Source organism: Pan paniscus, chromosome 18 (assembly GCF_029289425.2).
Source record: "Pan paniscus chromosome 18, NHGRI_mPanPan1-v2.0_pri, whole genome shotgun sequence".
Lineage (NCBI taxonomy): Eukaryota > Metazoa > Chordata > Mammalia > Primates > Hominidae > Pan > Pan paniscus.
The window spans coordinates 93,608,757-93,673,105 of NC_073267.2; the positions used below are offsets into that span (position 1 = coordinate 93,608,757).

At 46.5% G+C, this 64,349-nt stretch overlaps 1 protein-coding gene across 1 annotated transcript; it reads left to right on the plus strand.

Annotated features, from left to right (window-relative positions):
* The first annotated feature begins 35,205 nt into the window (after positions 1-35,205).
* On the plus strand, positions 35,206-52,756 carry MLYCD (malonyl-CoA decarboxylase). The gene is made up of 5 exons (XM_003820878.6): positions 35,206-36,242; positions 43,559-43,671; positions 44,698-44,854; positions 48,792-48,941; positions 51,537-52,756. Exons 1-5 carry the CDS (start codon positions 35,715-35,717, stop codon positions 52,068-52,070), a joined length of 1,482 nt encoding a protein of 493 aa, XP_003820926.2. The 5' UTR covers positions 35,206-35,714; the 3' UTR covers positions 52,071-52,756.
* The last annotated feature ends 11,593 nt before the right edge of the window (positions 52,757-64,349 follow it).

A 64,349-nucleotide genomic window follows, 5' to 3' on the forward strand; every position in this document is an offset into this window, starting at 1 on the left:
CACCTGTGCCTTTGCTGAAGACCTTTAGAGAGAGGAAGCCAGCCTTGAGTCCAGGACAAAGATCAGGATGCAGTGGCCCCCATATTCCTTGTAGTTTGGAAATAACCAAAAACAACCCTAACAGCCACAAATTAAAATAGGGGACATGGTTCCCATCATGGAGGACAGGCAAGGCTGAAGGAGGAACTCAGACGACACCGTCAGGCTTCCTGCCAGCTTGCTTTCCTCCTGTTGGCTGTGTTTCTAAGCAGACTTCCTCTGATGATCCAAGTTTATATCCTCAGGTTTGGCAAGCTCCGTGCAAAGGGAGCATGTCTATAATAATATTCCAACTAATAGTATTCCAGTTGGGTCTCATTGGCCTGGCCTGGGTCACATGCCCATCCTTGAGCCAATCAGGGCTGGGAAGATGGAGTAGGCTGATTGGCTGGGCCTGTGTCATGTGACCCCCCCCCTTTTCTACTAGTGGCACAAAAATTCCATGTGCTGAGAGTAGGAGGATACCCTGAGACCAGGAGTTCAAGACCAGCCTGGGCAACATAGCAAGACCCCTTCTCTACCAAAAAAAAATGTTTTTTTAATTAGCTGGGCATGGTGGCAGCACTCTGTAGTCTCAGCTACTCAGGAGGCTGAGACCAGAGGATTGCCTGAGCCTAGGAGGTCAAAACTGCAGTGAGCCATGATTGTGTCGCTGCGCTCCAGCTTGGGCAACAGAGCCAGACCCTGTCTCAAAAAAAGAAGAAGAGAATTCCATGTGCTGAGAGTAAAAGGGAGGATGATTACACCAAATCAACGTGCTGGTAGTGGGGTGAAGGAGTGAGCTGGGCCAGCAGAGCCTCCTGCGTCTGCCACATCCTTTTGTCAGCCCACCTGATCCTATGCCGGGAGATATTAGATAATGAGGGTTAAAGCTGTTGTGATTAGCAAGACCTTAGAAAGGTAAACACTCAGGACATGAAGACAAAGCTGCCTCCATTTTTTTCAGTAGTATGTAAAATCAGGCAATACTCTGTCCGGTACTTTATAAAAGTCTACTGAATAGGATTATAAATATACAGAAGTCTCTTTTGAGATTACTTAGTGAAAGACAAAAGAGACATATGTCATTGGGGAAATACTTCTTCTTTCCACTGCAGTAAAAAATGGGTAAAATAATATAGAGTGAAATGCAAATACCAAAATGCATTTCTTTGTCAGCATTGTCGTTAGAAAAGGCATAGAAAACATGGAACATTTGAAGAAAGTAGGATTAAAATAAATTATGCTGTGTGGAAGGTTTTTTATACAACTGGGTGAGAATACATATTTTTTTCTTTCAAAGAAAACATGTCACAGCTAATGGTATTTGCAAGATTTTCTTTCAATAAAGAAATACACAAAAGGCCACTTTTTCGTGAGCCATTAAATAAAAGATGTACCAGGGAATGCATATTCTCCAAAGTATATTACTTTTTAAATAGGAACACTGTCTTATGAAAAAGCGATAAAGTACAGGTTGTAATGGAATAAAATAGAGCTCAGGCTGTGTGTGTGTGTGTGTGTGTGTGTGTGTGTGTGTGTGTGTGTGTGTAAAAATTTAAAATATAGGCCGGGCGCAGTGGCTCACACCTGTAATCCCAGCACTTTGGGAGGCTGAGACAGGCAGATCACCTGAGTTCGGGAGTTCGAGACCAGCCTGACCAACATGGAGAAACCCCATCTCTACTAAAAATACAAAATTAGCCAGGCGTGGTGGCATATGCCTGTAATCCCAGCTACTCAGGTGGCTGAGGCAGGAAAATTGCTTGAACCCAGGAGGTGGAGGTTGCAGTGAGCCAAGATCGCACCACAGCACTCCAGCCTGGGCAACAAGAGTGAAAATCCATCTCAAAAAAAAAAGAAAAGAAAAGAAAATTTAAAGTATAATAAAGATAGCACCACAATAAACAGTAGATTGCTTAATAGATGGTATTAGGAAAACTGAGGCAAGATTCCTGTGTAATATTTTACAGAAAAGTGGCCTCCAGTGAATTAAGAGTTAAACATGAAAGATGAAACTATAAAGCCAATAGAGGAAACTTAGGAAAATGTCTTTCTGAGCAAAAACAGAGGAAGAAATTATCAAAAAACATTTTGAAGCATAAACCATAAGGCAAAAACAATCAATGAATTTGACTACATCAAAATTAAGGCTTATCAGCTTAATGTGTTTTGGGGCTGAGACGTTGGGATTTTCTAAATATAGAATCATGTCATCTGCAAACAGTGACAATTTTACTTCCTCTCTTCCTATTTAAATACCCATTATTTCTTTCTCTTGCCTGATTGCCCTGGCCAGAACTTCTAATACTATGTTGAATAGGAGTAGTGAGAGAGGGCATCCTTGTCTTGTGCCAGTTTTCAAAAGGAATGCTTCCAGCTTTTGCCCATTCAGTATGATATTGGCTATAGGTTTTTCATAAATAGCTCTTACTATTTTGAGATATGTTCCATCAATACCTAGTTTATTGAGAGTTTTTAACAAGAAGGGATGTTGAATTTTATTGAAGGACTGTTCTGCATCTGAGATAATCATGTGGTTTTTGTTGTTGGTTCTGTTTATGTAATGGATTATGTTTATTGATTTGCGTATGTTGAACCAGCCTTGCATCCCAGGGATGAAGCTGACTTGATCGCGGTGGATAAGCTTTTTGATGTGCTGCTGGATTCGGATTGCCAGTATTTTACTGAGGATTTTCACATCGATATTCATCAGGGATATTGGCCTGAAGTTTTCTTTTTTTGTTGTGTCTCTGCCAGGTTTTGGTGTGATGCTGGCCTCATGAAATGACTTATAGAGGAGTCCCTCCTTTTCAATTCTTTGGAATATTTTCAGAAGGAATGATACCAGCTCCTCTTTGACCTCTGGTAGAATTTGGCTGTGAATCCGTCTGGTCCTGGGCTTTTTTTTGGTTGCTAGGCTATTGTTGCCTCAATTTCAGAACTTGTTATTGGTCTATTCGGGGATCTGACTTCTTCCTGGTTTAGTCTTGGGAAGGTGTCCAGGAATTTATTCATTTCTTCCAGATTTTCTAGTTTATTTACATAGAGGTTTTTTATAGTATTCTCTGATGGTAGTTTGTATTTCTGTGGGGTCAGTGGTGATATCCCCTTTATCGTGTTTTATTGTGTCTATTTGATTCTTCTTTCTTTTCTTCTTTATTAGTCTATCTAGCGGTCTATCTATTTTGTTAGTTTTTTCAAAAAACCAGTTCTTGGATACATATTTTTTGGAGGGTTTTTTGTGTCTCTATCTCCTCCAGTTCTGCTCTGATCTTAGTTATTTCTTGTTTTCTGCTAGCTTTTGGATTTGTTTGCTCTTGCTTTTCTAGCTCCTTTAATTATGATGTTAGGGTGTCGATTTGAGGCCTTTCTAGCTTTCTGATGTGGGCATTTAGTGCTATAAATTTCCCTCTTAACACTGCTTTAGCTGCGTGTCCCAGAGATTCTGGTACATTGTCTTTTTTCTCACTAGTTTGAAGGAACTTCTTGATTTCTGCCTTTATTTCATTATTTACCCGGGAGTCATTCAGGAGCAGGTTGTTCAATTTCCACGTAGTTATATGGTTTTGAGTGAGTTTCTTTATCCTGAGTTCTAATTTAACTGCACTGTGGTCTGATAGACTGTTATGATTTCAGTTCTTTTGCATTTGCTGAGGAGTGTTTTAGTTCCAATTATGTGGCTGATTTTAGAATAAATGCCATGTGGCGTATATTCTGTTGATTTGAGGTAGAGAGTTCTGTAGACCTCTATTAGGTCCACTTGATCCAGAGCTGAGTTGAGGTCCCGAATATTCTTGTTAACTTTTCATCTCATTGATCTGTCTAATATTGACAGTGGGGTGTTAACGTCTCACACTATTATTGTGTGGGAGCCTAAGTCTCTTCATAGGTCTCTAAGAACTTGTTTTATGGATATGGGTGTTCCTATATTGGGTGCATATATATTTAGAGTAGTTAGCTCTTCTCATTGCATTGATCCCCTTACCATTATGTAATGCCCTTTTTTGTCTTTTTTGATCTTTGTTGGTTTAAAGTCTTTTATCAGAGACTAGGATTGCAACCCCTGCTATTTTTGCTTTCCATTTGCTTGGTAAATTTTCCTCCATCCCTTTATTTTGAGCCCATGTGTGTCTTTGCATATGAGATGGGTCTCCTGGATCTAGCACACCAATGGGTCTCGTCTCTTTATCCAATTTGTCAGCCTGTGTCTTTTAATTGGAGCACTTAGCCCATTTACATTTAAGGTTAATATTGTTATGTGTGACTTTGATCCTGTCATCATAATGCTAGCTAATTATTTTGCGTACTAGATGATGCAGTTTCTTCATAGTGTCATTAGTCTTTATATTTTTGTGTGTTTTTGCTGAGTCTCAGGATACAAAATCAATGTGCAAAACTCAGAAGCATTCCTATACACCAACAATAGACAAGCAGAGAGCCAAATCATGAATGGACCCCCATTCACAATTGCTACAAAAAGAATAAAATACCTAGGAATACAGGTTACAAAGGATGTGAAGGACCTCGTCAAGGAAAGCTACAAACCACTGCTCAAGGAAATAAGAGAGGACACAAACAAATGGAAAAACATTCCATCCTGATGGATAGGAAGATTCAATATTGTGAAAATGGCCATACTGCCCAAAATAATTTATAGATTCAATACTATTCCCATCAAACTACCATTGACATTCTTCACAGAATTAGAAAAAACTACTTTGAATTTCATATGCATCCAGAAAAGAGCCCATATAGCCATAACAGTCCTAAGCAAAAAGAACAAAGCTGGAGGCATCACACTACCTGACTTCAAACTATGCTACAAGGCTACAGTAACCAAAGCAGCATGGTAGTGGTACCAAAACAGATATATAGACCAATGGAACAGAACAGAGTCCTCAGAAATAACACCGCACATCTACAACCATCTAATCTTCAACAAACCTGACAAAAACAAGCAATGGGGAAAAGATTCCGTATTCAATAAATGTTGCTGGGAAAACTGGCTAGCCATATGCAAAAAACTGAAACTGGACTCCTTCCTTACACCTTATACAAAAATTAACTCAAGATGGATTAAAGACTGAAATGTAAAACCCAAAACCATAAAAACCTTAGAAGAAAACCTAGGCAATACCATTCAGGAAATAGGCATGGGTAAAGACTTCATGACAAAACACCAAAAGCAATTGGAACAAAGCCAAAATTGGCAAATGAGATCTAATTAAACTAAAGAGCTTCTGCACAGCAAAAGTAACTAGCATCAGAGTGAACAGACAACATACAGAATGGGAGAAAATTTTTGCAATCTACCCATCTGACAAAGTCTAATATCCAGAATCTACAAGGAACTTAAACAAATTTACAAGAAAAAAACAACCCCATCAAAAAGTGGGTAAAGGTTATGAACAGACACTTCTCAAAAGAAGGCATTTATTTGTTATTTTATTTTATTTTATTTTTTCTTGAGATAAAGTTTTGTTCTTGTCGCCCAGGCTGCAGTGCAATGGCGTGATCTAGGCTCACTGCAAACTCCGCCTCCCAGGTTCAAGCAATTCTCCTGCCTCAGCCTCCTGAGTAGCTGGGATTACAGGTGCCCGCCACCACACCCAGCTAATTTTTATATTTTTAGTAGAGATGGGTTGGCCAGGCTGGTCTTGAACTCCTGGCCTCAGGTGATCTGCCTGCCTCAGTCCCAAAAAGTGTTGGGATTACAGGTGTGAGCCGCTGTGCTCGGCCAAAAGAAGGCATTTATGCAACCAACAAGCATATGAAAAAAAAAAAGTTCATCATCACTGATCATTAGAGAAATGCAAATCAAAACCACTGTGAGATACCATCCCATGCCAGTCAGAATGGCAATTATTAAAAAGTCAAGAAACAATAGATGCTGGCAAGGCTGTGGAGAAATAGGAATGCTTTTGCACTGTTGGTGAGAATGTAGATTGGTTCAACCACTGTGGAGGACAGTGTGGCGATTCCTCAGGGATCTAGAACCAGAAATACCATTTGACCCAGCAATCCCATTACTAGGTATATACCCAAAGGAATATAAATCATTCTAATACAAAGAGACATGCACACATATGTTTATTGCAGCACTATTTACAATAGCAAAGACATGGAACCAGCCCAAATGCCCATCAGTGATAGACTGGATAAAGAAAATGTGGTACATATATACCATGGAATACTATGCAGCCATAAAAAGAATGAGATAGTGTCCTTTTCAGGGACATGGATGAAGCTGGAAGCCATCATCCTCAGCAAACTAACGCAGGAACAGAAAACCAAACACTACATGTTCCCACTCATAAATGGGGAGTTGAACAAGGAGAACACGTGGACACAGGGAGGGGAGCAATGCACACTGGGGCCTGTCGGGGGGTTGGGGGGAGGGAGAGAGAGAGCATTAGGACAAAGACTTAATGCATATGGGGCTTAAAACATAGATGATGGGTTGATAGGTACAGGAAACCCCTACGGCACCTGTATACCTATGTAAGAAACCTGCATGTTCTGCACACGTATCCTGGAACTTAAGTAAAGTAAAAAAAAAAAAGTAAAATAAACAGTAAAATAAGCAATACCTGCCTAATAAAATAATTAAAGCTTTTGTGAAAATACAGGACACCCTGAATAAAGTTAATAAAAAGGGGACAGAAATTGGGAGAAGACATTGTAAAATGTCTAAAATGGACAAGACTTTAGTACCTAGTCCAGCACTTTTCACGAGAAGTAAAATGTGAGCCACTTACGTAATTTTAAATTTTCCAATAGCCATATTTTAAAACGTGGTTAGTAGCCACCATACTGAACAGCACAGTTGTAGAATGATTCACAAGACTCCTGCAAGTCAATAAGTAAAAGAGGACAATCCCAATAGGAAAATGGACAAAGACCTCAATCAGGCAGCTTATTAAAAGAGAAAACCCAAAGGGCTCACAAGCATCTGAAAAGATGCTCAAACTCATTAGTAATCATGAAAATTAACATTGAAACAATGAGATAAGCACTTGACACCTATTAGACTGACAAAAATAAGAAATCGGCCAACTGTTGGCAAGGATATAGATGCTTGGGGGTCCTCATGCATTGTGTATGGCGGTACAGAATGGCATAAACATAATATTTCATGGGAGGAGAAGACTAGCATTTAGTCAAATAAAAGAAGCCACACATACTCCAGGTCCCTGCAATGCTGCTCTTGGGTCTATATTTCAAAAAGGTACCCAGATTTTTGTTTCAGCTTTATTGAGGTATCGTTGAGAAATAAAAATTACATATACTTAAGATTTACAACTTGATGTTTTAATATACATATACATTGTGAAATGATCACCAACACAAAGCTAATTAACTTTTCTTTCACCTCACATAGTTTGTGTGTGTGTGTGTGTGTGTGTGTGTGTGTGTGTGTGTGTGTTGAGAACACTTAAGGTCTACCCTCTTAGCAAATTTTAAGTATACAACAGAATATTGTTAACTATCATTACCATGCTGTACATTAGAGCTCCAGAACTTATACATCTTGCACAACTGAAACTTTGTACCCTTCGACCAACACCTCCCCATTTCCCCCACCCAGCCCCTAGCAACCACCGTTGTACTCTCTGCTTCTATAAGTTCAACTGTTTTAGATTCCACATGTAAGTGAGATCATGCAGTACTTGTATTTCTGTGTCTGGCTTATTTCACTTACCACAATGTCTTCCTTCATCTATGTTGTTGAGAATGACAGGATTTCCTTCTTTTTATGGCTGAATAATATTCCATTTTTTATATACCACAATTTCTTTATCCATTCATCCACTAGTGAACATAGGTTATTTCCATATCCTGGGTATAGTGAATAGTACTGCAACGGACTTAGGAGAACAGACCTCTCTTTAACATACTGGTTTTATTTGCTTTGAATATATGCCCAGAAGTGGGATTGTGGAATCATATGGTAGTTCTATTTTTAATTTTTTAAAGAACCTCCATACTTTTTTCCGTAATGGTTGTACTATTTTACATTTCCACCAACAATGTTCAAGAGTTCCCTTCCCTCTGCATCCTTGCTAACACTTAAGTTTTTGGTCTTTTTGATAATAGCCTTTCCATTAGGTGTGTGAGGTGATACCTCATTGTGATTTTGATTGCTTTTCCCTTACGATTAGTGATGTTGAGCAGTTTTTAATTTACCTGATAGCCATTTATATGTCTTCTTTTAAGAAATGTCTTTTTTAGTCCTTTGCCCATTTTCTAATCAGACTATTTGTCTTTTTTGCTATTTAGTTGTATTAGTTCCTTATATATTTTCAGTATTAACCCCTTATGAGATACTGGCTGGAAAATATTTTCTCGCATTTTGTAGATTGGCTTTTACTTTCTTGATTCTTTCCTTTGCTTTTCAGAAGCTTTTTAGTTTGCTGCAGTCCTACTTGTTTATTTTTGCTTTTGCTGCCTATTTTTCAGTGTCGTATCCAAAAAATCACTGCCAAGACCAATGTCAAGGAGATGTTTCCCTATGTTTTCTTCTAATAGTTTTACAATTTCAAGTCTTATATTTATGTCTTTAATCCATTTTGAGTTGATTTTTTTTTTTCTTTTTGAGGTGGAGTCTCGCTCTGTCACCCAGGCTGGAGTGCAGTGGCACGATCTCGGCTCACTGCTTGCTCTGCCTCCCAAGTTCACGCCATTCTCCTGCCTCAGCCTCCCGGAGTAGCTGGGACTACAGGCTCCCGCCACCACACCCGGCTAACTTTTTGTATTTTTACCATGTTAGCCAGGATGGTCTCGATCTCCTGATCTCGTGATCCCCCAGCCTCAGCCTCCCAAAGTGCTGGGATTACAGGCATGAGCCACTGCGCCCAGCTTTGAGTTGATTTTTTATGTGATGTGAGATAAGGATCCAATTGTATTCTTCTGCATGGTGATATACTGTTTTCCCAGCACCATTTGTTGAAGAGACTATCTTTTTCCCATTGTATGTTCTTCGTACTCTTGTCTAAGATCAGTTGACCATACATGCATGGATTTATTTGTCCCCTCTAGTCTGTTCCACTGATCTGTCTGTTTTTACGCTAATACCATACTGTTTTGATTACTGTAGCTTTGAAAATGAAAAAGTAGGATTCCTCCTGCTTTGCTTGTCTTACTCAAAATTGCTTTGGCTATTCATGATCTTTTGTTGTTCCATTTGAATTTTAGGATTTTTCTGTTTTTGTGAAGAATGCCATTGGGATTTTGACAGGGATTACACTGAATCTGTAGATCTCTTTGGGTAGTGTGGACATTTTAACAATATTAAGTCTTCCACTCCATGACATAGGATGTCTTTCCACTTATCTGTGTCTTTAAATTTCCTTCATCAATGTTATATAATTTTCATTGTACAAGACTTTCACCTCTTTGGTTAAGTTTATTCATAGATACTTAATTTTTTTGTCGTTGCTATTATAAATGAGATTGTTTTCTAAATTGGTTTTTTTGGATAGTTTGTTGTTTGTGTATAGAAACATCACTGATTGTTATACATTGATTTTGTATGCTGTAACTTTTTTGAGTTGTTCATTAGTCTTGACAGTTTTTTGTTAGGTGACATAATCATGTCATCTTCAAATAGAGATAATTTTACTTATTTCTTTCCAATTTGGGTGACTTTTCTGTTTCTTATCTAATTGCTCTAGATAGGACTTTAGTACCTTATTGAATAGAGTGGCAAGAGTGGGCATCCTTGCCTTCTACCAGATCTTAGAAGAAAAGCTTTCCATTTTTCTCCATTGATTATGATGTTAGCTGTGGACTTTTCGTATATGGCCTTCATTGTGGAAAGGTTAAGTTTCTCCTATACCTATTTTGTTGAGAGTTTTCGTCATGAATGGATACTGAATTTTGTCAAATATGTTTTCCGTATCTGTTGCAAAGATTATGTGTGTTTCATCTTTCATTCTGTTGATGTGGTATATCACATTGATTGATTTGTGTATGTTGAATCATCATTGTATCCCAGAGATAAATTCTACCCAGTACCCAGTCATGGTGTATAATCCTTTTAATGTGCTGTTGAATTCAGTTTGCTAGTATTTTATTGAGGATTTTTACATCTATATTCATTAGGGATATTGGCCTGTAATTTTCTTCTCTTGTGATGTATTTGTCTGGCTTTAGTAACAGGCTGATGCTGGCCTTATAAAATGACTTTGGAAGTGTTCCCCTTTCTTCTATTTTTTTGGAAGAGTTTGAGAAGGTTTGGTATTAATTATCCATTGAATGTTTGGTAGAATTTATCCATGAAGCCATCTGGTCCTGGGGTTTTCTTTGTTGAGAGGTTTCTTGTTAGTGAATTTATTTGCTACTTGCTATTGGTCTGTTCAAATTTTCTGTTTCTTCTTAATTCAATTTTCATAAGTTTGGTATGTTTTGTATGTTTCCAGAAATGTATATATTTCTTCTAGGTTACCCAATTTGTTGGCATATAATTGTTCATAATAGTCCTTTATGATCCTTTTAATTTCTGAGGTGTGCATTGTAATGTTTCCTCTTCTATTTATGATCTTATTTATTCAAGTTTTCTCTCTTTTTTCCTTAGTCTAGCTAAGGATTTGTCAATTTTATCCTTTAAAAAACCAACTTTTAGTCTTGTTCATTTTTTCCTATTGTTTTTCTATTCTGTATTTGATTTATTGCTGCTCTAATATTTATTTCCTTGTTTATGTTAACTTTGGGCTTAATTTGTTCTTTTTCCTTAGAGTATAAAGTTAGGTTGTTTATTTGAGGTCTTTCTTCTTTTTTAATATAGGCATTTATCACTGTAATTGTCTCTCTTAGTACTTCCTTTGCTGCATCTCATAAGTTTTGGCATATTATGTTTTCATTTTCATTTGTCTCAAAATACTTTTGAAATTCCTTCGGATCCCTCTTTGACCGAATGACTGTTCAAAAATGTGTTGTCTAGTTTCCATATATATGTGATTCTCATTTTCCTACTGTTTTTGACTTCTAGATTCATTTCATTGTAGTTGGAAAAGATAATTGGTATAATTTCAATCTTCCTCAGTCTGTTAAGACTCATTTTGTGACCTAACATGTGATCCATCCTGGAAAACATTCTGTGTGCACCTGAAAAGAATCTGTACTCTTCTATCGTTGGGTGGAACATGCTGTATATGTCTGTTGGCCCATTTGGTCCATAGTGTTGCTCAAGTCAGCTGTTTCTTTATAGATTTTCCCTCTGGATATTCTGTGTACCTGTGCAGGAGTACAAAAGGACAGATACAAGGATGTCCAGTGTACTATTTTTTGTGTGATGGCAAGTTGTCAGAAGCAAGCTGTAGGTCTATCCTTAGGAGAAAAAGAAGTAAACCATGGGGTTGTACATCATGGCAGGGAGTTAGAAGGACGAGGCTAAATGAACACACAGCAATATGAATAGATTTTAAAACAGGGCTGGGCACAGCGGCTCATGTCTGTAATCCCAGCACTTTGGGAGGCCGAGACAGGCGGATCACGTGAGGTCAGGGGTTCGAGACCAGCCTGGCCAACTTGGTGAAACCCCGTCTCTACTAAAAATACAAAAATTAGCCGGGCGTGGTGGCAGGCACCTGTAATCCCAGCTACTCGGGAAGCTGAGGCAGGAGAATCACTTGAACCCGGAAGGCGGAGTTTGCAGTGAGTTGAGATCAAGCCATCGTACTCCAGCCTAGGGGACAAGAAAGAGACTTCGTCTCAAAAAAAAAAAAAAAAAACCAGAAGCACAGTGAAAAATGTAGTGAGATATAATACTCCTCACGTATATAAACTATACATCACACAAAACAACAATATTTATTTTAAAAGAACACATTTTTTAAAACACACGTCACGTACATTAGAAGAGTTACCTGCTGCACTAGAGAAATAAGAATGACCTATGAGGATAACAGGGAGTCATTCTTTTTGAATGACAGACCTTGGGTAGACCAATGATGATGATGTGTTATGAAGTGAGGAATATATTTAACCCAACCATCTCTACACAAGGTCAAAGAAGGAGGAGGAGGAGGAGGAGGAGGAAGAGGGGGAAAGGAAGAGGAAGGAAAGGAAGCTGGTAAAGTGAAAAGTACGCCACTCATGAGTGCTACTGGATATCACTGATGCCATCACCTTGTGAAATCCAGAGCTCATCGTGAGATGGGAAGAAACCTCACAGGCACGTTGAATACCCACCTTCTGGCAAAGACTATGGAAGAGTTTGTGAACTTAAAAAAGTTACAGTTTTTTAAAGACAAATGACAAGCATTCCAATTGCTGACCTGTTCTGTAATGACAAGGAGCTCTGAGGAATATATAACCCAGAAGATACTATAATTTCAAAAGAATAAACGTAGCAATCCATACCATAAAGATTCCATTTTTTATACAAACAAGAAAGTAATTGCTTTTCTAAAGAAACTCTTGCTATGGAGAGAACATTTTTGAAAAGGTTTTTATTATCTTATCACCTTTTTACCCCCCAAAAAAACATTTAAATGTATCATTTATAAAAGTGCTCAAAGCTGCATGCCTAAAATCTTGGAAATGAGCTATTCTAACCATTTACAATATCTTTCAAGTAAACAGTTTTAGTGGGTTTTGAACCCACTTGTTAAAAATATCAAAAGGGAGCACCTTCCAATTAGTTTGCAAGAACAACATCAAGATTAGGAAACATGGAAATTTACTAGCCAGATGTCAACAAAAATCTGTGCATAATTGGCAGTTGGGATTGAAAAATGAATATCATTAGCTGCTTCTGCACCAAGCCACAAGCATTTGTGTGGAATATTTTCCAGTTATGATAGCCTTTCAAAGCATGTATTCAACTCTATGGAACCTGGCTAGGCACAGTGGCTCACGCCTGTAATCCCAGCACTTTGGGAGGCCAAGGAGGACAGATCACTTGAGATCAGGAGTTCGAGACCAGCCTGGCCATCATGGCAAAACCTCGTCTCTATTAAAAATATAAAAGCATTAGCCAGGTGTGGTGGTGCATGCCTGTAATACCAGCTACCCCAGGAGACTGAGGCTTGAGAGTTGCTTAAACCCAGGAGGCAGAGGTTGCAATGAGCCAAGATGGTGCCACTGCACTCCAGCCTGGGCAACAGAGCAAGACTCCTTCTCAAAAAACAAACTATGGAACTTTAGAATCAGTTCCTTAAATTATAGTCTCAAAAAATGTTAAAGAGTTTAAAATATAATGAAACAAGTTCAATTCTTCACTCTGATTAAATATTTATTAACACTATTTATTGCAAATAATTTTAGTGATAACCACAAGGATTTTATACTGTTAGTACATTAATACATACAAAAATGCATTTCAAAACATTTGTTGTATCCTCTTTATCCTTTTCAATTTCTGTTTGTGTTTGCTCTATAATATACATGATGAATTTGTGCCATAGAAAATTTTTTGCTAATGAGTGAAAATGTTTTGCTGAGGGGTACAATAAAAAATGTTCGGAGACTGTATCAGTTTCCCCTTGCTGCTGTAACAAATTATTATGACCTTTGTATCTTTTTTTTTTTTTTTTTTTTGAGAGGGAGTCTCACTCTGTTGCCCAGGCTGGAGTGCTGTGGCATGATCTCGGCTCACTGCAACTGCTGACTCCCCAGTTCAAGCAATTCTCCTGTCTCAGCCTCCTGAGTAACTGGAATTACAGGCATGCGCCACCACACCCAGCTAATTTTTGTATTTTTAGTAGAGATGGGGTTTCACCAAGTTGGCCAAGATGGTCTCAATCTCCTGACCTCGTGATCCGCCTGCCTCGGCCTCCCAAGGTGCTGGGATTACAGGCGTGAGCCCAGCCCCGACCTTTATATCTTAAAACAACATAGTGATTATTTCACAGTTCTAGAGGTAGGAAGTCCAACATGGCTCCCAGTGGACTGAAATCGAAGGGTCAGCAGGGTTATACTCCCGGAGGCTCCAGGAGAGAATCACTTCCTTGCCTTTCCACCCGCAGAAGCCACCGCATTCCTTGGCTCATGACCCCGCATCACTCTAATTTCTACTTACATCATCTCATCTCTTTCTCTAACTCCTGCCTTCCCCTTACAAGGACTGCTGTGGTGGCCCACCCAGAGAATCCAGGGTCATCTCCCCATCCCAAGTCCTTAAGTCAGTCACATCTGCCAAGTCCCTTTTTCCATGTCAGGTGTCATATTCACAGATTCTGGGGATTCAGATGTAGACATCGTTAGGAGGGGCATTGTACCGCCTGCTACAGAGACCTTTGGCAGGAAGAGTAAAACAGAGCCAAGGAAGAAAGTCATTGTGATCCTCAGGGTCAGATTCGGTGTGTCAACTCCCCAGCAGGGCAGCCCCCACAAGCTCACTCTCCGGGCTGTGCTTCGAGGGGCAACTGGGCCTTATCTTCAGCTAATGCACATGGTATTTCTTTGGTCACATTTCCATCCTTTTGGCTAAAAGCAGTAGACCTTCTCTTGTGTAGGCGATAGGGTATCAAGATGGTTCTTTCTTTTTCTTTCTACTGAGTCAGATGGACCAAGGTCCAGATCTTGATTCAGGCTCTTGCTACCCTGTATGATCTGGGCAAGTTTTCTACGTCCTCTGATCCTAAGTTACCCTCTGTCTAAAATAGAGACATTAATCCAGGCTTTGCAGGGTGGTTGAGGATTAGAGGAGATAATGTACAAGTTGCTCACACAAGAAGGCTGCTGAATAAATGTCCGTTTCTTTCCCTCTTCTAGTTAAAATTTCCACCTCTTCAAGTCTGCATCCAGGGAACAAGCCTCGTCTGTAAAGATGCAGAAACATGAGGGTAAATTGAGTCTAAGAGTGAAGGCTCCTTGCAATAATTTTTCATTTCATCTGGGTATTGAGAAATGTACAGCTTCATTCATGGCTTCTTCAAGACTGCCAAGCCCAACAATGAAAGTGAACCAACGTAGAAAAAGAAGCATACTTGGGCCGGGCGCGGTGGCTCACGCCTGTAATCCCAGCACTTTGGGAGGCCGAGGTGGGCGGATCACGAGGTCAGGAGATCGAGACCATCCTGGCTAACATGCTGAAACCCCGTCTCTACTAAAAATACAAAAAATTAGCTGGGCGTGGTGGTGGGCACCTGTAGTCCCAGCTACTTGGGAGGCTGAGGCAGGAGAATGGCGTGAACCTGGGAGGCGGAGCTTGCAGTGAGCCGAGATTGCACTACTAGACTCCAGCCTAGGCGACAGAGCGAGACTGCGACTCAAAAAAAAAAAGAGAGACAGAAGAAAAAAAAGAGGCATACTTGGCCCACAATAGTTGTCAAAATAATTTCCCCCAGACCCCTTACAGACAAAGATTGTATTAATTTAACAATGTTGTGTTTTGACAAATTCCCAAATTCTGGGAACATAAACACAGTCATCAGCCAGCGTTTGTTCTACAGACTGCCTTGATCCTCATCTGAGGTCTCTAAGAGGGATGGGTGGTGGGAAAACCCTTTCACCGGTGGATATCTTCGTCTCAAAAGGAAGCGTCTTCATTTTCCAGTGTTGGAATGTGGGGCTTATTAAATTCGTTTCCTGCTAAAGATTTTTCCTCTCATGCAGTAACATCCCCCTCTGCTGGAACTTGTGGATTTTGTTCCAAATATTTATTAAGAACTAGTAAAAATTAAATATGAGATGCATGTTGCCTCTAAACTGGTGGTTCTTAAACTCTCTTATGTGTAAGAATCTTCCAGGATGCTGTGAAGGGGGCCAGCCCCTCCACACCTGTGGGTATTTCTCGTCGGGTGGGACGAGAGACTGAGAAAAGAATTAAGACACAGAGACAAAGTATAGAGAAAGAACAGTGGGCCCAGGGGACCGGCGCTCAGCATCCAGAGGACCTGCACCGGCACCGGTCTCTGAGTTCCCTTAGCATTTATTGATTACTATTTTCACTATCTCAGCAAGCGGAATGTGGCGGGAGAACAGGGTGATAGTGGGGAGAAGGTCAGCAAGAAAACTTTTGAGCAAAGGAATCTGTGTCACAAATAAGCCCAAAGGAAGATACTACGCCTGGATGTGCACGTAGGCCAGATTTATGCTTCTCTCCACCCAAACATCTCAGTGGAGTAAAGAATAACAGAGCAGCATTGCCGCCAACATGTCTCACCTCCCACTATAGGACAGTTTTTCTCCTATCTCAGAATTGAACAAATGTACAATCGGGTTTTATACCAAGACATTCACTTCCCAGGGGCAGGCAGGAGACAGAGGCCTTCCTCTTATCTCAACTGCAAGGGGCCTTCCTCTTTTACTAATCCTCCTCAGCACAGACCCTTCACGGGTGTCGGGCTGGGGGACGGTCGGGTCTTTCCCATCCCACGAGGCCATATCTCAGGCTATCACGTGGGGATAAACCTTGGACAATACCAGGCTTTCCTGGGCAGAGGTCCCTGTGGCTTTCCACAGTGCATCGTGCCCCTGGTTTATTGAGAGTGGAGGATGGCAATGACTTTTACCAAGCATACTGCCTGTAAACATTTTATTAACAAGGCACACCCTGCACAGCCCTAGATCCCTTAAACCTTGATTCCATACAACACATGTTTCTGTGAGCTCAAGGTTGGGGCAAAGTTACAGATTAGCAGCATCTCAGGGCAAAGCAATTGTTCGGGGTACAGGTCAAAATGGAGTTTCTTATGTCTCCCTTTTCTACATAGACACAGTAACAGTCTGATGGCTCTTTCTTTTCCCTACAATGCTGTTTGTAAAAATATATATAAAAGGAGATTTTTGTACCCATAACTGTCTTCTAAGGGGAGTTCACATCTACTTTTTTGTTGTTTTTGAGACAAAGTCTCGCCCCGTCACCCAGGCTGGAGAGCAGTGGTGCCATTTCAGCTCACTGCAACCTTGAACCCTCCCAGGTTCAAGCGACTCTCCTCCCTCAGCCTCCTGAGTAACTGGAATTACAGACTCCTGCCACCACGCCTGCCTAATTTTTGTACTTCTGGTAGAGACGGGGTTTCACCATGTTGGCCAGGCTGGTCTCACACTCTTGAGTTCAGGTGATCCGCCCGCCTCAGCCTCCCAAAGTGCTGGGATTACAGGAGTGAGCTAATGTGCCCAGCTCTCACTTGCATTTGGAAAAACTTTTAGAGGATGAGAAGAAGACGGAGTGAAGCTAGAATTAGTGTACTTGGAACTGCGTCCAACTGGAGTGCCTGCTGGGTGGTACTGAGTATGGAGTACTGTCCATTCCTCTCTTAAACCATTGAAACCATTGACCTGGAGAAAACGCCTTGTTCCTCACAAAGCTCATTATGCCAGGCCCCTCCCTCCCCAGCCCTCCGACTACAGTTCCTGGCAATATGGCAAAACCACATCTCTACAAAAAAATACAAAAAATTTACCACATGTGGTGGCACACACCTGTAGTCTCATCTGCTCGAGAGGCTGAGGCAGGAGGATTGCTTAAGCCTGGGAGTTCAAGGCTGCAGTGAGCTATGATCATTCCACTGCACTCCAGCCTGGATGATAGAGCCAGACCCTGTCTCAAAAAAAAAAAAAAAAAAAAGCAAGTGAGAGTGACGTGGCTTGTTTTTGTTTATTTGAGATAGAGTCTTGCTCTGTTGCCCAGGCTGGAATGTAGTGGCGCAATCCCGGCTCACTGCAACCTCTGTCCCTGGGTTCAAGCGATGCTCCTGCCTCAGCCTCCCAAGTAGCTGGGATTACAGGTGTGAGGCACCACACCCAGCTAATTTTTGTATTTTTAGTAGAGACGGGGTTTCACCATGTTGGCCAGGTTGGCCTCGAACTCCTGGCCTCAAGTGATCCACCTGCCTTGGCCTCTCAAAGTGCTGGGATTACAGATGTGAGCCACTACACTTGGCCAAGAGTGATATGGGGGTTTTTTTGTTGTTTTGTTTTGTTTTGTTTTGTTTTGTTTTTGAGATGGAGTCTTGCTCTGTCGCCCAGGTTGGAGTGCAGTGGCGCGATCTTGGTTCACTGCAAGCTCCGCCTCCTGGGTTCACGCCATTCTCCTGCCTCAGCCTCCTGAGTAGCTGGGACTACAGGCACCCGCCACCATACCTGGCAATTTTTTTGTATTTTTAGTAGAGACGGGGTTTCACCATGTTGGCCAGGTTGGTCTCGAACTCCCGGCATCAAGTGATCCACCTGCCTTGGCCTCTCAAAATGCTGGGATTACAGGTGTTAGCCACCACACCTGGCCGAGAGTGATGTGGTTATTAACGTGGATAACTTCAAACCTATTCTTTAGGGAGCTACAGTGTCCAAATCTTAAGCATACAGTTCTATGGTTTTTACATAGATACACATCTGTGTATTCCACTCACATAAAAATATAGAATTTTCCCAGCACCTCAGAAGGCTCCCTTCCCTGTAAATGCACACACCTCCTACAGACGCAGTCACTGTTCCAACGTCGATCATCGTAGATTAGTTTTCCTTCATCTTTCCTTTCATGTCAGTGGAACACACGGTGCACAGTCTGTCTGTTTGTTTTCCTTTACTCATCATCGTGTTTATGAGATCCGTCCATGTCGTGTGTACTGGTCACTTGTTCTTTTTTATTGCTGTGTAGTAGTCCATTCAATGAACATACCGCAATTTATCATTCTCCTGTTGATGGACATTGGCTGTTCACCATTTGTGCTAGTACCTAGAAACATTCTAACGTTTGCCTTTCAGAAGTTCACTCCAATTACAAAAAAGTTTAAATCCCCTACAAACAGCCATGTGTTAACTTTTAACAGTACCCAGTTATTTGGTATAAAACTCATAACTGCTTGAAACCCAAAATGCTGGAGGCACCAGCCACTGCTGACAGCCGAGAGAGAGTGTTGAAAAGCTTTGAGCAGGCGAGTGAAGCAGTGGTGTCGGATTTCACAAAAAGCATTCAGGCAGCAGCTGAACACCACCATTTCTGTGACTGAACTGATGCCCTTTTTGGGGGGCAGCCATGTGCTTTGGCCATTGAAAACACAGAGGGTGTGATGGAGAAAAGAGAATGCCCACTGTTGTTAGTTTTGCTTTTCACTTCCGCCATCTCTCATTCCATTTGGAGAAAGCCTACAGCTGAAATTAAACTTTCAGCTCAAGGGGCAAATCTGTTTCTCCTTGTCCTGTGTCTGTCAGAAATGATATCCATTCCGCAGACTAATGTCCCTGTACCATGGTGCAAGCACTTCCCTGCCAGCTCCAAAGCCGGGCACCAGGGAGAGCACAGGGCACTGAGTTCTTGCTGCCCACACCCTGTGCAGACGACCAGGGATCAGCCACCTGCCGCTGTCTCCCAAGAAGAGAAGACAGAGCAATGTTGGTTTCATCAAACCCCCTGAAAGGGTGGGCAAAGCTGGCGTAGGCTTGGCGGCTAACAAATGTGAAATGGGAAGCTTTGGGGGCTGTCATTGGAGCCTTTTTTTTTTTTTTTTTTTTCCTGAGAAGGAGTCTCACTGTGCCGCCCAGGCCGGAATACAGTGGTACGATCTCAGCTCACTGCAAACTCCGCCTCTTGGGTTCAAGTGATTCTCCTGCCTCAGCCTCCTGATTAGCTGGGATTACAGGCGCCTGCCACTACACCTGGCTAATTTTTGTATTTTTAGTAGAGACGGGGTTTCACCGTGTTGGCCAGGTTGATCTTGAACTCCTGACCTCAGGTGATCTGCCTGCCTTGGCCTCCCAAAATGCTAGGATTACAGGTGTGAGTCACCACGCACGGCCCATTAGAGCCATTTATATGGTGTATCAGTTCCCACTGCCTTTGGAAGGAACTGCCTCTGGCCACAGCCGATTGGATCAGAGCTAGACACTTGGTTCTGAAGCCGGAAACAAGGTTCAGAGCTGCTTCTCAGCCCCTGCTGGTTCTTCTCTCACACATGAGCTGGGAGAGCGAGAGGGCTTTGAGCTGCCTCTCATCCAACAAGCAAGGCGTGCATGGTCCCATTCACTAACTGCATCCCAAGTAACTACCGTCCTGACCCCTGACAGCAGAGGTTTTGACAGTTTTTGAACTTTATACCATGAGATCACACAGAATAGGCTCTCTTGTGTCTGGCCACCTTCACACCATCATCTGTTTGGAGATGCATCCTATGGCTGCGTAGGTTGAGACTTCATTCTCGTTGCCTTGGACTGCTCCACCGTGTGAAAGTGCCATGCTTTATTTATGCATTTTGCCGTTGATGGATGTGATAGGCAAACTTAAGGTAGCCCCCACGATCCCCACCTCCTGGGGTTCATGAGCCTGTGTGAGCCCCTCTCCTGGAGAGTAGGCGGAGTGTGTGATGTGATTCTAACCAATAGAATACAGTGGGTATGATGGAATCCACTCACAGTTACATTACACAGGACTGTGACCTCCGCCTTTCAAGAGCGCTTTCCCCCTTGCAGGCCTTGTTAGAGCAAGTGGCATGTTGGGGAGGCCCCTGTGGCAAGGAACTGAAGGCGGCCTCCAGTTCACATCCAGAAAGAAACTGAGGCCATCAGTTTTATAGGCACGAGGAACTGAATTCTGCCAACCACATGTGAACTTGGAAGTGGACCCTACACCTGCTGAACCTGGAAATGAGACTACTGCCTAGCAGACACCTTGCAATTGTGTTTACAATAGGATTCCAACATATGAAATTCTAACCCCCAAGGTGATGGTATTAGGAAATGGGGTCTTTGGGAGGTGATGAGGTCATGAGGGTGGAGCCTTCATGAATGGGATCAGCGTCCTTATAAAAGAGGCCCGAAAGAGACCCCTTATCCCTTCCACCATGTAGGGACACAGCTAGAAGTTGCCATCTATGAACCAGAAAGTGGGCCCTCATTACACACCGAGTCTGCAGCTGCCTCGATATTGGATTCCTCAGCCTCCATAACTGTGAGCAATAAATTTCTATTATTTATAAGCCACCCAGTCTGTGGTATTGTGTACAGCAGCCTGCATGGACTGCAGGTTTGTGAGATTCGGAAGCAGAGTCCACGACCTAACTCCTGATTCACAGAAACCGTGAGGTCAAAAATATGTGTTGTTTTAATCTGTTAATTTTGTGGCAATTTGTCATGTAGCAATATAAAACTAACACAACGGACATTTGGATAGTATCCAGATCTGGGCTTTTTAAACCCTGGGCTACCATGAACATTCTAGTGCATGTCTGTGGAAGCCAAACCGACTCCATCTTGGATGCTAATCTACCATGTTGGCTTGTGATTAACCCCTGTTCTGGGAAGGTCTTTAAGATTTCCAGTTTATCTATTGTTCCTTGTGTGAGACCAGGTCCTTGCCGTGAATCCTGCCCTTAGGCCAGGCAACGCTGATGTTGTAGTACTTCAATTGTCCCACACAACCCTTCTGAACTACCCCTCCCCGATGGTATATAAGCCCTGGATCTCAGCAGCGGTGGCACAGGGATCCACCATCTTGTCTCACTGCCACCCAAGACACAGACATGGCTTCTGTTCCTAAGTCCCTGTTAAATGTTTCTTACTAAGAAACTGGATTTGTCAGCCTTTTTCTTAGGCTTCTTGGCTTCCTTGCACTTTGGGGTAGGTTTGTACAGCCCTGCCCACCGCAAAACATGTATTTTGGTGAATATACATATATACTCATGTTTGGTATATACCTTGGAGGGAGCTGCTGGGACATAGGAATGCATCTGTTCAGCTTTAGTGGATTCTGCCAACAGTTTTACAAACCAAGTTACATTTACATGGGTAAAGATGGGATTCAAACCCAAGTCTGCCCAGCTCGGAATCAATGTCTAGCCTGTGTAAAGATTTGGGATGGGCTAAGGAGATACAAGGATGACTTCTCTTTCCTTGGCACTGATTGAATATGTCTTTATAACTATGTTGAGACTGGCCAGGAGCCAGTATCTCATGGACAGTCATTTCTGCTTATTTAGCATGAGGGGTCTCATAATTTTGAGTTTCATAGTCTCATAATATTAATCCTAAACCTCAGAAGCACCCTCTGTTTTTCTTATCAACAAATATTGGGAGGGCGTCTTAGAATGGATTCTCATCACAATTTAATTAGAAAGGAAATGTTTAAATTGCTACACATGTATTTCCAGGCAGCTCAGAACTGGCCCGTATCTGTAATCTCACTGAGCCTACAAAACAGTAACAAATGTGCATGGAACACCTACTATGCTGAGCTCCCACAGAATAGTAAAGCTGCAGAAGGATTATGAAAAATGACAGGCCCCACGCTCACATACCACAGCCCACATGGTACTTGTGCCAGCTATTTATTGCTCGGTAACAAATCAGCCCAAAACTTAGTGACTTAAAACAACAATATTTCATCTCTCAGGGTCTCAGTGGATCAGGAATTCAGGATGAGTTAGGCTTAGGGTCTCTCGTGTGGTCTTAGTCCAATGATGGCTGGAAGTAGAATCCCAAGGAATTGGAGTTCATGAGGGCTGATCAGTCTCTCTCTCTCTCTCTCTCTCTCTCTCAGGGCCTCTCCACATGGTCTCTTCATGTGGGCTACTTTCGGCTTCCTCACAGTGTGGCATCCTCAGGGGAGCTGAGCTTACTGCTTATTAAGTGGTAGCTGAAAGCTTCAAGAGTGAGGGTTCTAGCAAACAATGTGCAAGCTGCATTGCCTTTTATAGCTTTATCCTGGAGGTCACGCAGCATCACTTCTGCAATGCTCTGTTTGTCACAAGCAAGCAAAAGGCTGTGTCAGATGCGTCCTCTGGGAAGCAGACACCGAGATGGGAGTTAGGAGTCAAGAAGTTGATTGGGGGTCATACCTGAGACAGAGAACGGGAGGAGGAAGCAGAAGGAGGCTGGAAAGGCCTTCAGGACACAGTGTGGCTCTAACAGCTGTAAAGGGAAAGGAGGGGACACGGGATGGTGCAGGAGAGTCTCAGATGGCAGCATAGATCAGACAGGGTCTTGGCCAACCCACTTCATGCTCTGAGACAAAGAGTCCCATGATGAACAGAAACAGCCAGGCCCTAGACCCCTGCCCTGCTTAGTCATTGGCTGAGACTGTCCAGAAAGAGAGTGGCCTTGGCTTGAAGGCGAAGACACACCCTGGTGGTGCTAACAGGTGCAGACCGCACTTACAGCTGAAAAGTAACTTTTTTCTTGAAGGGAGACCTGAGCGATGAAATCCTCAGCTACCAAACAAGCCCACCCAGATTCAGGGGAAGAGAGTTAGGTTCCACCCCCTGATGAGGAATTGGCGAGATTGTAGAAGAACACGTGGGACAAGAATTGATTCTAGGAAAATTCCAAATTCTTTGGAACCTAAAATGTGCTATAACACGCAAACATAGCTTGAGCACGGAACAGTGCGTAGGTTGGAGATGAACGTCTTAGGCCTTGGAATCGGCCTGAAATTGGTTCAAGTCTTGGCATGTCCACTGACTAGCTGTGTGACCTTAGGCAAGTTACTTAACCTATCTGAGCCTTAGTTTTCTCATCTGTAAAACTGAGAAAAGAGTAAAGCCCATCTTTCATGGGTTACTCTGAGAATAAAATGTGATCATACATGTAAAAGTTTAGCACCATGCCTAACATGTAGTCAGTGTTCAGGAGGGAAAGTACATCATTATTATTTACTGAGTAGCAAGAAAATCATAACAGTCCAAGACCACTTAGTCTAAGCAATAAGTGACCCACTGTGTCAACGCAGGAGCTCCCAGGAGCATGACGAAGTGCATCCCGTACAATACGGATTTATTCCCAACAAACAGTTTCACACTAACTCGGATTTGGTGAGGACACTGAGTTATCAAGAAGATATTGACTTGTATTTATTATAGATATTAAATCAGAAATTGTGAGCTTTTATAAACACAGAACAGAAGTCATTGCTCGACACTCTGAGCTCTTTAAAAGCAGGAATTGTGCTTTATTTGTTCTTGTAACACCAGGGCCAACAGCTGGCACGGAGTCAATGCTCCCCAAATGTTCATGGCATTGAATTGCATCTAATAAAGATAAAACTTGGCTTGCTGGAAGATGCGTAGATTCATAACATCTTATGATGCTAGATAAATATAGATTCTTTTTCCCATCCAAAATGGAAATGGGAAAAAATATGACTCGTTCTTATTATTAAAATTATGCATGCTCGTTGTAATTTAAAAAACCCAGGAAACTCAAAAATATATTTAAAAGACAGTTTTAAAAAACCCATCGCCCAGAAATAACTTCTATTCACATTTTGGTGAACCTTCTTTCAGAGTGCTTTTCTAAAAAAATTTAAATAGCATCATGGTATAATGTCTTGTAACTGAATATTTTTCACGTGGCAACATACGGCCACCAGATGAGTGAAAGCTGACACAGACATCAGCGGGGAATTCACAAGGAGAGAGGAAGACAAAGACTGCACTGCTGTTCTCTCGTCCTTTGCATGACCACCATTGTGTGGGCTGCTGGCTGTCCTTACAGGCTTAGCTGACGCTGCAGCCGCCCACCCTCCATGCTTGGAGATGCTTGGATCTCTGACCCGGAAGCCCGTCCCTATCCAGCTCAGCTCTCCCCTCTCAGTCCTATGAGCCATTATCTCCCGCAAGGTCTCTTATTGGTCATCCCTGACCACAGCATCACATACTCTTCTCCCCACCTCAGCTGAAGGGTGTTCGACTCCCTTCCCTTCTTCTCATCTCTGATAAGCAGGAGGACTAACACCACTGGGTCCCTGGGTCCCCAGCACTGTTTCAAGAAGTTTACATAAAATATCCCAATTAATTTTCCACAACTGCTCTAAGGAAGTTAGAGGGAGATGCTGTCACCAGCATGCCCATTTTACAGATTAGGAAGTTGAGACTAGAGAGATTAAGTACCTTGCCTACTGTTACAGCAAGCAAGTGATGGATCTAGGAATGGACACAGAATGAACAGGAAGGAAAGGAGACTCAGTGTCTCTCCCCTGACCACTTAACCACTGTCCTAAATTACAGAACCAGACAAGAGGTGGAAATACATTTAGTGAGTGTTTCCTTATGAAGCAGCCTCCTTGTCTGGGATAAGTATCAACGTTCTTGGTCTCACAGCCAAGGAGATCCAGGTTGCAGACACACACACACACACACACACACACACACACATACACACACACACACACATACACACACACACACACACAGAGTGAGTTTGGAGCAGGAGTTTAACAGGCAAAAGGAAAGGACAGCTCTCCATCATGGAGAGGGGTCCCGAGCGGGTTGCCAGGTGGTAGTCAAAATGTCAGGGTTTTTATAAACGGGCTAGTGAGGAGGGGATGTCTTCTACTCCTAGAGCCCGACGGTTTAGTTGGGACCAGATGTGCTATCTGTATAGACCAGAGATTTTTTATCAGCTCTCACCCCATTCCCTAACCACCTAGGCCAACTCAGTCTGTGTTGCTTATCTGGGAGGGAAAGTTTCTGTGTCTGTTCCCAGGCAGCATCTTGCAGCGGTAGACATCCCCCGCAACCCCAATCCACTTTTAGCTCCATATCTTACTTAGTGGGCCTAAAGGAAAGGAATGTGCTTATTAAGGCCCACTGTTTCACTGAGGCCCATTGTATGAGTGTGAAGTTTGGTGATTACCCAGGAGACTCCGCCCTCTTCTATGCTTGAGCTGTCTTATCTGTGTTTTACATCTTGATCATTCAGCCTGCTTGTTAGAAGAGAAGTGATTTATTTGAACTGCATCAGGTTAGAAACAGAGCTAATTGTTTTGTTTGTTTGTTTGTTTTGAGACCGAGTCTCACTCTATCACCCAGGCTGGAGTACGATGGCGCGATATCGGCTCACTGCAACCTCCGCCCCCCTAGGTTCAAGCAATTCTTGTGCCTTAGCTTCCTGAGTAGCTGGAATTACAGGTGCCCACCACCACGGCCAGCTAATTTTTGTATTTTTTGTAGAGATAGGGTTTCACCATGTTGGCCAGGCTGGTCTCGAACTCCTGACCTCAAGTGATCCACCTGCCTCGGCCTCACAGAGTGGTGCCATTACAGGCGTGAGCCACTGCGCCCAGCCCTTTTTTTTTTTTTTTTCCTGAGACAGAGTCTTGCTTTGTCGCCCAGGCTGGAGGGCCATGGTGTGATTTTGGCTCACTGCAACCTCCACCTCCCGGGTTCAAGTGATCCACCTCCCTCAGCCTCCCAAGTAGCTGGGACTACAGGTACCTGCCATCATGCCCAGCTAATTTTTATGGGTTTTTTTTTGTAGAGACAGGGTTTCATCATGCTGGCCAGGCTGGTCTTGAACTCCTGACCTCAGGTGATCCGTCCACATCGGCTTCCCAAAGTGCTGGGATTATAGGCATGAGCCACTGCACCTGGCCTGAAAGGGAGCTATTTCTGAGTTGCTTTTTGTTAGAAGGAAAGTTTTCTGCTGGGGACTGTCTTTACCCTGTCTACCTAAATAATTTCTTTCTGCCTCCTATAACACTCATACTTTTCCTCCTGTCACTGAAGTGCCAACCCTTGAAGGAAGAGTTTTTTTGTTTTGTTTTGTTTTGTTGAAGAGGAAACTTAAGCTCAGAGAGGTAAAGTAGATTGCTTGGCGTTTCACAGCTAATAAACCAGCAAGCCAGGATTTCAACCCACACTGCCCGATGCAGAAGCTGACTTGCTCCACGGTAACAAGTGAGCTTCTGTGTCAATGCGGGAGCCCCCAGGAGCATGACAAAGTGCATCCCATACAACATGGATTTATCTCCAATAATTTCACGGCAATTTGGGTTTGTGAGGACACTGAGTTATCAAGAAGAGACTGACTTGTATTTATTATAGTTATTAAGTCAGAAATTGTGAGCTTGCTCTCCCAACAGATTTGCCTCCACAGTTTTGCTCTACCATATCTAGAAGGGCTGCATGTCTTACTTGAAAGAAACCCATCTTTCCAGTCACCAAACACAAGCATGGCAGCGTGTTGCAGGGATGCTGCAGCCAGACTGCCTGGGCAGCCTCGAACAAGTCACACAACATCTTTGTGCCTCAGTTACCCTATCAGTGAAAAATGCAGATAAAAATAGTATCTACCTTACAGAGTTGGGAAAGTTCAATGAATGGGTTTATGTGAAGCACTTAGGATGATGCCTAGTACTTAGTAAGAGCAACACCAAGCATTAGTTATGATTACTATTCATAGAGTCCAGAGCTTGATACAAAGTATTACTTTCCCCTTTGCATTTCCTTTTGGAGCAAACAAAGCCAGCCTTGAAAGATGTATGAGTTTCCTGTGGCTGCTGTAACAAATGACCACAAGTTCAGCAGCTTCAAACAACACAGATTTATTTTGTTACAGTCCTGGATGTCAGAAATCCAACACAGATCTCACTGGGCTGAAATCTAGGTGTTAGCAGGGCTTTGTTCCTTCCGGAGGCTCTGAGGGAGCCTCTGTTTCCCTGCCTTTCCCAGCTTCTAGAGACAACCTGCAGTGGCTTCCGGCACCTACCCACCCCCCACATCTTAGCAGCATATAATCCTCACATTTTTCCCTGAATCTGACTTTTCCACCTCCTTCTTACACCCAGATCATCCAAGACAGTCTCCCCATCTCCACGTCAGCTTATTAGCAAACTTAATTCCATCTGCTGCCTTAATTCCCATTTGCCATGCAACCTAACATATTCATAGATTCCAGGGATGGGGACGTGGACATATCTGGGGGTACATCTTTCTGCCAACCACAGACCAGTAACTAGGGGCCTTGTCAGTCTGATCCCCATTCCGCTTCTCTTTACTCAGGCCTCCCCACCTCAACCCTGACTCCCTATGGTCAAGGTTGGAGCCTCTGCCTCGTGGCACCCTCTTCAGACAGCATAGAAGTCCCTCGTGGCTGCTTACCATTCTCTAAGGCCTGGACTTCTGTCTTTCAGAGTTTAGAAAATGAAGCATCTAGAAGTTCTCAAACCTGTTGATAGGTACCACCTTTTTCAGCTTGAGTCTGAGGTGTTGTGTTAAAAGACTCCATCTTGGCTGGGTGTGATGGTTCATGCCTGTAATGCCATTACTTTGGGAGGCCAAGGTGGGCAGATGACCTGACATCATGAGTTTGAAACCAGCCTGGCCAACATGGAGAAACCCCATCTCTACTAAAAATACAAAAATTAGCCAGGCGTGGTGGTGCATGCCTGTAATCCCAGCAGCCACTTGGGAGGCTGAGGCAGAATTGCTTGAACCTGGGAGGTGGAGGTTGTGAGCCGAGATTGCACCATTGCACTCCAGCCTGGGAACAGAGCAAGACTCTGTCTCAAAAAAAAAAAAAAAAAAAAAAATTCCATCTCCATCACTGTTCATAATCCTGCTTCTCTCTTATTGGTTCCAACAGCAACAAAATATTATCTGATGGCAGCAAAATGATAAACTACTTCTAATCATTCAACAACAAATATACATTAAGCAGCTACTATATACCAGCTACTTGGTTAGGCAGCAGGTATCTAAAGATAAGTGAGACATAGATCTTGCCTTTGGGGAGTTCAGCTTTGGGACACAGATGATGGAAGGCAGACGTGTGTTTTAAAAAAAAAGTCCCTGGAAAGCAGCTTGTTGTTACTTAGTAAAGCACAGGCCTGCAATCCAGCAATTCCGCTCATAGGCATTTGCCCCTGTGGTTTTAAATGTGACTCCACATTAGACTCACCTAAGGCTTCACTTTTTAAAATCTGCATGCGCCCCTCCAGATGAATTAAATGAGAACCTCTGGGTACCTGGCTCAAGCATCAATTTTTTTTAAAGCTCTCAGGTGATTCCATAGCACTGTGCCTGTAGGGATTTTCATTTAATTGGTCTCGGATACAGTCTCAGCATTAACATTTTTATTTTTTCAATTAATTTTTTTGAGACGGTGTCTCACTTTGTTCCCACGCTGGAGTGCAGTGGTGCCACCTCAACTCACTGCAACCTCTCCCTCCCAGGTTCAAGCATTTCTTGTGCCTCAGCTTCCCAAGTAGCTAAGATTACAGGTGCGAGCCACCATGCCTGGCTAATTTTTATATTTTTAGTAGAGACAGGGTTTCACTATGTTGGCCAGGTCGGCCTCAAATGATCCTGGCTTCAAGTGATCCACCCACCTCGGCCTCCCAAAGTGCTGGGATTACAAGTGTGAGCCACCGTGCTGCCTAATTTTTTTTAATTTTCTTGAGACAGGTTCTCACTCTGTCACTCAGGCTGGAGTGCAGTGGCATAATCTCAGCTCACTGCAGCCTCAGCCTCCCTGGACTCAAGTGATCCTCCCACCTCAGCCTCCCTAGGCATGCACCATCACACCTGGCTAATATTTGTATTTTTTGTAGCGATGGGGTTTTGCTGTGTTGCCCAGGCTAGTGAATTTTTTTTTTAACTCCTCATGTGATTCTAAAGTGTAGCAAGGTTTGACAACCATTAGTCCAGAGCAGTGATTCTCAATAGCAGAAGCGGCATTAGTCCAGAGCAGTGATTCTCAATAGCAGGAGGGGCATTAGTCCAGAGCAGTGATTCTCAATAGCAGGAGGGGCATTAGTCCAGAGCAGCGATTCTCAATAGCAGGAAGACATGTTCGGTATATGTCTTCTTACCAGAAACTCCTCCTGGCTTCTAGAGGGTCAAGGTCAGAGGTGCTGCTGACCATCCACAATGCACAGACAGCCCCCATAACAAAGAAGGATCTAACCCCAAATATCTGTCATGTCAAGGTTGAGAAACTGGTCTAGAAAGACCCTTACACATGTGCCCCAGGACCAGGAGTCATGTCTATGGATGTTCATAGTAGCATTGTAACAGCACAGGCAAACCAACCCGGATACCACGCCAATGAAAATATAAATCTACAGCAGCACATTCATAGTGCAGACAATTTCAGTGCACTGTCGGTGAGGGAAAGAGGCAGAAACAGCAGGGGTGAGAGAACAGGGGCTTCCCTAGTGGGAAGGGGGTCTCCTGGAATTGCGGCTGCATTCCCAACAATCCCCGGTGAGCTTCTGAGTCTCTCTTCTTTCTAGGCTGCTTGGTTAGCTTGACATTTCATGGGAAATTTTATCCTGTTTGGTCTTTTTAAGTAATGTGGGCAATTAAAGTAAAGAAAAAAACATTAGTATGCATGAAAGTTATTTCCTACAGTATGAGATGTGTATATATATATATATATATATAATAGCAAAAAATAATTAGAAATTATGTAAATATCCAGAAATGGCAAAGTGATTACAACAATTATGGTACATACATTCAATTGAATGTTATGCAGCCATTAAAAAGGATAATTATGAAGGTGATTTAGAAACGTGGGAAGTGTTTGTGATATGATGGCAAGTGAAAAAAACCAAAATCAACAGCACAAACACAGTGATTACAACTCTAAAAAATATGTTGGCCTGTGGACAAATACTGAAAGGATTTGCCGAAATAAAAGCTGTAGTGATTAAGATGCTAGGATCATGGGCGATTATTTATCTTTTCTTTTTTCCCAGATTTTCTTTAATTTTTTTTTTTTTTTGAGGCAGAGTTTCACTCTTGTTGCCCAGGCTGGTGTACAATGGTGCAATCTGGGCTTACTGCAGCCTCCGTCTCCCAGATTCAAGTGATTCTCCTGCCTCAGCCTCCAGAGTAGCTGGGATTACAGGCGCCCACCACCACGCCTGTGGTGTACAAAAAATACAAATTTGTTGTATTTTTTGTAGAGATGGAGTTTCACCATGTTGGCCAGGCTGGTCTCGAACTCCTGACCTCAGGTGATCCACCTGTCTCAGTCTCCCAAAGTGCTGGGATTACAGACGTGAGCCACCACACCCAGCCTGATTTTTCTTAATACTTAAAGTAGATATCTTTTGGGACAACTGCCTAGCCCACACCCCTCTTGTCTGAACACTGTGTCCCCACCCAAAAGGCTAAATCCCTAACATCTCTGAGGGCTCCTTGTTACCCTGTATCCCAGTCTAGCCCTGATCCAAAATGAACCAATCATATTTTCTCTACTGAGTCTTTGAAACTGGTAGAGAAATGATAATGCCTCCGAGGTAGTTTTTTTTGTTGGTTTTTCGTTTTCTTTTGAGATGGAGTCTTGCTCTGTCACCCAGGCTGGAGTGCAGTGGCGCGATCTCAGCTCACTGCAACCTCCACCCACCGGGTTCAAGTAATTCTCTGCCTCAGCCTCCTGAGTACCTGGGATTGCAGGCACCTGCCACTACACCCAGCTAATTTTTGTATTTTTAGTAGAGATAGGGTTTCACCATCTTGGCCAGGCTGGTCTTCAACTCCTGACCTCGTGATCTACCCGCCTCGGCCTCCCAAAGTGCTGGGATCATAGGCGTGAGCCACCGCGCCCAGCCAGTTTTTTGTTTTTTTTTCTAAGACAAAATACCCATAACATAAAATTCACTATTTTAGCCATTTTAAAGTGTGCAAAGCAGTGGTTTTTAGTATATTCAAAATGTTATGCAATCATTACCACTACCTAATTCCACAACACTTTCATCAGCCCAACAAGAAACTTGTGCTGATAAGCAGTCTTTCCCCTCTCCCCGTCCCCGACCCCACACAGCCCGTGGCAACTACAAATCGACTTTTTTTCTGTCTCCAGGGATTTGCCTTTTCTGTACATGTCATATAAATGGAATCATACAGCACATGGCCGTTTGTGACTGCCTTCTTTTTGCTCAGCACAGTGTTTTCAAGGTTCATCCATGTTGTAGCAGGGGCCAGGGGTTCATTTGTGTTTATAGCTAAATAATACTCCGTGGTATGGTGAGATCACCTTCGGTTTACCCCATCCATCCACTGATGAACATGTGGGTTCTTTCTACTTTTTGCTATTATAAGTTACATATTAGGAAAATGTGTGCACACGTTTTTGTGTGAATGTATGTTCACAATTCTCTTGGGTACCTAGGAGTGGAATTACTGGGCTCTATGGCAATTCTCTGACTTTTTGAGGCACTGCCAAACTGATTTCCACAGTGGCTGTATCATTTAGCATTCTCATCAGCAGAGTATGAGGGTTCTAATTTCTGTACATTCTCACCAGTTATTCTGTTGTTATTATTATTGCCATCCTAGTGGATGTGAAGTGGTAACTCGTGGCTTTGATTACATTTCCCTAACGACTAATGACGTTGAGCATCTTTTTATGCATTTACTGGCCATATATATTTACACATACACATACATACATACACACACATATATATATACATACACAGATATATATACACACACATATATATATATTTTTTGGAGAAATGTCTATTCTAATCTTTTGTCCATTTTTAATTGGGTTGTTTGTCTTTTTATTGTTGAGTGGTAGGAATTCTTTTTTTTTTTTTTTTTTTTTAAACAGAGTCTCGCTCTGTCGCCCAGGCTGGAGTGCAGTGGCGCGATCTGGCTCACTGCAAGCTCAGCCTCCCGGGTTCACGCCATTCTCCTGCCTCAGCCTCCCGAGTAGCTGGGACTACAGGCGCCGGCCACCACACCCGGCTAATTTTTTGTATTTTTAGTGGAGACGGGGTTTCACCATGTTAGCCAGGATGGTCTCGATCTCCTGACCTCGTGATCCGTCTGCCTTGGCCTCCCAAAGTGCTGGGATTACAGGCGTGAGCCACCATGCCCGGCCAGAATTCTTTATATAATCCACATAAAGACCCTTATCAGACATATGATTTTCAAATATTTCTCCCACTCTGTGGCTCGTCTTTTTACTTTATTGATGGTGTCCTTCAATATATAAAAGTTTCTCATTTTGATGAGGTCCAAGTTATCTATTTTTCTTTTGTTGTTTGCACTTGTGATGTCTTATTTCAGAAATAATTGCTATTCCAAAGTCATGAAGATTTACACCTATTTTCCCTTCTAAGGATTTTATAGTCTTAGCTCTTACATTTAGGTCTTGGATCCATTTTGAGTTCATTCTTATATTTGCTGTGAGGTAGGTAGGGGTCCATATTTGTTATTTTGCTTGTAGATGTCTAGTTGTCCCCGTCCCATTTGTTGAAAAGACTCACTTTTACCCACTGAATGGTCTTAGAACCCTTGTCAAAAATGAATTGACCAGGCCAGGCACGGTGGCTCACGCCTGTAATCCCAGCACTTTGGGAGGCCAAGGCGGGCAGATCACAAGGTCAGGAGTTCGAGACCAGCCTCGCCAACTTAGTGCAACCCTGTCTCTACTAAAAATACAAAAATTAGCTGGGTGTGGTGGCACACACCTGTAGTCCCAGCTACTCAGGAGGCTGAGGCAGGAGAATTACTTGAACCTGGGTGGCAGAGGTTGCAGTGAGCCAAGACCATGCCAGTACACTCCAGCCTGAGTGACAGAGTGAGACTCTGTCTCAAAAAAAAAAAAAAAAAAAATCAATTGACCATAGATGGGTTTATTTCTGAATGTTCAATTCTATTCTATTGATTTTTGTGTTTTATCTTTCTGCCAATACCACATGATTTTTATTACTGTGGCTTTGTAGTAAGTTTGTTCTTTTTAAAGATTGTTCTGGCCACTCAGGGCCCCTAGCATTTCTATATAAATATTAGAATATGTTTTTCTATTTCTGCAAAAAAAAAAGGCAGTTGAAATTTTAATAGGGATTGTATTAGATCTGTAGGTTAATTTGGGGAGTATTGCCATTGTATTAGTCTGTTGTCATGCTGCTATAAAGAAATACATGAGACTGGGTAATTCATAAAGAAAAGAGGTTTAATTGGAACATGGTTCCACAAGCTGTACAGAAGACGCAGTGGCTTCTGCTTCTGGGGAGGCCTCAGGAGGCTTCCATTCATGGCGGAAGGCAAAGGGGGAGTGAGGAGCTTCACATGGCCAGAGCAGGAGAGAGGGGGTGGTGATGCACACTTCTAAACAACCGGATCTCCTGAGAACTCACTGTAGGGTACCAAGGGGGGATGGTGCTAACCCCCCATTTATGAGAACTCTGCCCCTATGACCCAATCATTTCTTACCAGGCCCCACCTCCAACACTGAGGATTACAATTAGACATGAGATTTGGTTGGACACAGATCCAAACCATATTAGCTATATTAACAATATTACATCTTCCAATCCATGAACCATGCATGGACCATTCCATTTGTTTAGGTCTTCTTTAATTTCCTTCATTACTGTTCTGTGGTTTTCCATCTATCAGTCTCACACTTCCTTGGTTAAACATGTTTCTTTTATCCCTTCAGATGTTGTTGTAAATAGAATTGTTTCTTTAATTTCATTTTTGGATTGGGGCAGTCTTTTGAAATGAGGACATGAGTGGGAAAAAGCAGGGGATGGCTGTTGACGCCTAGAGAAAAAAGTATAAACACAGAGAAAAAAAACCAGAAGTCAGAAATTACATAAAAAGGAAGGCACTGGGAAAGATGAGAAAGAACAGGGTTGTGGGAGTACTACACTTAGCAAATGGTTAAGCAAAGTCAAGCTTTCAAGACAAGATTCCTAAAGCAAGGCAGGATTATCCTAGGACAGACAAGAGCTCACTCGACAAGGCAAACAGACAAACACCAGAGTTTGGACCCCACCAACTCCCTTAGCCAGCTGGCAATATGGTTTCACCACTTCTTAGAAAAGAGGAACGGAGAGGTGTGCTCAAAAGCCACCACTAGGGTTTCAGAATGTTTTGTGTGCCTATGTCTTGGCAGAATGAGCCAAACGTAGTTTCTTCGTGCCCCATAAGATGAGACACACCCAGCAAAGGCTGTCCTCATACAGAACTACCTCCAGGTGTGTTTTATACTGCAAGACCTGCACCAAAGGGTTCTACCTATAGAAATCCTAGCACCTAGACATAGTCAACCAAGTACATGGCTCCCTCACCCTCCAACCAAAGATGCCATATTTCCATCAGAGTGGAACAAAATCCCACTGTGTTCCTAATGCCTCCTGCAATTTTGCATGTGGGAGACATGGCTGGTACGCGACATTCTCTTCTACTAATTGTAATGGACTGGGGAAGGAGGGGGAACTAGAGTTCAGGCCTATCTTTCTAGAGGACAAAATAAATCTCTCTTGATAACTGCAATTATCTGAAAACTATTTCAAAGAAAACTCTTTGTCTCATTCTGGCATTTGCTCAAGGGTATGGCTTTCCATCAGTCTCTCTGTCTCTATGTCTCTTTTACATACATATGCATGTGTATATGCGTGCGTATGTGTACATACATCCATACATATAGACATATTCTCTCTCTCTCCACACACACACACCCCTCCAACCTCTGTGGCTCTGAGAGTCATGTGTGTAAGACACTGACGCGAATGGTGAGTGCCTAGGCAGGAGTCAAACAAAGGCTACCTACCATGCCAGAGGATTGCCACAAACACCTCTTAAGCAAGCATATTCCTTGGCTCCTCCCAGACACACTGAATCTGAATCTCTAGGATTCTGATTTCGGAGCCCAGGAATCCTCCGGTGCAGGAGTTCCCAGGTGACTGTGATGCACCGGGAGGCTGGAGGCGCTCGGATCTAGAGAGGAGGCGGCACTTGTGCAGTGCAGTTGGGAAAGAGAGGCGGGGCTGGGCCGGTGCCTTTAGGCGGCCAGGTGTTAGGACCGGAGTACAAGCCGCCAGCCACGCAGGAGCAGGCCCCGAGGCAGCCCAGCCGCGGGGCAGTAACCTTTAGCCACACTTGGCCTCCGGCCGCCGCCAGAGCCGCTCCGCCCCCGCCGCCTCGCCCCCACCGCCCCGCCCTCCTATTGGCCGCCTCCCCAGCCGGGCTCGCGGCCTCGGCCAATGGGGCCGGCTCGCGCCGGAAGCCGGAAGCGCGGCAGCTGCGGCGGCGCTCCCCCCTCGGCAGCTGTTGTTCGGCACCATGCGAGGCCTCGGGCCAGGCTTGACGGCCAGGCGTCTCCTCCCGCTGCGGTTTCCCCCGCGGCCGCCCGGGCCCCGGCTGGCGAGCGGGCAGGCGGCCGGCGCCCTGGAGCGGGCCATGGACGAGCTGCTGCGCCGCGCGGTGCCGCCGACCCCGGCCTACGAGCTGCGCGAGAAGACACCGGCGCCCGCCGAGGGTCAGTGCGCGGACTTCGTGAGCTTCTACGGTGGGCTGGCCGAGACGGCCCAGCGGGCCGAACTGCTGGGCCGCCTGGCGCGGGGCTTCGGCGTGGACCACGGCCAGGTGGCGGAACAGAGCGCCGGCGTGCTCCATCTGCGCCAGCAGCAGCGGGAGGCGGCGGTGCTGCTGCAGGCCGAGGACCGGCTGCGCTACGCGCTGGTGCCGCGCTATCGCGGCCTCTTCCACCACATCAGCAAGCTGGACGGCGGCGTGCGCTTCCTGGTGCAGCTGCGGGCCGACCTGCTGGAGGCGCAGGCCCTCAAGCTGGTGGAGGGGCCGGACGTCCGGGTAAGGGGCCGCCGTCGACCCCCCGGCAGCGCGGACTGGCCGCCCTACTCGAGTAGTCCTCACTTGCCCCCTCCAAGTCCCACACACCCCGCCTTCCCTGCCCGATAGCACGCTCACTTCGCCCCCAATTACCGCCTGCCAACTGTGTCCCCTTCCCACGCTGTCTGAGTCCTGGCCTCGTCAGAGCGCACCCCCGCCTCCCTCCAGTCTGTCCTTGAAGTCCTCACTTGTATAGCGTTTACTAAATACTCAGCACTTGGTGGTCTTTAAGGTAACTGTCACCTCTCGTACCTGATTTAGTGTGTGCTCTACAGTCTCTTTAAATTATTGTAGCTGAGAAGTGTTTCATCTATATGGTATACCTGAACTAGAGTATCAGACTGAGCATCAGGCAGCCTTCTGAGACCCTGGATGGTGTTTCAGAAGTTCACTGGGCACCCGCTATGTGTGAGACATTGTCCTGAGAAGTCCTGTGAAATGCACAAAGGTAAATAGGACTCAAGGTCACCACCATCACCCAGGAGTCTCCATGGCTTCTAGCCTTGTCTGTGCTCCATGACTTTTGGGAGGGCATTTAACTCCCTGCGTTCAGTACTTAATGTGATGATTCTGAGTTGACTTGAGGTAATCAGGCATTAGCACAGTTCATTCATGTTAAATGCAGACACATACTTTGAGATTTAAATGATTATGACCCGAAAGAAGGCCTAGAGCAGCATATACTCTTCTTTTATACTGTTAGTATTAAATACGGCGAAAAACTAACCTGCCCTTTTTTTATTTTTATTTTTGTTGCCCAGACTGGAGTACAGTGGTGTTTTCACGGCTCACTGCAGCCTCGGCTTCCCCAGGCTCAAGCAATCTTCCCACCTCAGCCTCCTGAGTAGCTGGGACTACAGGTGCAGGCCACCATGTCCGGCTAATTTTTTTTTTTTTTTTTTTTTTTTTTTGTAGAGAGGGCGTTTCACCATGTGGCCCAGGCTTAACCTGCCCTTTTAATGAACGAAAAATGATGTAAATGTTTCAGGAAGTTTTGGACATTCAGAAGTTTGTTATGTGCAGTTAGTGTTAAAAAAAATTGAACACTTGAATGATTATGACTTGACCCATTTAAGAACTCTAATACTGGTTTAATAGTTTTCATTCCTTCAGTCTTACGTGGGTGATAACACGTATCTCTTTTACAGTAAAGGAGAACATGCTGAGGTTGTGTGACTTGTTCTTAAATTCAGAGCAAAAAGCTGTTGCTGATCACCCACCCTAATCCAGGGTTATTTGCACTACGCTTTATATCACTGTCTTACCGTTAATCAGATGTTTATTAGAAACTTTCTTTTTTGGCTACTTAGATGCATAAAATTGGGCATAATTAAGTATGGGATTAATGTCAAGAGTGACAACAGTGGCCATGATTTGATTCCCCGTGATAGCTGGTTAATTTACAGCGCTAAGTGTTACTGAGGGCCGGGCATCTTTGGCCGTAAGATTCTCAGACAGAAAGCCCACAGTTGCTAATTGCATGACACAGAATCAGTCATGAATTCTTGCTGTGTTGAATTATCATGTTCTGGGCTCAAGCCTAGTCTGAATAGCTGAGTTTTTCTGATCCACACTTGGACATAGTACTTGCAATATATCATCTCCCCAAGTAAATGATCAGCTCCTCGAAAACTGGGAAACTTGTCTTTAAATTTCTTGCATAGCAGAATGATGAATGAATCATTGTAATAGATTCCTGGGTGTCCTGGCATAAGACACACTTGACACACTAATCATTCAGCATCTGTGTGGAGGTGAGACTGCCCCACACTCTGTCATAGATTTTTGAGCCTGAGCGAAAGCCATGAAGGACTTGAAAGGTTTCTGCCCAGCTGAGAGGGTCCTCATATCAGACATTTGGACAGCTTTGTCCCTCATTGATTTCTCACATCCGGTCCAATTCTGAATTCTCTGGTTCTGTGAGATGCTGTGGAATACATCCTTTTGTTCTTCCCCACTCAAGAAAACTCTTGGTTATCGCATCTTTGGGGAGGAACACGTTGCATGGCAACTGAACACACTCACCTCCAGACTTGACTGTTGAGAGAAAGGAGCTGGCCCCTGGGAAATACAGAGGCTGCTGAGTCCTTAGACATTCACAAGTTTCCTTGCTTTTTGACCAAGGCTATTTACATAAGGGAAAAAAAACATTGCATACTGTAATGCTAGGCCAAAAGTCCTGTGGACCAGAGATGTTTATCAAACAGAATGCATAACGGCAGCCTGATCTTTGCCTCTGCATATGGTTTGGACATAATGGCTGCAGGAGCCTTTCCGTGATTGCTTTATTGTGCCCCTTCCCTTTCTTTACCTAGAAACCCCAGCCTTATATTCAGTGCATGTAACTGTTAGTAGCCGAACCTATTAATTCCCTTCCCCTTCCCTTGTTCTACGTAGTTGTTTTCTCGTATATACACATATATATGTATGTGTGTATATATGTGTGTGTGTGTGTGTGTGTGTGTTTGTATATATATATGGGTTTTTGTTTTGTTGTTTTTGTTTATGGTTTTTTTGTTTGTGTTTATTTTTTTGTTTATGTTTTTTCTTGCTACGTTTCCCAGGCTGGTCTTGAACTCCTGGCCTCAAGCAAGCAATCCTCCAATCCCAAGTGCTGGGATTATAGATAGGTGTGAGCCCAGATGTAATTTTTTTAAAATCCCTGTCATTTAAATCAGTCTTAGAATAGAATTAGATTGTTGTGTACATATAAACTATCAACTGGGATCTGATATTGTAACCTCTCACCAGAATCACTTAATGTGGTAGGATCCGATCTATTTTTTTTAATCTGATCTTTTTTTTTTTTTTTGAGACAGAGTCTTGCTCTGTTGCCCAGGCTGGAGTGCAGCAGCACAATCTCTGCTCATTGCAGCCTCTGCCTCCCAGGTTCAAGCCATTCTCCCACCTCAGCCTTCTGAGTAGCTGGGAATACAGGTGCTTGCCAACACATCTGGTTAATTTTTGTATTTTTAGTAAAGATGGGGTTTTGCTAAGTTGGCCAGGCTGGTCTGGAACTCCTGACCTCAGATGATCCGCCTGCCTTGGCCTTCCAAAGTGCTGGAATTACAGGTGTGAACCACTGTGCCCGGCTGTGTTCTTACTTTTTAAAATGTTCTTTTCCTCTGATCTGAGTGAGTTTGGAGGCTTGTTACTGCCTGGATTTGTGGCCTCCTGAACGTAGAGGAGTTTGTAGGTATGTGTGTCCCTGTGGTTGCATGGTAGGTGTGGGTATGAGGATGTGATGTGTCTGGGGGATGGTGGTTTACAGGCTTTTTGTTTTTCTCCAGAGGCCCAGTTGGTTGATGACTTCAGTTTCTTAGAGGTGAAATCCCAGTGAAACCGAGTCGAATCCCCAGTAGAGGGGAAGGTCTGAGCGAGGTTCAGTGATTTGTGGGCACTCGAGGAAGGTTGGCCTTTAATTCATGGAAAGGCTTCCTCATGGGCGGTTTGGACCTTGCAGTTAGGGTGGAATGAGAGGTGCTCGAACCTTAACAGAGGCACAGAAACTAGAGAAGGGACCCGGTTCCCACTGCCACAGCCACCCGGCCATGCTAGACACCTGCGTACCCTCTGCCTTTTAGTTAATTGAGTACTCCTTGTTGGTTCTAGTAAATTCTGTGCTTACCTATGCTAAATAATACTTATTTTTAGATAGGAAAGTATACCCATAGTATCAAGTGTACGCCTGCGGAGTGGCAGCTTATGTGAGTGGGAATTGTCCCCAAATTTCTCAGCCTCTGCAGTGCTACCCTCATCCGTGACTTTATCTTCCCTTCCCCAGAGCAGGGCTTCTGGACAAGGGAGGGTAACTTTTCTTCACATACCAAAATAAGCAGATCTTGATAGAGCTTCAAAAGAGAGGGAACCAGTTTCTCTTTTAAAAGGAAAAGTGGGCTGGGCTAAACAGTGTCATACAAGTCAATGGAATTAACAATACACAATACACAGAGCCGGGTGCAGTGCCACGCACCTGTAGTCCCTGCTACTTGGGAGGTTCAGCTGAGCCCAGAAGTTCAAGTCCAGCCTAGGCAACAGAGCAAGACCTGCCTCTGAAAAAAAAAATAAGAAGCACTCCAGCAGAATCCACTGAGAATTGTCGCTGCCCTTAGCATCACCAGGATATTCCCCGCAGTTGTGTTTCTCAGTCTTGTATTGGTGATAAATGGTGCCTGAATTAACGCACGTACAGTTGCAGAGGCCTCTTTCCCTGGTGGTGTTTGTATCCCGGCAACGTTGCCGCGTGCTGTGGCTCTTCCCAGCCTGAACAGCTGCTGCCGGTGTTAGAACTGAGCAACGGAGACTTCTAACCTTTAGCCTAGATTCCCACTTCTCGTGTACCAGTGTCACATTTTGTAGCTGTCAGGAGCCCAAAATAGAATGAAGAGATTTGTAGGGGAGGAGCTTTCATCAGCCAAACCATTTCTTTCACAATTAATATTAAATTGATAGTAAAACTAGGTATTTCCAGCTTTTTTCGTATCATGAATCTAAGATACTAGTACCTCTTACACAGAGCTCAGATCATCCGTTCCTAAACTGGGGTACAGAAGCCCTCCTGGCCCCTGGGATGGTCCATAGATAAGTATCAGAGGAGTCCATGAACCCCAGGAAAACGTATGCACAATTTTACTAATGTGTTTGCAGCGTTCTGGGGGCAGGACCTATGGTTTTTAGCACGTAAGAGTGTGAGAGGATCCCAGGAAGATTAAGAATTGCTATAGTCAAATGCAGAAAGTACAGTTTTATAAAGGGCCATTCCGTGTCACCTAGCAAATGATCTCTTTCATCCTGCCCTCTTGCTACTTCGTAATCACCATTCATTCCATTTTTCCATCTTTTTCATTTGATATCAATCTATTAGTGAATGCTTTGTGAACCATAAAAATGAATCAGAAGTGGACCCTGCTTTTATGGCGTTTACAACCAAGTAAAGGAGATTGAGTCATGGAATGTAGAGTTAAAGGGAATTGCAAAGATCTTCTGGTCCAGCTGTCTATCCAATGCTTAAATCCGTTTTCAAACAGCTCCGTTGAGTTCTGTCCACCTGTGCTTGATGACTTCCAGTGCTGAGGGTCACCGTCTCCCAGGATGACCTCTGTGGACAGCTCCAGCTATTCAACAGTTCCTCTTTACACTAAATTGAGTCCACATCTGACTGCCCATGACTTCCACCAGTCAGTCCTAGATTTCCTTCCCCGGCCCCCATGGGGTCACACAGAACAAATTTGTGGCCTCTTTCGTGCCCTAGTGCTTAAACATGTAAAAGGAGACCTCATCTCCTTCCGAAAACTTCTCTGAGCCATCACCCCAAAACCTGCAACTCTTCCTCAGGCATCAAAGTTCTGAGTCCTTTCACCCTTTAACAGGGATTAAAATGTAAAATTGTTTTATAAAATTTGGAAGCTGAGGCAGGAGAATCGCTTGAACCCAGGGAGCAGAGGTTGCAGTGAGCCAGGGTTGCACCACTGCACTCCAGCCTGGGTGACAGAGCAAGACTCCATCTCTCAAAAAAAAAAAAAAAAAAATTCTAGCCGTTGTAAAGCCATTCTTATAGGTGTTGCCCATTGTGTTCTTTATGACCCTTATAGAGAGATTCAGAAGGTCATTCTTGTATCAGATGTCCGGAGATGTTTACTGTTATTTAATAATAATGTTCAGTGGATCTGTTACTATGTAGTTTATGAGTAACAAAGACCCAAAATAACAGTGATTTGAATATGACAGAAGTTTGTCTGTCATGTGAAAGTCTAGAGGTGGGCAACCCAGAGCTGATTCTGGTCTTTGGTGCTCTTGGTAGATCCAGACTTGAATCTTGTTGCTCTGCCCAGAAAAACCATCTCCAAAGCCACGTCGTGGCCCAGGATGGCTGCTCCAATGCCAGCCATCACACCGCCTTCCAGTCTGCAGTGGAAAGGACAAAGAAAAAGATGGGCCAAGGGCCTGCTCCTGCTGTCTTTTCAAGTTCCCCAAAGTGGCTGCAGGAGACCTCTGCTTACCCCTCATTGACCAGAGAGCTCTGTCACATGGCTGACCCCAGCCGCAGTGCAATCTTTGTTCTGGACAGCTGTGTCCCTAGCTGAAAAGTGAGGCTTCTATTAATTTGAAAGAAAAGGGATACAGCCATTGGGGAACAACAAGCTGTGGCTGTGCAGGCAGCACCGAGGCGACGCTGCTCCTGCTCAGGGCCTTGTGTTCTGCTCTTGCTGGAAAAGCTTCAGTGCAGATGTATCTTGGGTGGTCAAGTCAATTCACATCATTTTTGGAAGTAGATACAATATAAATAAGTGAAGCAAAATTAGGATAATTTCATCAACTCTGAAATGCATTGGTTGCCAGATACACTATTATTTTATGTCCCTTTAAGGTAGGTTAAAAATGCTGCCAGTTACGGCGGGGCACAGTGGCTGACGCCTGTAATCCCAGCACTTTGAGAGGCCAAGGCAGGCAGATTGCCTGTGCTCAGGAGCTCGAGACCAGCCTGGGCAACGTGGCAAAACCCCATTTCTACAAAAAATACAAAAAAAAAAATTATCCAGGCTTGATGGCGCTCACCTGCAGTCCCAGCTACGTGGGGGGCTGAGAAAGGAGGACCACTTGAGCCCAGGAGGTCAAGGCTGCAGTGAGCCGTGTTCATGCTGTTGCATTCCAGCCTGGGTGACCGAGTGAGACCCCGTCTCTTAAAACAAAAATGCTGCCAATTAGTCTGTGACCCGCCATCATTCGAAAGATGCATCCTGACTTGAGAGATGTTAAAATATGAAAATGTACATCTCTGAGTTGATGAAATAGGGTTCCTGAACCAAGTACTTGTCTTTCTTAGGAAATGTAGGCGTAATGTTTTGACGTATCAAAGAAGGTTCCCGAAAGGACGAGGAGAGTGCTGTTGACACCCTTGCTGTCTTAGTATTTCCTTTACAGTGCATCTTTCATTGTTATGTTGATTTTATATGATTAGTATGCTCACTATGGTGAACGAATTGGAACATATTATTTGATTTGGGCAACTTAGTTCAAATTGAATTGTTTCCATTCAGAGGTCTTAACAGACTGAAGTAGTTAAGTCTAAATAGAGCGTTGAACGAAAGCCTGACTTGGTTTGAGATAAGATGTCTGACAGAGGAATCTTGGGAAAAGCTGTTTGGAGAATTGTCTTGCACAGTTGTCTTATGTATCGTGCTTGAGTGTTTTCATTCCTTGTGCTGACCACAACACAGAGATGGGCTTGATCTGTTTGTTGCACATTGGAGGCCTGGGATTTATCTTCTCCTTTTCAGGAAATGAATGGGGTGCTGAAAGGAATGCTCTCAGAATGGTTTTCCTCCGGGTTCCTGAACCTAGAACGGGTTACCTGGCATTCACCGTGTGAAGTGCTTCAGAAAATCAGTGAGTAAGTATTACGGTTTTCATTTTCTTTGTACATACATTTTTCATATATATTTGTGTATGTTTTATATTGACTAAAAGCTAATCTATCTCCATTCATATGTACAGTTTATTTCAAGTCTAATAAAATCCAAACACAGTATTTGCAAATGCTGCGGCTGTCACCACACATGATACTAAGATTATGGAGGAAGAAGAAAGGGCACCAAGAGAAACTGATACGTCTGTCAGTGACCTGCGTGTGAGGTCTTATTTGTGTCCTCTTATTTAAAGCAAACACACCCATTTTCGCTCGTCCCAAGACCCCGTGATCAGAGTTGTAGAAACTCACTGGACCAAGCATTTGCATTCGTAATCAAAACAGTATTTAGCCCACCTGGTGGTTAAGATTTCTCCCTGAGTTAAAATCTCTAAACAAACTATATCATGTGTTAGTTACATCCAGGACCCGTATAACACAGGCTAGCATGTCACGGTGCCTTCACAACCTTTGCACGTAGGTATCTTCACATTACATGTTGTCCCATGGAATCCATGGTTTGAAAAGTGTCCTATTTGAAATGTAACCAATTCAATTCAAAGGGCTGACAGTGCCTGCTGCCATTTCACATGCTGAAAACAAAATAGCGGTGGGGCGAGATTGCTGGAAGACACCAGATGAGCCCCCTGATTGCAGCACTGACGGCTTCACAGAGATCCCGAGGAAAGAAAAGACAGTGTTCAACACCAAGCGTTTGATTAGGTTTCACGTTAAAATCTGCGTGAATCCTTCCCCGGAGCCTCACAAACTCCTCTTAAAACTGGGATTAAAACTGGAGCACAATTTTGTGTGTAAAATGGTCATTCACTGTAGTTCCTCTCAGTGGGTGCTGTTTCTCATGAAAATGGCTTTCTTTGAATTTTCCAGAAGAGTCCATTAAAGCTCTATTTAAAGAACTTGTTTGACTTAGACGAATAGTATGAATAGGAGTCAGCAGCCGTTGCTTGTGAATTATGCATTTGTCTTGTCTCTTTATAAATTCCGCCCCAGGGCTGAGGCTGTGCATCCTGTAAAAAACTGGATGGACATGAAGCGCCGTGTTGGGCCCTACAGAAGGTGTTACTTCTTTTCTCACTGTTCGACCCCTGGGGAGCCCCTGGTCGTTTTGCACGTGGCACTGACTGGTGACATCTCCAGCAACATCCAGGTACCTGCGATGGTCAATTCGGGACAAGATGGGCACCCCATAGAGCCCCTTGTGTTTTTTGTTTTGTTTTGTTTTTACTTGAGTTTATCCTCTTTTTTTTTTTTTTTTTAAATAAATGGTTTTGGGCTTTTTTAAATTGGTTAAATAAAATCTCCAGATTTGTAGGTGTAGAGCGTAGAAGTGTAACAGGCAGACAGTTATGGAGCAAGGCGAGCATTCATCTGGCTGTGTTGATCTTAGGTTGAGATACAGTTAAAGTCTATCACAGAACATGTTTGTGAGGCAGAAAATAATTGTGAAGGAAGAAGGGACAGATACCTGGTCCATACATAGTTCACCTTTACAGCTTTTGTTAAATGCCTGTGGGGAGTTTTGAAAGATACTTGATTAGAAAATTGAAAGAGGCACTCCATCCCTTATGCTTGATGTGGGCCGAGGACACTCCTTGGCGAGTGGAGGTTATGGGACTTGTGGTTGATAGCCCCGTCCTGTGGCAAGCTGCTGTGCTCCTGGGTGAGTTTGGCAAGAATGTCTGAAACGCTCCTGCAGGCCCATGGGGGCAGAAGAACCAGGGAGCACATTGCAGGGTCTGGAAATAGGAGTGCTAAAGACAGGTGGCAGGGAGCATGAGACCCCTGGGGCATTGCAGGTTTGCTCAGACCAAGAGGACATGAGGGGCTGTTAGGAAGCTAAGTGGATGATGGCCCATCACAAGGTGAGTGCCCTAAGCAGGTGTCCTGCTGAGAAGTTAGAGAAGCTGAATAGGGCAAATGAGCAGACATTCCTGATCACCAAGGAGAAACACATTCCCTTACAATGTTTGTGTGTGAAAGAGTCACACTCCGATGCCCTCTTGGTGGGACTAGGGGCCATTCTGACTTCTCTGAGGGCAATTTGGCAACATGGATGAAAATTCAGAATGTGCATTCCTTCTGGCCTAACAGTTCCACTCTTAGGAACTTCTCCTGGGGAGATGCTCAGCCCTCAGAGTCAGATGGCTATTCCTGCAGCATTGCTGACAGTTCAGAAGGCTGGAGATGATAACCTAGGGCCCATTAGGAGAGAATGGGCTCCAGGAGGGCGGTGTAGACACATGGCGCGGCCTCGTGTACATCAGATATCTGTGCATGTATTTAAATATTGTTGTAGGTTTATATGGAAAACCAGCCTTGACTTACTCTTGAGTAGAAGTTCAGGTTTACAGAGTAGCATGTGTATGGTGTGGTCTTATGAATAATATTAATAATATCTGTTGAGTAGTGCTCTGTGCCTGTCAGTCTGTGAAGCACATTTTGTGTGTTATTGCCCTGAGCACCTTGTGATTTAGGTGGTGGTGGTGTGTTTTTTTTTTTTTTTTGAAGCGGAGTTTCGCTCTTCTTGCACAGGCTAGAGTGCAATGGTGCTGTCTCGGCTCACTGCAACCTCCATCTCCCGGGTACAAGCGATTCTCCTGCCTCAGCCTCCCGAGTAGCTGGGGATTACAGGCATGTGCCACCATGCCCAGCTATTTTTTTTTTTTTTTTTGTATTTTTAGCAGAGATGGGATTTCACCATGTTGGCCAGGCTGGTGTCGAACTCCTGACCTCAGGTGATCTGCCCGCCGCGGCTTCCCAAAGTGCTGGGACTATAAAGGCGTGAGCCACCGTGCCCGGCTGATTTAGGTATTATTATGAGAAAACCGAGGCTTGAGGGAACGTCCGCAACTTACCCATGATCATCGAGCAAGTAAGGGCCGAACTGGAAATCAGACCCAGCTCGCATCCTGACTGTAACGGCACGTGAGAGTGTGCGTGGGTACGCAGTCCTGTGTGCATTTGTGTGCGTACCGAGAGCCTCTGAGACAGGCCTGGAAAGGTGTTCATCAAAAGGGCAGCAGCAACAGGCATGGAGATTAGATTTTGGAGTAATTGGTTATTTTTTTTTATGCATGGTTTTTTTTTTTTTGCCTCTTTTTGTTTTATTCACTTAGTTTTATCAATTTTTTGTCTCTTTGGCATTATACATACCTCACTTGTATAACCGAAGAAAGTTTTGTTTTTATTTTGAAAACTTAAAAAAAAAGATTGCTGGGATTTTTGCATAAGGAATCACAAGATAATTTGCAGACTTCTTAAAAAACAAAGGAGAGCCCGGCGCAGTGACTCACGCCCAGAAGCCCAACACTCCGGGAGGCTGAGGAGGCAGCCGGATCACCTGAGGTCAGGAGTTCCAGACCAGCCTGGCCAACGTGGTGAAACCCCGTCTCTACTAAAAATACAAAAATTATCCGGGTGTGGTGGTGTGTGCCTGTAGCCCCAGCTACTTGGGAGGCTGAGGCACAAATGAGAATCGCTTGCCACTAGGCAGAGGTTGCACTGAGCCGAGGTCGTGCCACTGCACTCCAGCCTGGGCGACAGAGCAAGACTCCGTCTCAAAAAAAAAAAAAAAAAGAAAGGAGATAAGCCTGGGAGTGATGTGAAGTGAGCTCCGTCCTGTGAACGACAGAGCTCTTCCATAGAGCACGGTGCAGGACAGCGGGCCCCTCTCGGGCCTCGGAGGATATGTCCTTCATGTCATGAGCTCTCCCCCTTTCCTCACAGCAGCATTTCTTCACTTTGTTGGAGTCACAGACCCTGTTAAGAATCTGGAGGGAAAAATGCTGAGGATGTTTTCTTCAGGGCAGATATGCATAGACTCACACATTCCATACACAATTTCTTTCTTTTTTTCTTTTTTTTGAGACGGAGTCTCGCTCTGTGCCCAGGCTGGAGTGCAGTGGCGTGATCTCGGCTCCCTGCAACCTCCGCCTCCCGGGTTCACACCATTCTCCTGCCTCAGCCTCCGTAGTAGCTGGGACTACAGGCACCTGCCACCATGCCCGGCTCATTTTTTTTGTATTTTTAGTAGAGACGGGGTTTCACCGTGTTAGCCAGGGTGGTCTCGATCTCCTGACCTCGTGATCCGCCCGCCTCGGCCTCCCAAAGTGCTGGGATTACAGGCGTGAGCCACCGCGCCCGGCCTCCATACACAATTTCAGAAAGTTCATGGACTGACTACGAGACCTCGTCTATGCAGTCTGAGCTAAACGCTCCTACTTCCAGCATCGAACGTAGCTGGTAGAAGTTAAAATCGTTTAAATGGGTTCTTCAAAAGTAAGCTGGTTTCCCTGCTTCAAAGCAGATGAAAAGGTAGCCCCCTGCTGTTCCACTGTTATCCAGTGAGCTTTGGAGTGTTAAGGATTATGCTTCGGAGTATAAGGGATTAGAAAACGCTGCCGTCAGAATGAGAGGCAATAAACTCAGACTTCAGCTAAGCGACTTCCCAGTCTAGCTCGTTTCTTAGAATGCCTCGCAGGGATGTCTGCAAATGTGTTATCATTTAGGAAAAACAAAAATGGCACAAAACCCAAAAGGTACATGAAAAAGTCAAACAAAGGTATATTTCCTAAAAGAAAATTATATAGGACTGCTTATAGCCTCTTGAGAAATTTGAAAAACCTAGGGTTCAGAGAAAAGGAGGAAAAACAATTCAGTGGTGGGAAACGTCAGTCCTTTAGGAGAAGCTGAAGGAACTGGAGCTGTTTGGTCTCAAGGATCCATGTGTTATCGCTGAGTGTTGGCCGGAGAGTTTATGGAGCAAGTTTTTGTTTGCACAAAGGCCTAAAAGAGACAGAAAGGGGCATACATTGCTCTTCAACAAAGTTTGCATGAAAATTTCAAAATGGCAGAAACGATGCAGTGCTGAGGACCCCCAGGCACGCGGTGGAGTCGCCTCCTCCAGAGAGTTTTCAAAACAGAGCAGCTTTTAGGCTCTGTAGCCTGAACCCCAGCTGGGGAGCCGAGGTCTCTTCCAGCTCCTTGAGTGCTCTGAGAATTGTCTTCTCGTCCCAGCAACAGGCTTGCCTCGTGGGCTGCAGAGCGGCCAGGCCACCCTTAGAACCATCGTTGGTGTTTTCCAGGCAATCGTGAAGGAACATCCTCCATCAGAAACAGAAGAGAAGAACAAAATCGCTGCTGCGATCTTTTATTCCATCAGCTTGACCCAGCAGGGACTCCAAGGGGTGGAGCTGGGAACATTCCTCATAAAGCGAGTCGTCAAGGAGTTGCAGGTAAGCGACACGCAGGGAGCCCCGGTCACGCTTGGCTTCCGTGTGGTCAGGTCAGCGAACCTCGTGGGGTGTCAGGTGCCATGAGGGACACAGATGAAGACAGGAGCTAAAGGGAGGGGCAGGGGGTAGAAAAGGTGCCAGAGGCCCCTTGGCAACTCCTAGGAGCCATGAGTCTCCCAGCGAGATGAGAATGATGCTGAGAGAGGCCTCCAACCCAGCTGCCCAGTTGACTGCAAGACGCAGTTGTGTTCTGAGGTCATCAACTCTCTCTAGGGTGACCTCGTTCTGACCTGCTCGGGACACTCTGGATTTCACGTGTCATCCTGGTGTAAGTGTCACTCTGAAATGTCCCAGCCAGATGGCACAGCTGGTAGTCATCCTGCCACGCCTGTCCTCCCCCTGCCCCTGCCCACACTCTCAGGGCCTCTGACACCTGATGTGCTGTTAGCTTGGGCCTTCTCATGGCTTGTGAGGGAGTGCTGAGGTGAGACCAGACAGCTCGAAGGTAAATGCATCGGCTTTTAATCTAACTCTCCTCTCTTTGCTGCCCTGTGAAAAACATATTAACCATCCTACATCAGAAATGTTGATGTTCACTCCAGGCCTAGGCTTTCGAAAACCACCAGCCTCATCAGGGACTTGGATAAATTCCAATGAGTAGAATCTAATAATTAGGTGCAGCAGCTAGATGTTTGCTAATGACTGGCTCTGAGCAGGGTGTTCACTGTGTTGGGGGCTGCACATGGTTGCAGCAGAGGCCTTCCTTTGAGGACGACAGTGTGGAGTGGGGACGTTTACGTGCTCCTAGTAAATTCATAATCAATTTCTAATTGAAGCCCTCAAGATTCAGCTGGGTGTGGGCTTCATTACCACGCCGCCATGTTTCCCCCGGGTAACAATGAGCCGTAGCTCATTCCCACAGTTTCCTCATTCCTCTGTCTTCACTGAGGGTGGTGATTAGCAGGGCGGGGTGGGGAAATGTATCAGGGTAAGGAAGGCAGGAAGAGGAGGAGCAGATCCCGGGATTCGGGGGAGTTGGGCCTTAGCCCAGCAGCTGTCCTGAGGGTGTCGCTTAACTGCCCCTGGGCGGCCAGCCTAGAAGTCCTCAAAGGGAGTCTGGAAGGGAACAAATGGCCCCTCTGCATGGAGGCGCGCGTCAGGGTTTACAAAAGCGAAACACAGCTGGGCGCAGTGGCCCACGCCTGTAATCCCAGCCGAGGCAGGCAGATCACCTGGGGTCAGGAGTTCGAGACTAGCCTGGCGAACGTGGTGAAACCCCGTCTCTACTAAAAATACAAAAATTAGGCATGGTGGCGCATGCCTGTAGTCCCAGCTACTCGGGAGGCTGAGGCAGGAGAATCACTTGAACCTAGGAGGCGGAGATTGCAGTGAGCCAAGACTGCACCATTGCACTCCAGCCTGGGAGAGACAGTCTCAAAAAAAAAAAAAAAAAAAAAAAAACAGTGGTTCGGGGCGGGGGCAAAAAACCCGGGAGCTACCACGAATGCCCAACGAGAGGAACATGGTGAGGAAAATCATAATAGGCTTCTCTTTTCATATTACTCTGTGGTTAAAATTTTCTGTTTTTGAATTTTAAATGATAATGAGAAAATGCTCACGATATAAATTCATATTGCAAAATATAAAGTAAGTGTCTCACCCATGCAAAAATCGCATCAAGAAACACCAGGAGTTTATCTGAGCAGACTGTCGAGGGTAGTTTTCTCAATGTAGTGGAGTGTGATGGTTTTATTTTCTTCTGTCATTAATTTTTTTAAAAAATATCTATAGTGAGCCTTTGTTACATTTATAATCAGAAAGTAGTAGATTGTTTGAAATGATCATGAGATCTCTGTCTAGTTGGGACAATAACGATTGAACCGTGTCATGTGATATGGAGAGACACCCGCAGCGTCCCCCTCCTTGCCCTCTACCCCGTTCTGCACCCGCTGGGGTGTGGCCGGGCAGCTAGTCGCTCACTCACCAGTCCCTGGCCACTCGTGTGCCGAGCAGCAGAGCAGCTTCTGGGGCCTCACAGGTGGCCATGGGAGGAGCATGGTGTACGGGAAAGACAAGGCCTGCAGTGAGTAGCTGCAGTGCACCGAGCCCCACTCCCAACTGGCCAGCTGTCTGGTTTTAGGCAAGTCCCCCAACACCCTAGTCTCGGTTTTGCCGACATGAGAAGGGTTGGTGGGGACGGAGACGCCCTGCCTTGGGGAGTCAGGATGCCTCCAGGGTCTGGCACACATCAGGTTCCTGATAAATATGTCCTGCTGGGCGTGGTGGCGTGAGCCTGCGGTCCCAGCTACTCAGCAGGCCGAGGCAGGAGGATGGCTTGGACCCAGGAGATGGAGGCTGCAGTGAGCCATGATGACACCACTGCACTCCAGCTAGGGCAATAGAGCAAGACCCTGACTCTAAGAGGAAAAAAAGAAAAGTTCCTTGAAAGAAGATAAACAACATGTATCAGATGTCACTCTGACCGCTACACAGCAGCATGTGAGCCGTAGGTTAAGAGGTGCTCCTCTGTTGGTAACGTACCTGCTGAATTTGTGTTTTCTCCGCCTTCCTTTCCACCCCAACCATGCTTTACAGAGAGAGTTTCCTCACCTTGGGGTGTTTTCGAGTCTGTCACCTATACCTGGTTTCACCAAATGGCTTCTCGGGCTTCTGAACTCGCAAACGAAGGAGCATGGGAGGAATGAACTCTTTACAGATTCGGAATGTAAGGAAATCTCGGAGATCACAGGTGGCCCCATTAACGAGACCCTCAAGCTCCTCCTCAGCAGCAGCGAGTGGGTGCAGTCGGAGAAGCTGGTGCGGGCGCTGCAGACTCCGCTGATGAGGCTGTGCGCCTGGTACCTGTATGGAGAGAAGCACCGCGGCTACGCGCTGAACCCCGTGGCCAACTTCCACCTGCAGAACGGGGCGGTGCTGTGGCGCATCAACTGGATGGCGGATGTGAGCCTCAGAGGCATCACCGGCTCCTGCGGCCTGATGGCCAACTACCGCTACTTCCTGGAGGAGACGGGCCCCAACAGCACCTCCTACCTCGGCTCCAAGATCATCAAAGCCTCTGAGCAGGTCCTCAGCCTAGTGGCCCAGTTTCAAAAGAACAGCAAGCTCTGACGGTAAACCTCTCCTAAAGCACAGGGCCCCGGCTAAGAAAATCATCATTTTCAGGAGGGGCCGGGAGTTATGTATCTGAAGGAGCTTTCCAAGCAAAGCCAAAGTTGACTGTGTTCTTGTCCCGCCGCCGGTCCACACTGTGAGGCCAGGCCCCAACTTCCCTCGCCCTGGGCGAGACATGCACCCAGTGCAAGACGGTTGTGGGTGCGGGTGCACACAGATGAGTGGGTTGCTGTTTCTGTCTCCGGAAGATTCTGTCATTGCCCTTGGCCTGGCTCCCTGCCCGGGGCTGGTGCTGTGGTACCTACATCTTCAGGAAGCTGTGCAGCCTCTGCCATTGCCCTCCCAGGAGGATCTGGCATCCTCCTAAGGACCAGGGCGCGTGGCCCAGATAAGAATAGGTGTTCCTTTGCGCTCATAAAACAGAATGCGGCGATGGTTGCTTTAGCCATTTCTCACCATGCAATGCAGAGGGACAAAGGGCTGTGCTACACTTCCCAGTTAAATTCTGAAGCTCATAAATGTATGAAAAGGTTTGTGATTTTGCACAAGGTGTGTGTAGTAAGTGAAATCGTTGAACACAAAAATGTTGCTGCTTGAGGCATAAGTTGGATAATAGGCTTTAAATGATCAGGGATTCAGGTTCATAATGAACTTCACAGTAAAGAACACGTTTGTTCTGTAAAGCATTGAACATCTGATTATGTAGTGGTGGTCGTCTTTAAGATTAGAGACCTGGGAAGGCTGGAATCAGCCAGCCAGCCTGCAGGGAGTTTGGGATGAAGGAGCCTGGGGTGTGTGGGATGAGAACAAAGATGAAGGAAGGGGGAGTCATTGTGCTTGTGGGAGGAAGGCAGTTGTGTTTGTGTGTATATGTGTGTATCAGTGCACGTCTGTGTGCATGTGCACGAGCGTCTGTGTGTATCAGTGCACGTCTGTGTGCATGTGCACGAGCGTCTGTGTATCAGTGCACGTCTGTGTGCGTGTGCACGAGCGTGTGTGTATCAGTGCACGTCTGTGTGCATGTGCACGAGCGTCTCTGTATCTGCATGTCTGTGTGCGTGTGCACGAACGTCTCTGTGTGTATCAGTGCACGTCTGTGTGCGTGTGCACGAGTGTCTATCAGTGCACGTCTGTGCATGTGCACGAGCATCTGTGTATCAGTGCATGTCTGTGTGCGTGTGCACGAGCGTCTCTGTGTGTATCAGTGCACGTCTGTGTGCATGTGCACGAGCGTCTCTGTGTATCAGTGCACGTCTGTGTGCATGTGCACGAGCGTCTGTGTGGATCAGTGCACGTCTGTGCATGTGCACGAGCGTCTCTGTGTGTATCAATGCACGTCTGTGCATGTGCACGAGCATCTGTATCAGTGCATGTCTGTGTGCGTGTGCACGAGCGTCTCTGTATCAGTGCATGTCTGTGTGCATGTGCACGAGCGTCTCTGTGTCAGTGCACGTCTGTGCGTGTGCACGAGCGTCTGTATCAGTGCACGTCTGTGCGTGTGCACGAGTGTCTCTGTATCAGTGCACGTCTGTGTGCATGTGCACGAGCGTCTATCAGTGCACGTCTGTGCGTGTGCACGAGCGTCTCTGTGTGGATCAGTGCACGTCTGTGCGTGTGCACGAGCGTCTCTGTCAGTGCACGTCTGTGCATGTGCGCATGGGCATGTGCTCACACGTCTTTGTGTGTCTATGTGCGCGTGTCCACAGTTGCCCTGTCCTTGCTGTCCTCGCTGTCCTCGGTTTGGCAGACAGGTCCCTCACCTTCCTTGCCTTTCATCTCCCGTGACCCACGCCAGGCCCCTTCTCTGGCTTCTGCGTACGGCATGTTGCTTCGTGACAGACGGTGTGATGGTGGGAGCTGTCTCATGCCTCTTGTTCTCCGGGCTGATTCTGAAAGAGTGGCTTGCAGGCCAATCACTGCAATCCTGGCAACCTGCCCGCCCTTCTTGCGGGCAGAGTTCTTTACCGTAAGCGTCCCCAGACCCTCAGGCCTGCGGAAACCTGCTGGGCCTTACCATCTTTGCTTAGCTTTTGGCCTAGATCTTAAAGACCAGCAGTCTTCTGTGCTTTATTCTGCTGCCTCCAGAGTGCCATGGACAGATCACTCATTCTGGATCACTCCAGCAGCCTTTCGGATCCGGTGGCGCCCTTCCTGGCTGTGTCCTTCACCTGTGCTGTCTGGTTCTCTCCTGTGTGGACAGGGGATGATAGGAATTCCCGCTGCACAGGCCGCTGGGAGGACGGGCTCAGGTGACATCCGCCGAGGCTTTGGCTCACCAGAGGAGTTTGTAGATGTCAGTCATCCCCAAGTCACTAGGAACTAGCACTCCTGAGGTAGGTCTCGGAATAGTGTTCAAATCCATTTTACTATTGCGGCCAAGGAGCCCTCCCTCCAGCAAGGCCGCTCATCACATCACGTTACTCTTTAGGTCAAATGTAATCCTCCCGGTTTTATTTATCACTAAGGCAGAGTTTCTTAACCTTTTGTGAGTTACAGATCACTGAAATTCTGGTGAAAGCCAGGTAGGCCTCGCCTCAGGAGAACACATACATGGTGCACAGAACACGCACACAATGCACAGAACACAGTGTGCAGGAGAACAGTCACAGTGCACAGGAGAATTCACGCACACAGTGCACAGGAGAACACACACTGCACAGGAGAACAGAGTGCACAGAACACACACACAGTGCACAGAACACACACAGTGCACAGGAGAACACTGCACTGGAGAACACACAGTGTACAGGAGAACACTCAGTGCACAGAAAACACGCACAGTGCACAGGAGAACTCATTGCATAGGAGAATACACACTGCACAGAACAAATGCACAGCACACAGGAGAACATGCACACACAGTGCACAGGAGAACACAGTGCACCGGAGAACACACGGTGCACAGGAGAGAACACACAGTGCACAGAACACACGGTGCACAGAACACACGGTGCACAGAACACACGGTGCACAGGAGAACACACAGTGCACAGAACACACGGGGCACAGAACACACGGTGCACAGAACACACGGGGCACAGAACACACGGTGCACAGGAGAGAACACACAGTGCACAGAACACACGGGGCACAGAACACATGGTGCACAGAACACATGGTGCACAGGAGAACACACAGTGCACAGAACACGGGGCACAGAACACACGGTGCACAGAACACACGGGGCACAGAACACACGGTGCACAGGAGAACACAGTGCACAGAACACACACACAGTGCACAGGACACACACAGTGCACAGGAGAACACTGCACAGGAGAACACACAGTGTACAGGAGAACACACAGTGCACAGAACACACACACAGTGCACAGAAAACACGCACAGTGCACAGGAGAACTCATTGCACAGGAGAATACACACTGCACAGAACAAATGCACAGCACACAGGAGAACATGCACACACAGTGCCCAGGAGAACACAGTGCACAGGAGAATACACACTGCATAGAACACACGCACAGTGCACAGGAGAACACACAGTGCACAGGAGAACACACGGTGCACAGGAGAGAACACACAGTGCACAGAACATGGTGCACAGAACACACGATGCACAGAACACGGGGCACAGAACACACGGTGCACAGAACACACGCTGCACAGGAGAACACAGTGCACAGAGAACACGCATAGTGCACAGGAGAACTCATTGCACAGGAGAATACACACTGCACAGAACAAATGCACAGCACACAGAACATGCACACAGTGCACAGGAGAACACAGTGCACAGGAGAACACAGTGCACAGGAGAATACACACTGCATAGAACACACGCACAGTGCACAGGAGAACACAGTGCACAGGAGAACACACGGTGCACAGGAGAGAACACACAGTGCACAGAACACGGTGCACAGAACACACGGTGCACAGAACACACGGTGCACAGAACACACGGTGCACAGGAGAACACAGTGCACAGAACACATGGTGCACAGTAGAACACAGTGCACAGAACACATGGTGCACAGGAGAACACACGGTGCACAGAACACATGGTGCACAGGAGAACACACAGTGCACAGAACACGGGGCACAGAATACACGGTGCACAGAACACACGGGGCACAGAACACACGGGGCACAGAACACACGGGGCACAGGAGAACACACGGGGCACAGGAGAACACACGGTGCACAGAAAACACGGGGCACAGAACACACGGTGCACAGAACACGATGCACAGAACACACGGGGCACAGGAGAACACACGGTGCACAGGAGAACACACGGGGCACAGGAGAACACAGCGTGCACAGGAGAACACACGGGGCACAGGAGAGAACACAGTGCACAGAACACGGTGCACAGAACACACGGGGCACAGAACACACGGTGCACAGGAGAACACACAGTGCACAGAACACACAGTGCACAGAACACGGGGCACAGAATACACGGGGCACAGGAGAACACACGGGGCACAGAACACACGGGGCACAGGAGAACACACGGGGCACAGGAGAACACACGGTACACAGAACACACGGGGCACAGAACACACGGGGCACAGAACACACGGTGCACAGGAGAACACACGGGGCACAGGAGAACACACGGGGCACAGGAGAACACACGGGGCACAGAACACGGTGCACAGAACACACGGTGCACAGAACATGGTGCACAGAACACACGAGGCACAAGAGAACACACGGTGCACAGAACACGGGGCACAGAACACACGGTGCACAGAACACGGTGCACAGAACACACGGGGCACAGGAGAACACACGGGGCACAGGAGAGAACACACAGTGCACAGAACACGGTGCACAGAACACACGGGGCATAGGAGAACACACGGGGCACAGAACACACGGTGCACAGGAGAACACACGGGGCACAGGAGAACACACGGTACACAGAACACACGGGGCACAGAACACGGTGCACAGGAGAACACACGGGGCACAGAACACACGGTGCACAGGAGAACACACGGGGCACAGGAGAGAACACACAGTGCACAGAACACGGTGCACAGAACACACGGTGCACAGAACACACGGGGCACAGAACACACGGGGCACAGGAGAACACACGGTGCACAGGAGAACACACGGGGCACAGAACACACGGGGCACAGAACACACGGTGCACAGGAGAACACACGGGGCACAGGAGAGAACACACAGTGCACAGAACACGGTGCACAGAACACACGGGGCACAGGAGAACACACGGTGCACAGAACACACAGGGCACAGAACACACGGGGCACAGGAGAACACACGGTGCACAAAACAGTGCACAGAACACACGGGGCACTGGAGAACACAGTGCACAAAACAGTGCACAGAACACACGGGGCACAGAACACAGGGCACAGAACACACGGTGCACAGAACACACGGGGCACAGGAGAACACACGGTGCACAGAACACACGGTGCACAGAACACACGGTGCACAGGAGAACACACGGTGCACAGAACACACGGGGCACAGAACACACGGTGCACAGAACACGATGCACAGAACACACGGGGCACAGGAGAACACACGGTGCACAGGAGAACACACGGGGCACAGGAGAACACAGCGTGCACAGGAGAACACACGGGGCACAGGAGAGAACACAGTGCACAGAACACGGTGCACAGAACACACGGGGCACAGAACACACGGTGCACAGGAGAACACACAGTGCACAGAACACACAGTGCACAGAACACGGGGCACAGAATACACGGGGCACAGGAGAACACACGGGGCACAGAACACATGGGGCACAGGAGAACACACGGGGCACAGGAGAACACACGGTACACAGAACACACGGGGCACAGAACACACGGTGCACAGGAGAACACACGGGGCACAGGAGAACACACGGGGCACAGGAGAACACACGGGGCACAGAACACGGTGCACAGAACACACGGTGCACAGAACATGGTGCACAGAACACACGAGGCACAAGAGAACACACGGTGCACAGAACACGGGGCACAGAACACACGGTGCACAGAACACACGGTGCACAGAACACGGTGCACAGAACACACGGGGCACAGGAGAACACACGGGGCACAGGAGAGAACACACAGTGCACAGAACACGGTGCACAGAACACACGGGGCATAGGAGAACACACGGGGCACAGAACACACGGTGCACAGGAGAACACACGGGGCACAGGAGAACACACGGTACACAGAACACACGGGGCACAGAACACGGTGCACAGGAGAACACACGGGGCACAGAACACACGGTGCACAGGAGAACACACGGGGCACAGGAGAGAACACACAGTGCACAGAACACGGTGCACAGAACACACGGTGCACAGAACACATGGGGCACAGGAGAACACACGGTGCACAGGAGAACACACGGGGCACAGAACACACGGGGCACAGAACACACGGTGCACAGGAGAACACACGGGGCACAGGAGAGAACACAGTGCACAGAACACGGTGCACAGAACACACAGGGCACAGAACACACGGGGCACAGGAGAACACACGGTGCACAAAACAGTGCACAGAACACACGGGGCACTGGAGAACACAGTGCACAAAACAGTGCACAGAACACACGGGGCACAGAACACAGGGCACAGAACACACGGTGCACAGAACACACGGGGCACAGAACACACGGGGCACAGGAGAACACACGGTGCACAGAACACACGGTGCACAGGAGAACACACGGGGCACAGGAGAACACACGGTACACAGAACACACGGGGCACAGAACACACGGTGCACAGGAGAACACACGGGGCACAGGAGAACACACGGTGCACAGAACACACGGTGCACAGGAGAACACACAGCGCACAGAACACAGTGCACAGAACACACAGTGCACAGGAGAATACACAGCGCACAGGAGAACATGCAGTGCCTGGGAGAACACACGCAGTGCACAGGAGAACATGCAGTGCACGGGAGAACACAGTGCAGAGAACAGACACGCACTGCACAGAACATATATGCAGTGGTGCACAGGAGAACAGTACACAACAACACACTCCATGCACAGGAGAACACACGCAGTGCACAGGACACAACAGAACACACGTAGTGCACAGGAGAACACAGTACACACAGCGCACTGGAGAACACGCACAGTGCACAGGAGAACAGAGTGCACAGAACACACACAGTCCACAGGAGAGCACACGGTACACAGCAGAACACCCGCAGTGCACAGGAGAACCTAGTGCACAGAACACACACCCTGTGCTCAGTTTTGTTTTGTTTTGCTTTTGCAATTCCAGGGAGCTCCCTGGCCTCCCACAGCCATTCATAGAGCCCATTCTGTTTGTGATAAAAACAGATCTCCTCCAGCTCACGTGAGGCTAGGCACGGGTTCCTCAAAACCCTTTTGGGCACCTAGCAGCTTTGACTAGCAGCTCATCTCACCAGGCTGAGGCCGCTGCCTGTGAACAGTTGACAGACCCAAAGCCAGCCAGAATGTTCTGTGTCAGAGAGCCCTGTCCAACGGGCAGAGCTGGGAGACACGCAGGAAGACCCCCAGCCCATGCCCGTTCTCAGGCCTGAGGTTCATTCTCATTCTCTCCCTCTTCCCTTTCCCCTTCCTCCCTCCTGCCCTCGAATCTGCAAGGCCTCTCCGGGTGGCTGTGTTCTGCCAGGGCCTCCCAGGCTCCAAGATCACTGCCTTCAGGGAGCCCAGGAAGAGCTGCACATCCGCTGCCTCTGTGTGGCAGGTGTGTCCGAGACTGCAACTCCTAGTTCCCACTTTTCACACCTCATCTCTTTAACCTCTTATGGAAAATTTCAAGCATATGTAAAAGCAGGGAGAAATTGCATAACGAACCTACAGACCTATCACCCAGCTTCCACAGTCATCAGTGGTTTTCTGTTTTTATCAAACTTTATCTTTGTACTTCTTACAATGTTTCACATTTAGCAGGTCCTCAATGAACATTAGATGGATGGATGGATGGATGGACAGATGGATGGTGGAGGGTTAATGGAAGGAAGGAAGACGGATGGATGGGTGGAAGGAAGATGGGTAGATGGATGGTGGAGGGTGGATAGAAGGAAGATGGATATGTGAATAGATGGCTGGGTGGACGGAAGGATGGAAGATGGATGGATGGAAGATGGATGGATGGATGGATGGAAGATGGATGGATGGATGGATGGAAGATGGATGGATGGATGGATGCAAGGTGGATGGATGGATGGAAGATGGATGGATGGAATGATGGGTGGGTGGTAGAGGGTGGATGGAAGGAAGATGGATGAATAGATGGGTGGGTGGGTGGATGGTTGGATGGATGGTGGAGGGCAGAGTGTTAATGGAAGGAAGATGAATGGATAGATGGAGGGTAGAGTGTAGATGGAAAGGAAAGGAGGATGGATGGATGGATGGATAGATGGATAGATGGATGGAGGAGGGTGGATGGAAGGAAGGAGGATGGATGGAAGATGGATGGATGGATGGAGGGTAGAGTTTTAATGGAAGGAAGTTGGATGGATGGATAGATGGATGGAAGGAAGATGGGTGGATGGAAGGAAGGAGGATGGATGGATGGATGGGTGGGTGGGTGGGTAGGTGGGTGGGTGGGTGGATGGTGCAGGGTATATGGAAGGAAGATGGATGGATGATGGAAGATGGATGGATGATGGAAGATGGATGGATGGGGGACAGATGAATTGATGGCAGAGGACGTTAGGATGGGTGGATGGATGTATTAACATCCCTTCTCCATGCCTCAGTCCCCATCATAAGGAGAAAGAGCCTGTCGTCCCTCTATGATACTGCACTGAACCAAAATTCCCCTCACTTCATGGGTGTTACAAACCTCTTATCATCTGTTTACGTCTCACTCTTACTGTAGAACCTCTAGAAAGGCAGGGGGCTTCCAGCTCCTCGCTTTTCCTGAGGGATGATCTGACCACCCATTCTTACATATGTCGTCTTTCACACAGTGGCAGTGCAGAGGAGACAAAAGCAGAACAAAAGCAGACAGCGGCCAGGTCTGAGGGTGATAAAAGGCTACTCACTGGGTGCTAGTGTTCTGAACTACACCCTACAGGAAAGTGCTACTCATTGCCCAGGTGACATCGTCACAAGGGGAACACAGTGGCTAAGAGGGCAGGGGCTCAGTCTCACAGACCTGGTTTCCATCCCACTTGCTCTCAGGAACCCTGGGCAACCACTGTTACCACAGTGTCTTCCTCTGGAAAGTGCCCGGCAGTGTTGGGCTCACCGTAGGTGCACAATAAATTGGCATGAGTACTTTCCACTGTGTCCCAAGTTCAAGGCTGAAGTCACGACCCCACCCCTGCCACAGAGCCTGCCCCCCCAAGTGTTCCCCATCTCAGTCTGAGGCCCGACCTGTGCTTTCGGAGCCCGCGTCCCGTCCCATCTCAGGAGCTGCTCTGCTCCATTCCCCCTGTATCCCAGGCCTGAGTTCCGGCTCTCCTTATCTCCTGGAGTCCTGTCATCTGTGGGTCACATGCTCCCCAGCTCCCTCCATCCCACCCACAGGGTTTCACAAGAGGCCCAGCCCTGCACCCTGCTGGGGTTCAGACTTTAGGGGTGCCACTGGAGTTGGGGTGCACCTGCTCTCACCTGTTCATGGGCTCCTTTTTCTTCTGAAATGCAGCGTGAGGCACCATGGAGGGAGCTGTAGACTTTGGCTCCGGCCAGTGCCCAGTTCAAATCCTGGCCCCACCGCTTCCAGCTGGGTGGCCCAGGGCAAGCCACCTACCCTTGCTTTGCCTCAGTTTCCTCATCTTTAAGTGGCAGTAACCATAGTACCGACCCCACAGCCTGCTGAGAGGCTCAAAGGAGACGATGTATATAAAGCAGTTAACTGATGCCTGCCCTGGGAAGCAGAGCAGTCCCTGTCATGATAGGCGTTTCTACATCTGGACCTGGGCGCCACCATCCTGCTCACCTGAATGCGGGTTCTGGGATCTTTCAGCCCTTATTTGGATATTTGAATATTTGTTGGTTTTCTGGCTACTCACAATTTCTAAGAGGTGACTAAGTGGATCATTCGTTCCCGGGAGAGGTGGGAATGGCTCCTGTGGACACAGCATTGCACAGGGGCTTGAGGGGACCTCCTGACCCCTGATTGCTGAGCACCCTTGTCATACTCCTCAGGGAGAGCCCAGGCCACCAGCTAGCTCCAGACTGGCTCTGCAGGGCCTCAGAATCTGAACTCACTGTGGTCACTCTGAGGCCTCTCTGTCTCTCTGTGTCGTTCTCTTTCTACCCTCTGCATCCCTCCTTCCCTCTGAGGGCTTGACCTTCACTGACCTCCAGGGCAAGAACAACCAGGAGTCGCTCCCAAGAGGGCTTCCCTCCTCCTCGTTCCGTGTGGCCTCAGAAGTGAGGGAATCTCAGTGCTTTGTGCAGGCATTTGCTTATTCTGAGCTCTGTTTGAAACTAAACATGAGGTGTACTAAAGATTTAAACCGAGCAAACACCTCTGTGATTTTCCATTGGATTCCGAGGCGCTTACTGAAATATGAAGTCCATTTTGATCTACTCTTAGAAACAGAAGCTGCCCGTGACTTCACCACAGAAAGTCTGCTTCGCTTGCAGTTTAGCTTTGTGACTCACAGAGGTGACCCTAGATCTCTGTCTCGCCTTCGTATGGTTTATTTCCGCATTGCATTTGCGTTTCCCGCCTGGCTAGTTCTTGATCATTGAGGAAGGGAGAGAGAAACGAGATTCTCTGCTCTGGGCCAGGCATTCTCTGTACACGTTCCTGGTCCCAGCCTGCCTCCTTCCCTAGAGGATCACCGTGTCCAACCCTGAAGCTGGAGCGAGTGTTCCTCACTCAGAGATGAGGCGATGAGGCAGCGAGCTGGGAGAGGGCTGAGCAGCTGGTGAGGGCAGAGCTGGGACTCAAACCCAGGCCCGACCACCACCCAGCTCTCCTTCCACTGCACTGGTCCACCTCCTGGCCATACGTGGGAGACCCACGCGAAGGCCCAGAGAGGAGAAGGCCAGCAGTGGGCAGAACAGAGTGGGCCGCAGGTTTTGGCAAGCCTGGAGGGGAATAGGTCAGAAAGGTAGCCCGGCTGGGCTGAGGGACTGAGGACGGGGGGTGTTAGGGTGCTGACATTCTGGCAAGGGGGCGGGGGTCTGTGGAAGACAACCCCAGGCTGGGGTGGCTTCTCTCAAACCCGAGCATGCACAGTGCTGGCCGTATCGTTCCAAGCCCTCGGCTTCCAGGGACAGAAGCTGAGCTCCCGCCAAAGCATAAAATCCAGGCCAGCGAGGGGCAGCCAGACCACGGGAAGACAGGAGGAACCCGGACCTGGCTCTCGTGCAGGAAGCAGGCAGTGCACAGCTCCGCCGCCACAGAGGCAGCCTCCTCTCATGACCCCAGACTCAGCCCGGGCCGTGGTGGGAACGATGGTTGGCCCGGTTTGGAGATGGGGGATCTGGCCCTGTGGTGAGTGCACCCAGAGCAGGTATCTCTCCGGAGCAGTTGAGTAGAACAGCTGGTGTCCCCTCTTCATGTTCACGAAGGGAGATGAGTGGCCCAGGCAGTTCCTAGAGCGGGGGAGATGGAGTGGGCCGTATCCCACCCAGCAGGAGCGCTTGCTTCTGAAGCTCCCGTGCGTCTGTGACAGAGGCTTGAACCCCCGGCTTGTTCTCTCAAGTCGGTTGCCGTAAATCTGTCTCCATCGCCTGGCACATAGGAGAGGCTTGGCAAATATTTTTGGTTCACTGAAGAAAGGCAGCCCTCACTCCTGCTGCTCAGACAGCACCCCCTGAACGTGAGTTACTGCCTCCTTGAGCGCTTTCGCAGGAGGGAAGACCAGAGAGCTGCCTTCAAAGATGCCAGAGCCATGTTTATTTAAGCAGCACTGCTCCAGAGAGAACTGGCCATTTGCAGTCTCCACCCCAGTGTGGCTCACGATGCCACCTCTCTTTGCCAGCTCTCACCGAGGCCCCCGGTGACCTCCTAGGGGGTACATCCAGCCAGGTTCCCCCTCAGCAATGGCCAGGGGCCACCGTGGACCACGCTGCACTTCCCAAATGCTCCCGGCACTGGCACAGATACACACCCTGTTGGCCATCCCCACCTGTGCTCCGCCACTCTTAGTCAGCCATTCCTCTCGGCTTCCGGGAGTCCCCTCCTTCTCTAAGGATCTCACCCCCATCCGTGTCTCTGCTGTCTCCTAACTACCGATAGCAAGGGCACCAGTGCCCCTGTTTGCCGGGGACAGGCCCTGTCTGGGGCCCTGGTGTGGCATCATTGTTAACAGAGCTTCTTTTCCCTCTGAAGTG

Bases quoted from the DNA above. Each gene is read 5' to 3' on its own strand.
- MLYCD (XM_003820878.6), top strand. From the start codon at position 35,715: ATGCGAGGCCTCGGGCCAGGCTTGACGGCCAGGCGTCTCCTCCCGCTG. The intron at 36,243-43,558 runs GTAAGGGGCCGC...TCTCCTTTTCAG, and splicing joins TGGAGGGGCCGGACGTCCGG to GAAATGAATGGGGTGCTGAA. The intron at 48,942-51,536 runs GTAAGCGACACG...CATGCTTTACAG, and splicing joins GAGTCGTCAAGGAGTTGCAG to AGAGAGTTTCCTCACCTTGG.